This window comes from Talpa europaea (assembly GCF_964194135.1).
Source record: "Talpa europaea genome assembly, chromosome: 14".
NCBI classification, from domain to species: domain Eukaryota; kingdom Metazoa; phylum Chordata; class Mammalia; order Eulipotyphla; family Talpidae; genus Talpa; species Talpa europaea.
Window position 1 is genome coordinate 17976167 of NC_140082.1, and position 70253 is coordinate 18046419.

General features: G+C 48.7%; 4 protein-coding genes across 4 annotated transcripts in view; 2 read left to right on the plus strand and 2 right to left on the minus strand.

The window, feature by feature from the left end:
- Positions 1–12956: 12956 nt before the first annotated feature.
- TFIP11 (tuftelin interacting protein 11) lies at positions 12957–25838 on the plus strand (the record flags this gene model as incomplete). The annotated part of the gene is made up of 12 exons (XM_084253344.1): positions 12957–13165; positions 14788–14941; positions 15258–15414; positions 16939–17066; positions 18446–18598; positions 20604–21131; positions 21248–21354; positions 22037–22205; positions 22700–22943; positions 23407–23549; positions 24030–24195; positions 25483–25838. The coding sequence occupies 12 exons, from the start codon at positions 12957–12959 to the stop codon at positions 25836–25838; spliced, it is 2514 nt and encodes an 837-aa protein (XP_084109470.1).
- A 210-nt stretch (positions 25839–26048) lies between these two features.
- On the minus strand, positions 26049–31830 carry SRRD (SRR1 domain containing; the record flags this gene model as incomplete). Its single annotated transcript, XM_084253485.1, has 7 exons — positions 26049–26357; positions 26756–26801; positions 27251–27405; positions 28819–28917; positions 29019–29278; positions 30804–30844; positions 31670–31830. 7 exons carry the CDS (start codon positions 31828–31830, stop codon positions 26154–26156), a joined length of 966 nt encoding a protein of 321 aa, XP_084109611.1. The 3' UTR covers positions 26049–26153.
- Positions 31831–33906: 2076 nt separating this feature from the next.
- On the plus strand, positions 33907–58473 carry HPS4 (HPS4 biogenesis of lysosomal organelles complex 3 subunit 2; the record flags this gene model as incomplete). The annotated part of the gene is made up of 13 exons (XM_084253220.1): positions 33907–33947; positions 36210–36300; positions 37733–37876; positions 41154–41261; positions 41672–41788; positions 42656–42750; positions 45076–45148; positions 47705–47741; positions 48379–48475; positions 49091–49997; positions 55157–55289; positions 55778–55886; positions 58259–58473. The coding sequence occupies 13 exons, from the start codon at positions 33907–33909 to the stop codon at positions 58428–58430; spliced, it is 2124 nt and encodes a 707-aa protein (XP_084109346.1). The 3' UTR covers positions 58431–58473.
- A 7108-nt stretch (positions 58474–65581) lies between these two features.
- ASPHD2 (aspartate beta-hydroxylase domain containing 2) overlaps positions 65582–70253 on the minus strand; it is a gene marked incomplete at its 5' end in the record, with an annotated part of 6978 nt that continues 2306 nt past the window's right edge. The window contains 2 exons of the mRNA XM_084253345.1: positions 65582–65988; positions 66716–66829. Of these exons, the coding sequence (XP_084109471.1) occupies positions 65879–65988; positions 66716–66829 (224 nt within the window). The 3' untranslated portion in view covers positions 65582–65878. The remainder of the gene's footprint in view (positions 65989–66715; positions 66830–70253) is intronic.

Here is a 70253-nt window from a genome sequence, read left to right on the forward strand (position 1 = left end):
ATGGTCATGGCTTGAGGGATGTGGATTCAAACCAGCACAGGGGAAGGGTGCCTAGGATAGAGTCCAGGAAAGCACAGGAGTAAGCTTGCAGCCATCGTCCCCCAGTGGGGTCTGACAGCCGTCTTCTCCCAGCAACCAGGTGCAGCAGCAGGTAAGGAATATCCCAGCCAGGGAAGCTAGCCATGGGCCTAGCAAAAAGCTACAGGCATCGTAGCTTGGGGCATTCACATCACTGAATTAATTACTCAGTCTCCAGCTCTGTCAGAGGTCAAATTGGACATCCCCCATCCCATGAACCACACCCATAAGTCACATTGTGAGCAAAGGCAAAGACATCTGAGTGGGGAGGCTCTCCCTACTCTTTAGCCAACCCCTAGCCCTAACCCAGGGCTTAGCCTGACCCTAGCCTTGAGCCTAGATTCTTGTCCTTCCTAGGGCTGTGTCCAGCCTACCCAGCCACTGTGTTCCTGTACATTAATTTTGATTTTACAAATATTGCATCTAAGTATCATTTACCTAGAATACTGGGCTTTCTTGGACCTGTGCAACCTCTTTCCTACAAATCCCCAGATGCTGAGGGATTAAGGTTTTGCCCACACCCTTTGCCTTATATCCCATAATCATGAGGCTTTGGGAAGGCAGTGACTTGAAGTGATTTCAGTTGTGGATTTTGGAGCCAGGCTGACTTGGCAGCTATGTGTATCTGGAGCTCTCATTTGTTTATCTGTAAAATGGATGTTAAAGCTTCTTCAGTTCTTGGGAGGGTCTGATGTGGAAGATGTGAGCAGTGGTGGCTGGTGTGTCAGGAGCCCACAGCGAGAGGCAGCTCTTCTCCACTGTCCTGAAACTGCCGTGGGAAGGTGATTCGACTTTAAGGGTTCTCAGCCCTTGCTGTTCACCCATGGTTTATCCTTGCTCAGTGCACCAGGTGTGGTTCTGTTCCTTTGAACCTGCTGACAGATTTGGATCCCTTACCCCAAAATATATTCTGTGTGGTCCCGGGAGTTCACACCTCTTCGGGAAAGCCCATTCATGAAGACCCTGGATAGTCACAGAACAGATTGTGCTTCTGGCCTGAACCTGCCCCTGACCCCCGGGCTATGGGGTTGGGTTTTGTCCTTCAGAATCTACTCCAATTTCATTGTCCCAGATTAGAGCTGGAAAAAAAGTTTAATCAGAATGTCACATGGCTATATTTTAAAATACTAGTCCAAAGAATCTGCAGTCAGAATGCAAGAGGCCAGAACTCACTTGACCCCGGGTGTCCAGCTTTTTCTGTTACACATCAGTCAACAAAGTGTGTCATTTGCATTTCTCTCAACACCTGCCTCTCCTGCAGGTAATGCTGCCATTTACAGTTTGGAGCATATCCTTCGAGACCTTTTCTATGCATTTGCACACATATAAATAGTTAGGCATAAATATAAAGCCCTAAAGATAGATCAAATTTATCACCCTGAACATGTCCTCCTGAAATCTATTTTTCACAAGTTGCATTGAGGGGTTTTGAGGTGAGAACATACAGATCTAACTCTGCCCCTTCTAAGAGCTGCCTGCATCCCACAGCAAACCGAGTCTTGTGAGCAGTCCACCTTCCGAGCCCCTGGGCTCTCCTCAGCTTTCCACACCACCAGCAAAGCCACAGGAGCTGATGTGCGGACTGCGCAAATGCTTTCTGCCCGTACTGAGAAGTGGGGTAAAAGGAGTATATAACTTTTTAATCAATTCCAGCCATGTACCCTGATTTGGCAGCGATTGGACCTCACTGTGGCACAGCTTTTCTAGAGGCACCTGGGAGACCCCCACTACACGTGCCCCGGCTTGTCCGTGTGCAGCTGGGCCACGTGCAGTAGCTCTTCTGATTCCTCAGTTTGCCTTGCGGGAAGCTGATCATCCACTGCGGTGGTGCATTACGAGACGTGGTTGGCGGTGGAGGGGTTAGGATTAGGTGCCATACTGTTACAGGGCAACCCCAATGTGAAATGGGTTGGCCTGACTGTGGGTCCCCACCCATGTGCTTAAAAGAGACTTACAGTGAGACTCAACTGCAGGCACACACAAAAAGGTTAATAAAGGGCCTTTTTACAAGAAGGGGAAATGAAGAAAGGAGTAACAGGGAGAAAGAGAGAGAGGTAAATTGGTGGATGCATCCTACCAGTTCTGCTGAGCTGGAACGCCAATAGCACGCGGAAAGCCTGGAAAAACCAAAGACCCCCACAAGGCCCACATATCTGGCTATACACCAAGCCTGGCTGCTTAACTCCACCCTCAGTTCCCAGCAATCCTCCCTTCAGCGGTGATGACGCTATGGGCTTTGTCGTCCTTGGTGTCGGTCAGGTGGGGGTGGGGGTCCATAAAACCTATTTGTGGAGGTTATTCAGGACATCCTTTCCCCCTAACAGAGGCAGAGCTGGGGCCACACCCTGGCCCACCCACTTACCCACTGTGTGGTCGTGAGCACGTCACTCCCTTTCTCTGTGCCTCAGTTTTCCCCATCTGTAAAGTGCGGGTAAAAGTACTGTATGAACAGTACCGTATGAAAAGTACTGTACAAAAAGTACTGTATGAACAGTATACTGATTTCATACCAGGCTGCAGAGGAATCAATGAGATAAGCAAGCCAATGATCTAGTTCAGTGGAGCTAAGTGATGAAGGCATAAAACCCCATGCTGAAGGCTTAGCATATGGCGGCTGTAATGATAATTATTATTCTAAAGTCAAAGATGGGTTGTGATGGGCACCATACCCTCACAGCAGGATGTGCATGGATCTAACTGGTAGCCCCCCTGTTATAGCATTGGCCCACTGTTGTAGGAGTCTTCTGTATATGTACCTGATGGACTAAATACAGGTCTCCACTCTCATTAACATAGCCACCAACCTGGCTGGGCTGTCAGATCCTTCAAGGGCTTGGCAACTTTCTGTTAATAAAATCTTACTTATGTCTGCCCCGTGGGGAATGCCCTTCTCTCCAGGGTAAGGGATGGGTGGTTGATGGGGCTATGAACACAGAAGCTCTTGGTTGTCACTCTGTGTAGCAGAGCCCTGCAGCCTCCACTTTAACTGTTCTACTTGTCTACTGCTGTGTGACTGACCAGACACAACCCAGTGACTTAAAATAATTTACTATTGGGCCTCCCCGGTGGTGCAGCGGTTGAGCGCTGGGTTGCAAAGCTGCCCACAGCCTCTGCAGCGCCGTTTCCATCCCCGATCCCGATCCCGGGCTGCTCCCCGGCCACCAGAGGAGGGTCCCACAGGGCGCACAGACCTCTCCTGCCGCCCGCTGCTCCCCTCAGCAGTGTCCTTCGGTCCTTCTGCCTGCTCTACTCCCCGCTCTGGCTCAGGTGAATTCTCTCACCCTCCTGCGCTTCTGACTGTACCCAATGCTTGTATAAATAAATAAATAAATAAATCTTAAAAAAAAAAATTTACTATTAAATCGTTCAATTCTAGGTGTCAACCAGATGGAGCTGGGTGGTCCTCATAGTCAAATGTTGGCTGGAACTTCTGGCACCTGAAGACTTTTTCATTCAGATGTGTGGTACCTGGGCTGGCCTGCTTGGAGCATCTAGAAGCTTTTACTGGACAGGTCTATTATGTAGCCTCTCCTCAGGGTTAGCCTTGAGACTAGGGATGGTGCTTCCCACTGATGGAGCTGTTTCAGGTCACACAAACCCCAAATCTGGGCCTGGAACCAGAGAATCTCTTTTACCCCAATCTCACTCTGTTCTAAAGAAACACTTTCAGGATAATGAGAACACCACTCCTTCAGGTGAAGTCAAAACTCTACCCACCAGGGTGTGCTCTTGACCAAATGGCCTTACTCCAAGTCCTTTCACAAGTCTAGATTAATTCTGGTCTGACCTTTGTTTCCATGGTAACAGTTGGCATTTTAAATGGTTGGTGAATAACTTCTTTAAAAATAATTTTAAATACCTATGAAGTTGCAAATTTAGCACAAGAGGCCCTGTGTAGCCTTCATGCAGTTTCTCCCAGTGCAGACATTCAACTATAATATAATATCAGACTCAAGAAACTTATATTAGGACAATGCCTTTAACTAGACTACAGACGATAGCTCTTATTCAGTTTTTAATAATTTTTGCATGAATTCATTTGTGTGTGTGTATCAGGGTGGGGGTTCCTTTAGTGGAAGAACCTTCCACATTACCATATGCACACAAAATGACATGTAAAAGCTCCATCTCTAAAAGAAATAAAAATGGCTCTTGCTGAGAACCACATCCCTCTCCCAAGTTCCAGCTACTTCTTTTTTAAGTACTTTGTCCTACTTAAAATTTTGCATTTATCCACCTGGTGATTTAATTCATGTTGGTTTTACTAGACTGAAAATGATGAGCACAAGAACCATTAATTATAATGCTCAGAATCGATTCCCAGAGCTTGCATAGCAATCATGGGTTGTTGGAACCAGCTTCCAAGATAAACCCTAATGATCCTCACCTCCTGATATTCATACCCTTTGTATGTTTTCCCTTTCACACCTAGAGGGATAGGGCTCATATCAATACATGACATATTGTTAAATCTGAATTTCAGATAGAATGAGACCCAATTTCATGTTTTATAATATTTTGTGGGACATGTATGCTAAAGGCTTGTTCACTGTTTTATCTGAAATTTAGATTTAGCTAGGCATCCTGTATTTTTTGTTTGTTGAATATGGCAACCCTAATTAAGGCTGACCATGCAAACACTAAGAAATGACAGGGTGACACTTCTGACACTTGATCGACAAAGCCCTGCAGCCTGTTGTCTCTTGGTTAGGTCACTGTCATGAGCACACTCAGCAGCCCTATGTACAGTTTCACTGGCAAGGACAGGAAGCCTCCTACCTCTAGCCAGCACCAGCTGTCAGCCATGTGAGTGACACCTCTTGAAACTGATCATCCAGCCCCAGTCAAGCCTGCAGGTGGCTGCAGTCCCAAGTGACCTCTTGACTGCAATGCCAAGAGAGACCCTTGGTCAGAACCACCAACTTAGCCACTCTTAAATTCCTACCTGAGACATTGTCTGAGATTGTGTTCACTGTTGTTTCAAGGCACTAAGTTTGCAGGTACTTGTTACTACGTAATAGATAATAGGTAGGCATTCACTAAATATTTGTTAATAATTAAATGAACAAAGGAATGGTGATGACTGTGATTCCTCACTCTACCTGTGTGTTTTTGAGGATGCGTGCTTTACAGAGAATGCCCTAATCCTATGGAAACTCATGTCCCAGCTTTCTATATAGGGACAGAAAATCTTGACAAATTCTTTAAAGATAAGTAGGGTGGAAACCATCTGTAACAAACATTAAAGGGAAACCAAATTTGCTAATTTCAGCTGATCTTGATTTTCAATTCTGCCAAGTTCAGGACATGATATATATTTTTGTGATGAATTTCAAAATAAGCATAAGCCATGTGCAACTGAATAATGTCACTGTCCTAGAAAAGGTACTTGTGCTAGACTTTAAATATATCAGCTTTGAAATGTCACTTACAGATTGTTTCTATGGTATCAACCTATTTAAAGTTGTAACTGAGCAAGGATTTTTTTCTCCCAAATCTTTTGAAAGCAATATGGAAAAGGTGCTGTATGACACAGGCTCCGTCAGGGCAGGGGAAGGAGGGCAAGAGAAGTGTGGATTCAGGTGGTGATACCTCAGAAAAAGAGATGATGTTTATATCTTTGTGACCCTGAACAGACAGGACTCACTCTATAAGTATCAGCTCAAATAACTTGAAGGAGTGATGTGAGGGCCCCAGGAATGGTAGAGCAGAGAAAGCAGAGCCCTGGAATTATGAACTCCTGAGTTCCAGACCTGGCTTTGTCTATAAACTCGCTGTGTTTTCCTGATCACATCCCTGGTAGCACAGCCTCCTCCATTGCCTCATCTGTGCAAATGAAGGGGTGGATGGATGAGTGTCCCAGGGCCCTGCCAGGCGCCTGCCCAGGATTTGTTGCCTGGCAACCCTTTCTGGGAAGGCTCCATGTCTGAGCACCTCATTGGAAATCTAGACACGGGCCTGGATGTCCCTGAGTCCCAAAGCAAGGGTTTTTCTAGGCAGTGATTACAGACCAGGCTGGGTGTTAGATCCTGAATCTAAACCTCTGACCACTTCTCTCCTTGCCTTTCCTGAGGCTTGGCATTTGAACCCAGGATGTCCTGAAAACTACTGAGCAACGGGGATGAAAGACCTTCCATGTGAAGAACGTGAACAGCACCTTTAATTAAAAATAAGTTTTACAGAAAATATTTTTCTCTTCTTTGAGACTAAATTGTGTACTTGATACTCTATCACCCCCCCCAAAATACTTTTAATATTTCAAAAACAATAGACATTCTCCAATGTAATCACAGCACAACACCCAAAATAAGAAAATTAACTACGATGGAGACCTCCCTCTTTAAATTTGTCAGTTTTCCCGTAACTTCTGTCGTAGCAAAAAGTCCAGTGTGGTTCCTTTAGTCTCCTTGAGTCTGGAACTGTTCCAGGGTCTTTATTTGGCCTTCATGACCGAAACACTTTTGAAGATTACAGTAGAATATCTACTTATTTGGGTTTGTTTGACATAGTCCAGTGATTTGACTCAGGGTATGCATCTTTGGCAGGGGAATAGCATAGCAGTGACTTCAGAGCAATCACATCAAGCGGTACGTGATTTCAGTTTGTCCCATTCTTGAGGATGTACAGTCTGATCACTGGATTACAGCCTCACTCTTAATGATCCCACAACAGTCCACAGTTTCCTTCTCTAGAGGCCACATGGTGGGGTTCATTTGGTGAATTCATTCACCATCAAAGTAACTGCAGCTTCATAAAGTCTTGATGTAAAGTTACAGACACAGCTAGAGAGAAGCCAAGTTGACTTTTATTTTTGGGTTTGGGCTATATTTAGATGCATATATATCTGTGGGAATATAGTCAAAAGTTTATCTCCTGGGCCCTCCCTGGTGGCATAGAGGTTACGTCTCAGCACTGTCATCCCAACAGCCTCAATTCAATCTCTGGTCAGGGAGCTAACCCAAATGACACAGTAGACTTCTCCTGTCTGGCCTGCTGATCCCCTCAGCAATATATTTAGTAGATCCTCCTATTCTGCTCCCTCCTCTGTCTCTGGTGAATCTTCTCACCCTCTATACCTCTGGCCTACACCCCAGTTCTTGTATGCATAAATAAATAAAAATAAATCTTCATTAAAATAATTTTATCTCCTGTTTCCCCTAGCTCAGCTTCCTAGTGGACCACTTAGTCTGTTACTCTCCATCCCTGGCCTTCTCCCCCACTAAGACCTCACTTCCTAGTTTCTTTCCTAAGTATACACTATCTGTCAGGAACAGTGATACCACATGTTATCACATGTGACACCACAAGTCATATCCAGAAGTTTTAGCTCTGGAAAAGATACTATCTATTCTACCCATCTTTCTCAAGTCTGTGGATTCCAACTAACATTACTGAATCAGTGTGTCACCAAGTCCCTGGATCCACAGTTAACAACTCCCAAATGATGGGTCACATTTATATCTTGTTTCTTTGTTTCTGGAAATAATTTGGTTCAATAGAAGGTAAATGAAGATTATTTAAATCACACCATGTGAGTAAATGAGGATGGGTAAATGAAGACTATTTAAGTCACACCATGGTTAGCATTTAATGGCTTCATGTAATACCAACCATGGGAAGTTGACTCCAAGTCTTTTGACTGCAGGGCTCTATGAATGCCCCAACTGCCTCCTGTATCTTTTCAACGTGTGGAAGATAGAACACATGCAAACTTCAAAGCTAACACTTCCTGAGTTCCTACTATGTACCAGGTACAGTTTAATTATTTCCTATTTTTATATCTTTGGATCTTCAACCATTTTGCATAAAATATCATGAGGTGTCGAGAGAGATGTATGATTTGAACAAGGTCCACAGTTAATAAGTGGCATAACTGAGGTTGGAACTCCAGAATCTGAGTGCCTATAGATTTCCAGAACCTGTGAAGGATCCCTTGTGAGGGGCGGTGCCTGTTTGTTCACTGTATTCCTTGGGTCTAGCAAAGTGTGAGCATGCAATAAATTATTAGATTGTTGAATGAATACATTTATTTACCAACCTGTTAAAAAGGAAGATGAAGAGACTTCCAGGAGGGAATACACAGGAATTTCTAGTTTGCCTACTTAACCTCATTTCCTCAAACTCCTATAGAAGGCAACTGCTCTGTGCCCACAGTGGTTTTAAAACTGAAGGAACCCTCAGATGCAAGGCTTGATAGGCTTGGTATCACAGATAGGCTTGATCCTCATTATTACCATGGCATGGCATGTCCCAGCCCCCTCATTGTTTCACACTGTTCCTTATGTTAGGGGGAAAAGGATGTCCTAAAGCTAATTCCATACAGGCTTTGTGGACTCCACCTCCACCCCAGGCTAAAACCAAAGACACTGGGAACTCCAAATCCCATCACCACCAAAGGGAAGGTGGCTGGTGGCTGGGAAGGTGGTGATCCCATTGTTATAGAGCAACCCCGATACAAAACAGGGTGCCTGACTGTGGGTCCTCACCCCCGCGCTTAAAAGGACTTATCAATGCTCCACTGCAGGCACACGTGAAAGGTTAATAAAAGGTTTATTTACAAGGGGGAGGGAAATGAGGAAATGTACAGCTCAGGAGAAAAGTGGGAGACAAAGTTTTAAATGAGTCCTACCGGATCCGCTGATTTGGAATCCCAAATGGCGCTCTGAGAGCTGGCTGCAAGCCAGGAGCCATGAAGCCAGGAGGCGAGCGATAGCGAGCCCCCCCAAGGCCCACGTGTTTGGTTTTTATACCCAACCTGGCTGCTTAACTCCACCCTCAGGTCCCAGCCACCTTCCCTTTGGTGGTGATGGGATTTGTCTTTCCCAATGTCTTGATGGCTTTAGTCTGGAGTGGGAGTGGAGTCCACAAAGCCTGTATGGGATTAGCTCAGGACATCCTTTCCCCCTAACACCATCACCACCAAAGGGAAGGAGGGTGGGGTTAAGCAGCCAGGTTGGTATAAAGCCAGACACTTGGGCTTTGGTGGGTTCCCCCATTTTGGCTCTCCACCAGCTGGTAGCTTCTGGCCAGCTCTGACAGTGCCTTTGGGTTTCCAGATCAGCAGATCTGGTAGGACGCATTAAAGACTTTATTTCCCTATTTCCTCCCTGAGTTGTACATTTTCCTTATTTCCTTTTCCCTTGTAAATAAACCTTTTATTAACCTTTTGTGTGTGCCTGTAGTGGAGTATTAATAAGTCCCTTTAAAGCGCACGGGTGAGGACCCACAGCCAGGAACCCGTTCAATATCAGGGCTGCCCTATAACACAACTATGCTAGGATTTAGTTCTATTATCTCCATTTTACATATATATTTTATTTTATTTTATTTTTTTTTAATTTTTCTTTATCTTTTTTTTAAAGATTTATTTATTTATTTATTTATGCAAGCACCGGGTACAGTCAGAAGCGCGGGAGGGTGAGAGAATTCACCAGAGCCAGAGCGGGGAGCAGAGCAGGCAGAAGGACCGAAGTACACTGCTGAGGGGAGCAGCGGGCGGCAGGAGAGGTCTGCGCGCCATGCGGGACCCTCCTCCGGTGGCCGGGGAGCAGCCGGGGATCGAACCGGCGCCGCAGAGGCGGCGGGCAGATTCGCAACCCAGTGCTCAACATCTGCGCCACCGGGGAGGCCCTACATATATATTTTAATTTTTTAAAAGATTTTATTTATTTATGCACACAAGAGCTAGGGTACAGGCCAGAGATGCGGGGTGGGGGTTGAGACGATTCACCAGAGACAGAGTGGGGAGCAGAACAGGCAGACCGACTGAAACACACTGCTGAGGGGAGCAGCGGGCGAGACAGGAGAGGTCTGCCAATCCCTGGCCGGCCGGAGATCGAACTTGTGCTGCAGAGGCTGCGGATCGCTTCATAGTGCGGTGCTTAACCCCTTGCGCCACCAGGAAGGCCCCATTTTACAGACAGGGTCAGGTAAAGCCGTCTCCTTGGGCCGACATGGCTTGGTGACGTCCACACCCGTCATCACAAGTGGAGTGGTGTTAATAAGTCTGTGCAGCAAGAAGCCGACTTTTCTGGGCATCACCGCCATCCCTTCCCCCGCCATTCCGGGCCCTGAAAACACCCGTCTCTAGTCTAGTATCTACCACCTCAGCTCGACAGTATAGACCCAAAGCCGCTCTAGGCCTCCGTCTTTGCCATGGCAACCAGCGCTCCATTTCCGCAGTTGAAACGTCATTTCCGGAGCGTCGGTTTCCACACATCCGGGTTCCGGCCGCCTGAGCGGCGCGCTTGTCGCTCGGGGTGGGACCCGGGCTTCGGGGCCCTGGACGCTGTAGCGGTGAGTGGGGCCTGGGGCGGGAAGGGGACGAGAGGCGTCTGCCTCCGTAAGAGTGGGCGCGAGGGCCCGAGGAAGTGGGCTTCGGCCTGAGGGGCCGGAATTCCGTCTCGCAGACAACCCAGCGCGACCGGGAACGGGGCGAAGCCGCGCCAGGTCAAGGGGAGTCCGGGCCGGGCGGTGGGAGCCGAGCTCCGCGGAGTAGCCGGCGCAGCGGGGAGAGACGCCTCAGCCTCACTTCAGGCGTCCTGGGTGTCGGGACCGGCCAGCCGCGGAACTTCGGGCAAGTTGTTTGGCTTCTCTGTGTAGGGTAAGGAAAAATGTCAGGCTTTTCTGCCCTCCCGCCATCAGGATAGATGATGGATCCTTGCGGTCCTGAATGCATGCCTGATGGCGGGCACCTGGAGTAGGGTGTGGGCATAGGTAGATGGGATTCACCTGGGCTGAGACTGGGCTTTTAAGGGTGGTGTCACGGGGACGCCAGCAAGAAGCCGCAGAGAAGTCAAGAGAGAAGCAGAGAAGCAGAAGCAGAGAAGCCCAGAGAGAGTGCGGATCTGCTGGGGGCTGGGAGGACTGCCAGCCTCCCGGCCCCCCAGCACCTCTTCCTGCCATATGCCTGGTGAACCCCAATAAAAGACCTGCAAAACCCCTGAGGGCTCTGACTACTCCTTTACCCGATCTGCATGGGATCAGAAAACCTGCTCAGTGACCATTCCTACATCTGAGTCTCAGTTTTCTTACCGGAAGGTTAGAAACAGTGTTAGTACCTGCCTGGTGGAAATGTCTTGATTTAGATGATCAGCCGGAAAAGCCCAGCAAGTATTTAGCACCTCCTGACGGTTCTGATGCCAATTCTGGTTATTACCATTGCCCTGTGCCTAAGCAGGCAGCGGCAATGTTGCCTCCCATGGAGCTGGGACTCCACCTTCTCTGAGAGCAGCCTCCTTTCTACTCCTGGGTGAGACTGGGACCAGCTGCATCCAGTAGTGCACCTGTGAGTAGACTAGGGAGGGCTTTCAGGCAAAACCGGCCTGCAGCAGTGGAAATTGTAACTGGAACAATTAGTAGATAAGAATCCATCCCTACACTGGCAAGAGGCAGCTCGCCTGCCTGCGACTATGTAGGTGTCTTTCTTTCTCCTTTTCCTAATAAACCTGCCCCTTTATTTTTTTATTATTTTTATTTTTTATTTAGAGCTTTTACATTATTGTTCATCTTGTTACAGTGTATGCTTGTATGCTTTCTCCTTTTAGGTGTATTCCCGGTAAAATTCCCTCCCACCACTTCTTTGGTGAACCATCACCATAGTCCCTTGTGCTCTTCTCTCCCTTTTAGCCCCTTTTCCTCCCCTTCCCTCGCAGAATATATCTGATTTATGGTTACCTGCTAATTTTGTTGTTATTATTATTTTTCCTCATCCCTTATTTAGTTCCCCTGTATTCCTCCTATGGATGTAACCATCTGATATTTTTCTTTTTCCCCTGTCTTATTTCACTAAGCATGATCCCTTCTAGCTCCATCCACGTTGCTGCGAATGGCATGAGTTTCTCTTAGATTGCTGAGTAGTATTCCATTGTGTATATATCACATCTTCTTTAACCAGGCATCTGTTTTTGGGCATTTGGGTTGTTTCCATAGCTTACCTGTTGTAAATAGTGCTTAATAAACCCGTCCTTTTAAAATGTAAATTTGAAAAATCCATCCTTGGCACATAATGAGTGTATCACTAACTGGTGCACCAGACCAGGCACTTGAGGTGCATTTAATACTCATCTATGCTGAGTACCCAGCAGAGTTGGAATTTGAACTTAGGCTGCGATTTTCAGCACCTGATTTTACAGTCACGTTGTGCTCATTCTGTAATCTCATGACGGTGATGATGAGCCTCGTCGTGGGACTGCAGTTACAGGTGTTGTTTCTGGAGCATTGTCTTGCTGAATCTGCCTTAAAAGAATTCTCAGAGGTTGGGCTGGAGCAAGACTTAATCCATTTTTAAGAAAGACAACTGAATCACCACCCAGCTACCAAGAGTTAGATTCTCTGTAGATGTCTGTTACAGTTGTGCTTATAATTACTACTGCTTTCTAGCTATTGGGGGAGGTTTGTGCTTGGGAGGAAAAGTAGGCTATGGGGTTGTCTTATTTCGGAAAGCATATTCTAAAACATGACTTCTGGGATTTCAAAGGGGTCAGGTAAAATTCAACAGCAGACAAAAATCTGGAGTCCAGGGTGATGTCTTCCCAGTTTTTGAGGTAGTAATGCTTAGAACAATGTAGGTGTTATGTGGTTTGTGTACATGTGGGTGTGAGGTTTATTAAGCACTATTTACAATTTTAGACATGAGGTCAAGGAAATCCATGCTTGTAGACTGTTGGGACTTTTCTGCACCTGCTTTAGCACTGGTTGCTTTCTAAAATATATTTTTAATGTCTGCTTCATTGAACTGTAACAACAATTTAATGGACATTGAGTTTGGAGGAGGTTCTAAAGGTTGCAAGGAGTAGGGCAGTTACTAGGGAAGGCCTCTCCTCCTGCCCCTGGGTCTTAACACACTGTGCCCTCTTTTGTCCCTTTAGTGACTAGCCATGTCACTGTCCCACCTGTACCGGGACGGGGAAGGCCACATGGATGATGATGAGGATGAGCGAGAGAACTTTGAGATCACAGACTGGGACCTCCAGAATGAGTTCAACCCCAATCGGCAGCGCCACTGGCAGACTAAAGAAGAGGCCACTTACGGAGTGTGGGCAGAACGGGACTCTGATGAAGAACGGCCCAGCTTTGGAGGCAAACGGTATTGTTTGGCATGGGCTCTTTCTGTAGAGAAGGAGGAGGGGAGGTGGGCATACCCTCTAAAGATAGTTCTCTGCTAAATATAAATCTCTTACTGAGTCCCTTAGCTCTGGCATCAGCTAGGGAGGTCCAGTTTTCTCTTTTGGCTGGACCACAGCTCATTCACTGATTTGATTGGCAGTTGGTGCTTATTGAGCAATTATGTGCATTAGAACTTAGGCTGCAGACCCAGGCTTTCGTCTTTCAAGAGCCAAGACTAATGGACTGGGACAGGCTAATGGATCCTGTGATTTAGGATCAAGGGAAAGTGCTTACTCGGGTGTCTGACCTATTCTGGGAGATCAGGGAAGATTTCTATGGAGCGGTGACCCTTGAACTGATTATATGAAGGCAGAAGCTGGGGTGGCAAGGGAGGCATGAGTAAGCAGAGACCCTTGATGGGAGGGAGTGGTGGGAGAACGGAGAGAGGGAGCATAGCTTAAGAAAAGACCTGTAGTGGAGAGGGCGGGACGTGAGGTGGAATTATATTTGAAGAAGACCCTTTGCAGGTGTGTGAAATGGGCAGAGAGCCATAGTGAAAGTGGGGCTGTAAAGAGGCTGAGGCAGTGGTCTCTGCAGGAGTGGGGGCCCAGGCTAGGATGGTGGCAGTAACATGAGGATTCAAGCTGAAAGTCTCCTCCTCCGTGTGAAGTCCTGTGTATGTGTGTCACAGCTCACTCAGAGAGTGTGTCACACGTTTGGGTTTGTCTCCCTCTCCCCACTTGTGGCCTGTAGGCTCCAGTCAGTCGAGATTGCCTTTTTCACAAAGAAAGGAAAAGACAAAGAGCATAAAGATCAGTCTGACCCCTTCTTGTTAGGCAAGGAAGTGTGAAAGTGGGTGCTAAATGGATCAGCGGTCTGGGTTTGTGTGAGCGTAAGTTAATGTGTGAGCATAAGTTACTCACAGCCAGTGTCTGTTGGCTGCTTATGTGTTCTGAGTTCTTCAGTGTGTAATGTCTTTACTTAATGGGAAAGCTGTCATTATCATCACCACATTTTTAATAATTAAAATGAAGAAACTGGGCAAAAGTCACACAGCAAGGCCATGTGACTTTGAATCAACTGCATTGATGTTGGTAGCTCCCTACCTGTAGAGTTGACTTGAACACATCAGGTAAAACTGCTAAATGTGATCACAAGAAGCTAAATCTGAGGCCCTTTAATTAAGTAAACATGTTGCTCTTTTAAATTGCATGATGTCTGCGCTGAGGAATTTTCTGGCCAGCAAAGTTTTTTTTTTTTCTTTTTTTTTTAAGATTTATTTATGCATACAAGAATTGGGGTACAGGCCAGAGGTTGGGGGGCGGGTGAGAGGATTCACCAGAGACAGAGTAGGGAACAGAACAGGCAGGTCGACTGAAATACAATGCTGAGGGGAGCAGTGGGTGAGTCAGGATAGGTCTGCCGCGCCATGTGGGTAGCTCCCTGGCTGGGGATCAAACTCATGTTGTAGTGGCTGTGGACAGCTTCATAGGTTGTGTCTTAACCCCTTGCGCCACCAGGGAGGCCCACTAGCAAAGTTTCTTTAAGGGATGGTGGCAGGAGGGTTTTTTTGTGGACCCCATGTGATGTGTTTGCCGACAGAGCCCGTGACTACTCTGCACCAGTCAACTTCATCAGCGCAGGACTCAAGAAAGGGGCAGCAGAGGAAGCAGAGTTGGAAGATTCCGATGATGAAGAGAAACCTGTTAAGCAGGAAGACTTTCCTAAGGATTTTGGACCAAAGAAGTTAAAAACGGTAGCATTTTTGTTCCAGGCTTGTGACCTTTGTAATATCCTGGGGAAGTCATTGCTGCCCAAGTGTCTCCCAGGAAGGGGTGAGGTGGAGTCTCAACTGGAGGTTGATTGCCTGAGTATCTCCTTATTGGGCAGGTTTCAGTGAGGTGTAAAGTGCAGTTTCTTCTTTCCTGACATGTCACAGGTAGATTTTTGCCATATATACACTTTTTGTGGTGCGCTGAGTTGCCACACCATTTTCCTATCGACCAAGCTTACTTTCTTAGATTTTCTTTTTTCTTTTCTGACAACTAAGCTTTGATATTTCTTCTTTTCAGGGTGGCAATTTTAAACCCAGCCAGAAAGGTTTTGCAGGAGGAACCAAATCTTTCATGGACTTTGGCAGCTGGGAAAGACACACAAAAGGAATTGGACAGAAGCTTCTTCAGAAAATGGGCTATGTCCCTGGAAGGGGTCTTGGGAAGAATGCCCAAGGTACGGTCCCTCGCCCCGGCCCCCTCACCCTAACGTCCTGCATGACAAAGGGAAGAAGTGCAGTTTGGGGAGTGGATTCTGTTGTTTCTGCTTTTTCTCCTTTAAAAGTCCTTTAACTCTGCAGTATGGTCTGCCAGCGCTGGACCGCTTGTGCTCCTCAGCTACCAGACTTTATCAGAACTCAAATAAAAGACATTTCAGTAGGAGGAAAAGGACTGTGGCAAAGTGAGGCTGCAGACTGATAGGCCTGGACTGACCAGTATTAACTAAAAAAATTGAATGAGTTGTCCATATTTAAAAATCAGACAATTTCACCTAGAGTTTGCCTGGCAGAGTTGCCTTAGCTTAGTCGTAGCAGCCCCAGAACAGTGCACGTGACTTTTGTTGGAAGGAGTCTCCACTATTCTCTGTTGTCTCCTTTGCTCAACCCACTTGTCCTTGTATATATCATTTTTCTTGGGCCCTGCATGCATGAGTTTGCAGTCGTGCTCAGTAAAGTTTCAGTTTTGCAGAAATAGTTGTTTGTCCTTAAGGACTCTCAATAAAATACTGTGTATACCTCTTCAGTAGCTAGAGAGACAGAGCTGTGATTTAAGCAGGTCTGTGTTGGTTCCCTCCACCCTTGATCCATAGCCCCAACTCCTCTAGACCTCCCAGCCCCCACCCCCTCAAATATAGCTCCTCTCACACATTCTCTTCTCCCAACATCAAAGCCCTGAAACCAAGCAGGTGGATTCTGCAGGAACCTATCTTCCTTGTGACCTAATGCCTGTGAACAGTTGCCAGCTGGATAATCACTATTCTCTATATTCATATTCTACTCTAATAAATAGCGATTATGTGTTGAAAACATTAACTGTATCAAGAATCTGTGAATGAATGAAGATCAGAGTGGTGACTTGGAATGAGAATGAAAGGACTGTTCTAATTTGAGATTTCAACAGTAGTAACTGGAAGAGAGGGTGGTGGAAAGTTTGGAATTGGGGGATTGTCACTGAAATGTAATTCTGTTAGTAAGCTCTTTTATAAGATAAACATTCATTTCCAAGGTGTAAACACATTATAGAACATTAAGCACAGGAGAGATGAATTACTCAAGTAGATGGCATGTCACATTAAATTGTGGCTTCACCTGACTTCATCAAAATTGCTGTCATCTGAATTGCTGCGCTTTCCACAGAGGCTTCCTTCCACATGTGTGAAACATCCAGTTTAGTATGACCAAGTTCAAGTTGTGACTGAGTTGTTATCTTCCTGTCCACTAAAAAATGAGTTCAAGTGCAAGTGGAACTCTATTTGGTACATATGTGGTCTAGATAACTGTTCTGTGGCAGCATAAATGCTCAGGAGTCTCAGATGACATGGGACCTGAGTAGTGGTCTGAGCAGAGAGGAGCTCTCTTCCTGGGTAGCGTGTTGGGATGTGTAAGGACAAAGGAGGTGTGATTTCACTGAGTGGCTTAGTCAAATACAAGAATTGCTGTGATATGAACTCTCCCTTTTATCTTTTCCTGAAATGTGCCAGGTATCATTAACCCAATTGAAGCCAAGCAGAGAAAGGGGAAAGGCGCTGTGGGGGCTTACGGCTCAGAGCGCACCACCCAGTCCCTGCAAGACTTCCCTGTGGTTGACTCGGAAGAAGAAGCTGAAGAGGTAACCATAAGTCAGGGTCCTGAGTGGGTGGCATCACTGTCACTGTAGATTGTTGTGTGGCAGTGTTCAGTTGTCTGTTACTTTTCAGTGTCTTGTTGTACACCTGCGGGCCAGGCATGGTGGAGGCTGGGTGTATCCGCACACACCAGCCTAGAGCCTGTGTGTCAGAGACAGATGGTAAAGAAGCAGTTGCAGTGCTTTTAATAATAGGGTTCTCAGGGAAGACCTTGTTAGGGAAGGAACCATTTCACTTGACACCTGGTGGGGGAAAAGGCCCCAGCCTTAAGGGAGTTGCGAGTCCAGAGGACACTGAGTGGCAGCCCCGAGCCCGATGATGAAGATACATAAAGGAGACCGTGTGACCAGGTGGTAGCATGCCAAGCAGCCGGGACAAAGGTCAGGGCGAGGTGGGTGGGCTACACCACCAGACATTGAAGGCCAGCCTAGGTGCTAGGGTTTCACTGCACTGAACAGCAGGAGCCATCTGCTGCCAGCTGTGTGTTGCTTTGTTTCAGTGACACAGGGCTGGCTATCTTGATTGAATTGTTACTTTTTTCCCTTTGCATTGATGAAGGGAAGCAGGACTCTACAAAGACACAGGTTACTATTCTTGCCACTGACCCTCTCTATTGAGGAAGAAGACTTTTGATCATGTGGGGTTGACCTCTCTTAAGACAGGGCCTCTCAGGCTTAGAAGCAACAGGTGCCAGCAGGCACTTACTTCTGTAAGGTGAGCCAGAAGTGGGCCCAGTGAGTAGTGGGGCCTGAGGTGTCCTCCTTTCAAGAGGAAATGCCCCTTTCAACTCTGAGGGTGGTTGTTGAGTAGAATGAACTTTGATTTTCCTAAAGTAGAAGTCAGAGACTTTTTAAAAAATGGAATCACCCATTTCACACCAGGGTGAGTGAAATAAAGTGACAACCACAAAACCTACTTCTGTAGGCTGGAGTCTGCCACTCTCAGGCTGATAGTGTCCTCCTCTGCCTTAGATCTCTGCTTGTTTACTTTCATTTTACATTAGAACCAAGCTTTTGTGTACTTAAAAAATCCTTCATTCTCTGTTTCTAAGTTCTACGTGATGTAAATTTAAACTAGCGTAATGCCTGTCCAAAGTAGGTGCTCTGTGGATGTTGCCTTTAGGTTGATTGTGTTTCTCCTTCCAGTCTGGTGCACCTGCCTTCTGTACCTCCTCATTTGTAAGGGGTGAATGGTTAGGAAGGAGTATCATTAGGTGGGTGGGTCAGGCAGGCACAGTCCTTGGCTTAGACCCTTGTCTAAATATAAGATGGTGGCTAGTGAATATCCATTGAGGGGTCTCTGTGGCCCACCTGCTATAAAAAGTGGGCCTTTTTGTGCAACTGAGTGTATCCCTCCGGTTCAGGAGTTTCAGAAGGAGCTGAGCCAGTGGAGGAAAGACCCCAGCGGAAGCAAGAAGAAGCCCAAATACTCCTACAAGACAGTAGAAGAGTTGAAGGCCAAGGGCAGGATTAGCAAGAAGCTCACCGCTCCCCAGAAGGAGCTTTCTCAGGTCAAGGTATGGGGGCCCTTGGGCACTGGGCTCAGGATGCGATCTTGGAAAACACACTAAAAAGTAATCCCACACCCCAGAGTCAGTCATCAAACCTTTTCTTAGGTCTTTTTCAGTGGTTCTGTCTAGGCGTGCTTTTTTAAAATCCTGCTTTTCTCACTAGAGAGCAACACTGCACTCATATTCAGAGACAGTTACCGAGCCCTCCTCTGCTAGGAGCTCTTCATGGCACCATGGTGGTAAATCAGTGCCCCATCTTTGTGGCACCTTGTGAACTTACTAACATTTCTGTTACTAACAAGGTAATGTGAGCATTGTTTCTAGTGAGTGCCTGATTCTGGGAGTGGCTGGGCTGCATCACGTGGCCCTGTCTAGGTCTCTATAGTTAGACCTTTAACTTGTGTCTGGTTTGGTTTGGTTTGGGTTTTTGCAGGCTAGTTTGTATTTAAAATCTAGGCTTTGTTCCAGACATTTTTGAAGGATAGATTCCCAGAAGCACAATCACCAGGATAAAGCAGCTTCCCAGTACTGGAAAGGGAGCACTGGTGTCTGCCCACGACCTGCTTGCCAGCACTGTTTTCTTTGTAAATAGGTGTCTGTTGTGTGCATACAGGCCCTCGGCTTTCCTCTTCTCCCCCAGGTTCAGGGTGACAGTGGGTTGTGGTAGTTTGGTGTAGGCTGGGATTGTCTGTGTATCAGAGGGCTGAGTCTTGAGTAAGGTTCTCAAATGTCAGGATGTTGTGTATCAGATTATCTGGGGGTCCAGGTGAGAAGCTCGGGTGTCCAGTTCCCAGCCAGGGATCGAGTCAGTAGATCTAGACTGGACCTGAGATTTGTTTCTCCCATGTGATTCCAACCATGGTCTTTGGATCACACTTTTTTTTTTTTAAAAAAAGATTTTTTTTTTTTTAAGATTTATTCATACAAGCACTGGTTACAGTCAGAAGCACGGGAGGGTGAGAGAATTCACCAGAGTGGGGAGCAGAGCAGGCAGACTGACGAAGTACACTGCTGAGGGGAGCAGTGGGCAGCAGGAGAGGTCTGCGTGTCATGTGGGACCCTCGCCCAGCGGTTGGGGATTGAACCGGCACTGCAGAGGCTGTGGGCAGCTTTGGAACCCAGCGCTCAACTGCTGCGCCACCGGGAGGCCCTATGTTTCATTATGTTTTTACGTTAAGCATAATTTTTTGTTGTTTTTAAGTTTAAAAACTTCATTATTAGAGCAGAATGTGGTACATTTTATATAATTAGGTAGTGAGGCAACAGTATAAAAGATTATTCTCTTCTAATAGATGACCAGTTTTACTTTTGTTTTTAAAAATTAATTTACATATCCATACAAGAGCTGGGGTGCAGGCCAGAGATGTGTGTGTGGCGGGGTGGTGGTGAGAGGATTTACCAGAGACAGAGCAGGGAACAGAACAGGCAGACTGACTGAAATACACTGCTGAGGGGAGCAGCGGGCCAGACAGCAGAGGTCTGCTGTGTCATCATGGGTCACCTCCCTGGCAGGGAATGGAACTCAGGCCATAGTGGTGGTAGCGCTGAGACTTAACCCCTAGGCCACCAGAGAGGCCCAGATGACCAGTTTTAACATCCTGCCATACATCCTTCCTGATCTTTGCCTAAATATGCATGCTTACTAAAATATATTTTGATTGTATGTCCTGGTTTTTTTGGCCTGCGTTATTCAGTACAGCTTTACTTTCCTATGTAAATAGATTTTCTTCTCAACCTTGTAGTCTGTTTTCAAGTTTCATTCAGTTCTAAAATGTTTTCTCTTTCTGGTTCATCTGAGGGATCCAATCTAGAACTGCTTCTTGTCACTGAGCGTGTGTTAGAGTCCCCTGTAACCTAGTGCACATGAGCACACTTTGAGAAACTGCCCTTCTGCTCTGATGAGTAGTGTGGCCCATTTCCTCTAGCAGTGTGCCCTCCCCACCATAGGGGCATGCTTAGCAGGTGGCAGTAGTGAGCGTTAACCTGTGTCTCCTCTGCCATGTCCTCCAAGGTCATAGACATGACTGGCCGGGAGCAGAAGGTCTATTACAGCTACAGTCAGATCAGCCACAAGCACAATGTCCCCGACGATGGGCTGCCGCTGCAGTCACAGCCGCTGCCCCAGCCTGGCAAGGACGCCAAGGCCCCAGGCTTTGCGCTGCCCGAGCTGGAGCACAACCTGCAGCTGCTCATCGACCTGACAGAGCAGGAGATCATTCAGAACGACCGGCAGCTGCAATATGAGCGGGACATGGTGGTCAACCTCTCCCACGAGCTGGAGAAGATGTCGGAGGTCCTGGAGCACGAGGAGCGGGTCATCTCCAACCTCAGCAAGGTCCTGGAGATGGTGGAGGAATGTGAGCGGCGCATGCAGCCCCACTGCAGCAACCCGCTCACCCTGGACGAGTGCGCCCACATCTTTGAGACGCTGCAGGACAAGTACTATGAGGAGTACCGCATGTCGGACCGCGTGGACCTGGCCGTGGCCATTGTCTACCCGCTCATGAAGGAGTACTTCAAGGAGTGGGATCCTCTCAAAGTGAGTTGGGCAGGAATTCTCTCCACTTCTTGTTTGAGGGTACCTGGACTCAGGAGTGTCCAGGCAGCAGGAGGGTTGGTGAGCCCTGCCTTCAGCTGCTGTGCATTTCTCCTCAGGACTGCACTTACGGCACCGAAATCATCTCCAAGTGGAAGAGCCTCCTGGAGAATGACCAGCTTTTGTCCCACGGAGGGCAGGACCTCTCGGCGGACGCCTTCCACAGGTACTCGGTGCCGGCAGGTGTGGCGCTCTGCCACCGTCTCCTGGAGGAGCGGGACGACTGCTTCCACTGGGGAGGGTGGGGCACAGGCCCATCAGCCCTCTGCTAGCAGCTGGCATTGCTCTAGGAATGCCAGTTCATCCACCGATGCTTCTGCATGTCTCGAGTGTCACACACGTGCTAGATGTGATGCTGACCCCGGGGGTCAGGCAGGCAGGGTTGCCTTGTGAGAAAGGCAGATGGTCCGTAAGATGGTCAAGTAAACCCAGGACACGGATGGGGCAGAGCAGTAGAGAACTACATGGGCAACCCACTGGAAGTGGGGATGTTGTGGCAGGTCTCAGCAGAAGGGGTGACATTTGTGACTCAAAAGGTGAGAAGCGTCAGCTGTGCATACAGCTCTGGGCGGGAAAGCACAAGGTGCCTGGAGAGGGGCCTTGGGACCCTGCAGCAGCCATGCTGAGCTGGTGGGTACTAGCAAGGAGACTGAGGTACAGCATTGAGTCGGCAGCCAGGAGAGCAAGGAAGGGGCCCAGGTCTGACCACATGGGGACTGGCCTGGCTTTCTGGGATTGGGTTTCTGTTCTTTTGCCCCTCTTTCCTATGCTAGGGAGGTGAGTGGTGGAACACTTGTGTGAGCTGTGAAACCCAGCAGTGCAGCCTGCCCTCTGCCTTTTCCTCCTAGGCTGATATGGGAAGTCTGGATGCCTTTTGTCCGAAGCATCGTCACTCAGTGGCAGCCAAGGAACTGTGACCCGATGGTGGACTTTTTGGATAGCTGGGTGCACATTATTCCCGTGTGGATCTTAGATAATATCCTGGACCAGCTCATCTTCCCCAAGCTGCAGAAGGAGGTAGAGGGAGAGTTCTGGAAACAGCTGTTATCAGTTACCATGGGAACTTGTTTAGCGCTTCTAGCTTAGTGCTGTTAAAATGCCTGGAATTGACAGAATTTGGTGTCCATGGTCCTATAATGTTAACTCCAGCCCTTTTCCCAGTATTTTCTCCCCAACTATCGCTTCTCAGCCTTTTGGCTAAGATCAAGTGTATTTTCTCCCCAACTCCTCCCTTCCCTGCCCAACAGGGAATTCATTTTCTGGACAAAATTAGAATTGTGCCATTTCTGAGATTAGTTTCATGCTTTTGGAGAAAGGTAGTTCATAATGTCTCAAGGCACCGTGGCTGCTCTTTGGACCTACTGTGTTCCTGCATTACATGGAGTGTCCCCCACGTGTTGACAATGGACCTTGGCTAGGAGAGCATGGGGTGGCTTTGCTGTTAACACCACAGGGTGTCATGTGACTGCCCCCAGACTGCCTGAACTGTTTCTTTCCTCCCATTCCTGCAGGTGGAAAACTGGAACCCCCTGACGGACACTGTCCCCATACATTCCTGGATCCACCCGTGGCTTCCCCTCATGCAGGCGCGCCTGGAGCCACTGTACTCCCCCATCCGCAGCAAGCTGTCCAGCGCCCTGCAGAAGTGGCACCCTAGTGACTCCTCTGCCAAGCTCATTCTCCAGCCCTGGAAAGATGTCTTCACCCCTGGCTCCTGGGAAGCATTCATGGTCAAGAACATAGTCCCCAAGCTGGGTAATAAGGACATGGGGAAAACACAGCCAGGTCCAGTAGCCTTATGCCCTGGTTTCTTTGGCCAGAGGTAGTAATGACTGCTGCTCAGAACATGGCCTCTGCACTCTGGAAAAGCTTAGCACATAGTAAAGGAGATGCCACATGAACAGTGAGGTTGACTGTAAAGGCAGGTCCTTTTCTGCTCCTACTGAAGGTGGCTACTGAAAGCTGGCAGTGGCGGTCAGACTCTTGTTCCTGGTCGGTCTGGCTTGGGCTTCTGGTAACAGAATAGCCATTGGTGGTCTGAAATGTTTATATTTCCTTTTAAATATATCAGTGTTATTTCTGGGTTAGAAGGAAAAAATATTCTGAAGAATTGCATGTCATTTGCTGAAAATTGACCTTTAAAAGATCAGACTGACATGGTCTGGTGACGACTTTGCTGTGTGCATCCGTGGCCTTAGAGACTGGGCTTCTTTTCCAGGGATGTGTCTCGGAGAGTTGGTCATCAACCCCCACCAGCAGCACATGGATGCGTTTTATTGGGTCATCGACTGGGAAGGGATGATCTCTGTCTCTAGCCTGGTAGGGCTTCTTGAAAAGCACTTCTTCCCCAAATGGCTTCAGGTACATTTTGTCTCACATTGTTTTGTTGGGGGTGTTACAGGGATGGGGAGGATTTGCTTAATTTTCAGCCGAGGTCTGACTTCAGGTGCTTGGTCTTGGATTAAGGGGGGGTGTGAGAACTACATGACCAGAGTCAATTACGTGGATGGTGAAGCTACGGCACCCACCAATTCAACTGTGTCGTGTGCCAGATGCTGTTTTAGACACTTTATTTGATTATCCCAACTCTTCCTTTTGGGGTAGGAACTGTGGTAGCCCCATTAAATAAATGGGAGGCTAAAGCTCTGGAAGTTTACATGCAAGGGGACTTAGCTGCCAAGCGGACTCCAAATTTGACTCTAAAGTGCCAAACTCTTCAGCCTCTGGAAATCCTTGCAAGTGTTACCAGCCTGTAGGGCCAGCATCAAAGCAGGTGGTCCCTTGGGAAGTGTCTGTTAGTTGCCATTGTGGATACAAGCTTTATTTGTTCCTTTTTGGCAGGTGCTGTGCTCCTGGCTCAGTAACAGCCCAAACTATGAGGAGATCACTAAGTGGTACCTGGGCTGGAAATCCATGTTCTCAGACCAAGTCCTGGCACACCCCTCCGTCAAGGATAAATTTAATGAAGCCCTTGATATCATGAACCGGGCAGTGTCCTCCAATGTCGGTGAGTGTGGGCTCCCTCTCTGAAGGGCTGGGCTCTGAGCTCCACATTTGTGAAAGCCTGCATGAGTCAGTGTTTCCAGGTACCTGGAGAGTTGCCTAACGTGTAGCTTACCCTCAACACTGTCCCACCAAGGTCGGTGAAGCAGTCAGCTAGCACCCACTGCCTGCTCTGTTGTGGGGCCCTTCTCCCTGCTTGGAGACTGACTGAAGCCGGATTCACACTATTGCGTCTACCTCTCGAGCCCACCTGCATAGCTCCTGTGCCATGTGGCCTTCTAGGGTTCATTGCTGAGTCTGCTCAAGCCAGCCCCACAGCCCGGGTGTGCTACTCCAGTGTAACAGCTCATAGCATGGAGTCCACATGGACAGTGACAGACAGTATTTAATCCATTTTCTTTACTTAGAAAATAGATATTACAGCTTTATAAGTTTTATTAAAAAATCGAGGGATGCAGTGAGTTACTGTGTCTGGCACTCATAGATGGTGTCTTCGTTGTGTCAGAGCACAGTACTCATTGAAAAGCAGAGGCAACTGGAATAAGTAGTCCTGTTTCACAGGTAAGCTCAGCAAGATTAAGGTTTTGTTCAAGGTTACACAACTGAAGGGTGTTAACTGGAATTATAATTTCTACTTTGTCTACTAAGCCTAGTAGGTGAAAGCGGAACACAGGTTATATACTGTGCTGTCCTTATCCAGGTCCTTCTAGGGCCACCACCTCTGTTTTCATAATTTCTAGAAACTCTTCCTCAGCCACTGGAGCCCTAGCCTCAGACCTGTTCTTCATCTGCACCCTGGGCATTTGAGGTCTTTCCGACATCCATGTGTCACCTACATTTAATTAAAATATAATTTCCAATACATTAAAATTCTCCCAGGATCTGGGCCTGTAAGGGTAAGTTAAAAATAGAACCAGCATGGGCTGTTTTGTTTCAAAGGTTCTAAAAACTGCCTCTGGCTAATTGAAGTGAAAACTTTAGAGTGCAAGCGAGAAGGGAATGGAGTAGTGGCTAGCAAGCCCCAATTCTACCCTAGAAGCCTTCAGACGAGCTTTTGTGCAGATCAGACAGTTGACTAATCTGAGTGTGTGTGACCTTCTGTTTTGGTGCTGTCCTTGGAGGCATAGCTGCCTTTCTGTGAGGGCATCACAGAAATGGAAGGTGCTTGCTTCTGGCTCAGTAACAGCCTAAATTATGAAAACATGGATTTCTAACCCAGGTACCACTTTCTAGAAATAGTGCCTGTGGCATATCCAGAGCTGGGCCCTTCTCACTCTCCATTCTCTCTTAGGTGCCTACATGCAGCCTGGAGCACGGGAGAACATCGCCTACCTCACCCACACAGAGCGGAGGAAGGACTTCCAGTACGAGGCCATGCAGGAGCGACGTGAAGCTGAGAACATGGCCCAGCGGGGCATCGGCGTGGCTGCCAGCTCTGTGCCCATGAACTTTAAAGACCTCATTGAGACCAAGGCTGAAGAGCACAACATTGTCTTCATGCCTGTCATCGGGAAGCGACACGAAGGGAAGCAGCTTTACACCTTTGGTCGTATCGTCATCTACATTGACCGAGGAGTGGTCTTCGTCCAAGGCGAGAAGACCTGGGTGCCCACCTCCCTGCAGAGCTTGATTGACATGGCCAAGTAGACTAAAGCAGGCCCGAGCAGGCTGGACACTGGCACACAAGGGACATATTTATGAATAAACTACTTCAAACCATGTTTGAAAGAATAACTTCTCTATTCAGGGACTATGAAGGATAGAAAGCATAAAGCTACTCTAGAAGTACATAAATCTTTTTATCAAGTCCTTCCACAGCCTTGAGAACAAAATTTCCCGTGCTCTGAATCTTACCACCACAAAGAAAGCAGCTCCCCAGCAGCTCCTCCTTGGCAGCCTTCCCTTCAGTCTTCAGTGGCAGCTGCTGCTGCCTTGGCCAACACGGAATATGCTACAGCAAGTTCAAGTCCGTAGCTGCTGGGTCTTGTTCCTGATGATTTCAAGGTCCTCACAGTCTTGATAATCTGGTTCTTCCTGAAATGCCCAAATTTCCGTGGGCAGTTGTTTCAGTTTATGGACAGGGAACCAGTGGACAGAGGTGTCGTTGAAGACGTCTGTGTACTGTAAGGCCTGTGGAAACTCCATCTCTTCCAGTCCTTTTAAAATCTGAACAGAAAAATTTTAGTGTAAACCAAAAATGTAATCACAGTAAATAAATCCAACTCTTCTGGGTTCAATTTCCATTCACCAGTCACCCCCCTCATGTTATTTTTAAAAAATAAGGAAGGTACCATTTTAAGTGCTTTTGTACAATGATTTGAAAGGCTCAAGGGCTGTAATACTGAGAATAAAGGAAACTAGGAAAAAATTAAGAGGTGCATTAAAATGCCATAGCTTTCTGGAACACAGACCCATTGAAGGAGCTCACTGTACAGTAATTCCACCTGTCTTCATTAACCCCATTAGCTTCCTCAAATGAAAAGGCAGAGTTCTTTCCCATAAAGGAGAAAATAGAATGACTTCAAACCCTTTTCCATCCCAGCCCCTACATCCAGATAAGATACCTTTGCAATGTAGGGGTAATTTTCCTTCAGAATCCTTGTCAACAACCTATGGGGAAAAACCAGAGATTAGGGGATATGAGGGTGATTTTATTTAACTTCAGACAAAGGCAAGATGATTTAAATGTGACAGGGATTATTTAAAAAAGATTTGGAATACAGAGTAAGTTAAACAGTCATCATGAAATGTGAATGCCCAGCAACTGCTGATTTCCAGGGAGAAAGGGCAGCAGATACCTAGGCCTGATGCAGGAGAGAATGCAGGTACATGGTTTTCCTCAGTTAAAAAAAACAATAGTTGGGTCCATGATTGGGGATGGAGGGGAAAGGATTCAATGACAAGTCTCCTTACGTGCTACTCAGGATTGACATCTGTCTTGAACCCTTTGTCCAGTTTCCTATGGAAAAGCGTTTCCAAGTACAAAATAGCCATGGACACATTTTCTGCTTGGGGATCACTGAGGATGTGTGTTGCCATCAGGCTGTTGACAGGCTTACCTTTCCTCAAGGCCCCTGAAACTGTTCCCAATGATGACCGTCTTGGAAAGGGCATCTACTGACCAGTTACGCCATAGGAGATTGTTGTACAGCGCTGTCCCACAATGGAGCATGAAGAAGATGGTGGGCTCACCGCAGACACTCCGTTTCCCTTCCTGGGGTACAACATGCATAGATGTAAACACACTCCTTCCGAGAACTAGGAGAGGACAGGTTATTGAGCTGAGTTCTTACCAAGGAAGAATTAAAATGGAATTACATGAGGTGATGGATGTGGTGACCTCATGGTAAACAATACATCACATCAATTAGTATAACTTCAGTGTCACTCGTATCTCAATATAATAAGAAATAAAGCCTAGGGGAAGGCAGACAGCAATATCAATGGGAAAAAAGCCCTCCCTCCCACTGTGGAATAATCAGTAGTGTGAATGATACCTGTAAAATTAATTGGGACTAAAGGCTGACAAATCATGACGTCCAGGAAGAACTATTTACTTAGGAAACGTGTGTCCCACAGACACAATGCCTTGGGTTAGCAAAGGGGTGGTAGGTGGGGTGAGAGAGCAGGGCAATGGTCACTGCCCTGGGGTACTGTGCTCGGCAATCCTCCATGCTGCTTGTGTCACTTCTGCAGATCCCTGTCATGATCCAGTCCTCTCAGGTCCTCTCCAAATGTTCCCTGGGGGGCACAACTGCCCCCTCTTGAAAACATTGCTCTATAGTCAAGCCCCTTGGCAGCGAACACAAGGTGCTTTGCAGTCTAGCCCCTGCCTGCCTCTGGGCCTCTCCTCCCACCACAGTTCACGCAATTTCCCTTACGTTAATACAGGGCAGTGGTTTCTGAACAGCTGCTTCTGCACAGGCTGGCTGCACCCTTGGTTCTGTTCCTCTAGCACACTCCTGGGTAGACCTTAAATCCCATCTCAGACCCATGCAGCCTCCCCTGTCTCAGTTCCAGCATGTTTCCACTTCACTGTTCCATTCCTTGGTGGCATTTACAGGCTGTGCTGGCTCCCATTTATCTTGGTCTCCAGAGCTCCTTCCCCAGCACAGAGCACACAGAGGTGACCTGCACTGCATCAGTGTTTCAGGACCTTGCTGACATCTGCAATGATTCTCTCATCTGGCCTAATTATGACGCTTTAGGACAAATAATAAAATGCCAGACCAAAGAGGAACAAATGATATTCTATGACTTGGGACAGGTCAAATCCCAACCAGAAAACCTGGTTAAGGCACCAAGACCATGTGCACCTTTCTTTTTAGTAACAATAAATACCAAGTAAGCATAATTTCTAGTAACAGATTTCTTGCCAGAAATTTTCAAACCTAACATGTTCTGGTTCATATCATTTGTAATTTATTTTTTTCAGATAAGCACAATACAGGCCAGAATATGGTCACTGACGCCATACTGCACAGGCTTGCAAGTGGGGGCGGGGGGAGGTGGGGTGAGGGGGATGGTGGTAGGCTGCTCTTTCACAGCAGAGTGTGTCCACAGAGGGAGGCCGGGTCAGGCTGGTCCAGTCTCGCAGCCCTCCCCAGCCCCTTCCTCAACCACGCACCTCATTCTCACTGAGAACAATCACACCAAGGCTGCGGAGAACTGCAATTTCGAGCTGGCTGAACAGTGGGTCATAGATCCAGCAGTGACTTCTGGGAATCTGCAGAATGGAAGCATAAGTTACTTTAACCCAAGCACCTGTGCACACACTGTGTGTACAAGGCCAAGGGAGGGGGCATAAAGATGAATCAAAAAATTTACCCGGCACTTTTCCATGAAGAGAAGCAAAAACGTTAGCTGGTTCCTGGCTATGACACAGGTGGCAAAGTTCCCAAGGCCGTAACACACACACTTCACAGGGCAGTTTCCGGAGACCAGTGTCTTCCCTGGGACAGAACCAGTGGTCACTGCTGACTCATTGCCAGGCAGGTCAAGATGCAGGTTTCCAAGTGCTTCTGAAAGAGTCCCCTCAGTGGCCTTCAATTGTTCCAGACGTTCTGTGAGGCATCCAGTGATGGTTTCTGAAGAGCAAGTCCCCGAAAAGTCAGAGGGCACCGCATGAGAAGTCTAAGCAGGGCAGTGAGGGCCACAGCCTCTCAGGGACGGGCCACCAGCCTTTCTCCTCCCAAGCACGCCTGAGACATGAGCTGCCCTCCCAGCCCCAAAACTGATAGGCTGTCCCACTCCCTGGATACCCATAGGTTACAACCCAAGGGAACATTTCTAGCAAAAATGAGGTTTCTTTCATGCATACATTTCCATTAAAACTCTCATGTGAATGCATTCTAACTTAGTAGGAAGCCCCTGGCAAGTGCAGCTTATGCTCCAAAGTACCTACTTAAAAAAACTGATGGTGTAAGGGGTTAAGTCTTAGCACTATGAAGCTATCCCCAGCCAGGGAGCTGACCCACATGGCGCAGCAGACCTCTCCTGTCTCGCCTGCTGCTCCCCTCAGCAGTGTATATCAGTAGATCCGCCTGTTCTGCTCCCCACACTGTCTCTGGTGAATCCTCTCACCCCCGGGCCCCATATCTCTGGCCTATACCCCAGCTCTTGTATGCATAAATAAATGAATATCACACTAGAAATGACTGGGAGTAGGAACATGTAATGTGTAAAAAGTTCAAAGACTAAAAGGTAGGCTGGAGTTTCAAGAGTCCCATAGTGAAAATACTCTGATTCTCCTCATATAAAGGTGGATTCCATTGTTTCTCCTTTTAGTATAACTGATATGAAATTTAGTTGAACAAATCTGTACATAAAACAAATAAAAAGCCAGACATTCCCACAATAAATACAAATTTATCAAATTAGCAAAGATATTTTTAAATTAGATCCTGGCTAGGAAAGGTTTTTCATGATAAGTGGGATCTCTCAGCCTCTGCAGATACAAGAATTGGTACAAAGCTTTTTGGAAAACATTTGAAAATGGATATCAAGTTAATCAGCCTTTCACATAATAATTCCACTCCTGGAACTGTATCCTAAAAAGATCATTCTCCATTTGGCAAAACTATGCATAAAGGTTCGTGCTGCAAAGCTATGTATGATAACTAAAAGACAAAGGAAACAAACTAAATGTCCCTCAATAAAAATTAGCTATAATATTTCACTCCATGTATTAATATTTATATTGTCACATGCATTATTTAAGAAGAGGTTATTAACACATGGGGAAAAACAAGGAAAAAGAGCACACTAAATAGAAATCTCAACAGTAACGATAATAACAGCTGACATTTATTGCCTACTGGGTAGCAAGCAAGCACTATTGTAAGCACTTAACTGAAAAGCCTCATTTAATACTCAAAATTACACTACAGGACAGGTGCATTATCATCTCCATTCCCCAGACAAAAAAACTGAGGACCAGAGTTAAGTGCCAAAGGATACACAGCGGTAAGGGGAAGTCAGAATGAGAACCCAGCATGTACTCTGCTTCTGAAGCAAAGTGTTTTCAAGTGAGGGTTAGATTCCTTTCTTTGCCCACATTCAGACCCTCCTCCCATTCCTACCACCCCCAATCCTTGGCCAGATGGTACCCACCTAGTGCTGAGCTCCAGAAATCAGAGACAAGCAGGTCCTCCCTGTTGAGAAAAATATGGTATGGTCACCTTCTGCCTTTTTCAGGGCTGCCCCAACAGTGACACCCCTCCTGACCATGAGCTGGACGCTGAGAGAAAGATGGAATGTCCTTAGACAGGAGAAGGACACAAGTGCTATTTGAGGTACAGAGCTAGGAGTGAGGGGTGGTAGGGAGAGGAAGTATACAGAATAATGAAGAGCTCTGAAGCATGGTTTTTGGAACCCAAAGTAGTGGGCTTGACACCTGTTTCTATGCATTATCTCTTACAATCAATGCCCTACCAGGATCCTAATGGCTGAGATGTTCAAACTGACAGTGTAGAAAGCTTAAGCCAGTATCAGGCACATGGCAAGTGCTCAATTAACTAATGATAATAATCACGAAATGACAGTCCCGTTGCTTCCTTGGTGCAAGCAGTAACAACCAACATGACATACTGGCATACCCAGCACTGGTACTGAGCTTGCCACGTGTTGGGCACTGTCCCTAATGCTTGTCCTTCGAAGTGTCGATTCCATGCACTGATTAATTCACTAAGCCTTCCAAACAAGCCTATGTAGCACTATTTTCACGCCCATCTCCTATAAGAAAACCGAGACACTGCATTACTTACCTTGCCTAAGGTCACCCAGCCGAAACTCTAATAACAGGAAAGACAACCTTTAAAGCGGTTACGCTGGTGCAGACCCGTAACGAGCTCGTTACCCACCTTAACTCCTCACAATAACCCCTCCTAGGCACTCCCATTTTATAGATGGGGAGACAGAGGCTGGGACAGGCGTCCACAGGCATGAAGATTCGGGCCCGGCGCCGACTGCGCACTCACTTGGCCTCCTGGATGCGACGGAGGATGACCCGGTCGTCCGCCTCGCCGTCCGCCTCCGGGCCCGGGGCCACCGTCGCCTCCTTCCGCCGCGGTCGCCGCCCCGCAGAGCATCTTTTCCGCCGAGCCGCAGTTCGCCAGGGTTCCAGCGCCGCCGCCGCCATTGGCCCCCGACGTCACCCGCGCGCCCGCTTACGTCATCGGCGCGCGCCAGCTCTCCGGGCACTGTAGGGGGCGGTAGGCGCGGGCCGCGCGTGACCCGGGGGCTTCTCTGAGGCGCGCGCAGGTACCGGGCGGTAGTCGCTGGCGCGTTGCTGCTACCCACTCCGGGCCCGGAGCCCCGAACCCCAAGTCCCGGGGTGCCTGGCTACTCTGGTGGGTGGGCGGTGTCCAGTGGCGCGGGGTCACCGAGGGGCGGGAACCCGGCGGAGAGCCCCGGTAGATCCCTGGGCTTTTGCCCACCGGCTTCCAGCCCCCTGGAGCTGAGGCCAGAACCTCCCCGGTGCGGTCGGGAAGTTACCGATCGCGTCCTGGCCCTTTATGGTCGTTAGCACCCCTCTTCCTGCCCTGCCGACCCGCAGTTTCCGCTTTCTACACCCCACCTTCTGGCCCCCCTCCGTCTTTGTCAGCCACTTGTTGACTCCTCTGGGTCGCCACTGTTAACTTCCAGGCTGCCAGAACCTTCTCTGACTCTGGGCACATCCTGAAACCAACCTTACCCCAGAGCTGTTACCCACTTCTTCTGGACCTTTCTGAGATAAGATTGACCTCTGCAGGATAGGGCCCAATGCTCTGGGAACAAGGGATGGAGTGTTTCAGGCTCCTGTTCTTGGTTCCAGGAGTTTAGATGCTCTTCCACGTGTTTCATATAGAATACCTTGAGAATGACTCTGTGGAGGGCCACCCCAAGATACCTAGAACTGAGAAAAGGTAGATGTTTACAGGTCATCAGAGGTGCAGTGTTAGAGAGGATGTGTGTCCTCTGGTAAAAACTGTTGTGTCCCCAGGAGGATAACAGATGGTGAGCAAGCATTTGAAACCATGTCACTGGGGACATTAAACTTGGAGGAAGTGATGATAGGAATACAGTTTTGAAGTGACCCAAGGGTTACCTTGTGGAAGGATTAGACCTTGTTTTGTTTTCCTGCAGAGTGTTATCTAGATGGGGGGGGGGGAGTTGGGAGGAGACCACCTTTAGCTTGATGGAAGGATTAATTTAACACTGAACTGCCTATTTTTGGAGGGAGCAAGCCAGAGAGGTCAAGGTAGGTTTTTTTTTTTTTTTTTTTTTAAGTTTTTAAAGGAGAGGACAGAAGACAAGGATTAGAGTAAATCATGGGAGGTTCCTACTGACTCTGAAATGCTCTGAAATGCTGTGTTGTCTATTCTGTTGTGGGAGTTTGAAAGCCGCTTGTTAAATTCTCTTTTTGTTCTTTGGAAACATGCCCAGCTCTGGATTTCTACATGCTCAGATTTCTTTTGGGCTGTCAAATTGTTCCTTAATTGGGGTTCACTATGACTGCAGCAACCACCTTATTTGTATAGCTGTCTTTGACACCCGCGCTTTTTCACACCATTTAGGTTTGTCTTCTGTGAGACAAAACTGTTCAAGGAACTAAGGAATTTCTTCTGAAGTCCTGTTACCCTCTCTTTGTTATTTGGAAACACAATTTTCAACTTTCTGGAAAGCTCTTGAAATAGACCGTTTGCTACCCTGGTGGGTCACATGCTAGCTCGTGGATTTCTGAAATAATCTATTCCTTGTGTTTATTTTAGGGTCAAGGCACTGGTATTAGAACAGGAAGCTTCAGAACTTCTAAAAGAACCTTCAGAATGGCTTTAAACAAGATAAGCTAGAAATTGCTTCAGATCCTGGCCTGCCGCATGTGTTTCCTCTGTTGGGCTTTCCTAGCAAGAAGCTCTTGGAAAAGGTCATTCTGCAGTGAGCCTAAGAGCTGATGCTTATGGAACTAAATCAGTGGATTTGACCTCCTGGTAGACTATCTTGCTTTATTGTACTCTCTACCAGAGTTCTAAGAGGTGTGGATGGGCTCATGGACGGGAAGTTGCACTTTCATGCTGAATAAAGATGAAGCAAGTTGACCCGTGAGACTGAAAACTCAAACCTACCACGCCCGGATTCTCTAGATCGGGGAGGAACTGTCATTACTGCTGGGGAGAAAGAAGCCATAGTGGAAAAGAAACCCCAAATAAAGAGAATGAAGGCGACTGGAGAGTAAATGGCCACCTTCACCTCATCAGAGACGAAGTCAGCCTCCTGGTGAGTTACCAGGCTTCTGCCATGTAGCTCTTGCCAGGCTGCTGGATGGCTGTTTTGGGTTCACTGAAAATCCCTAGCCAGATTGTCTTGATTTTCTTTTTTTAACGATTTATTGTATTTATTTATGCATATAAGAACCGGGGTATAGGCCAGAGGTGGGGGAGGGGTGAGAGAATTCACCAGAGACAGAGCAGGGAGCAGAACAGGTGAATCCACTGAAATACACTGCTGAGGGGAGCAGCGGGTGAGCCAGGAGAGGTCTGCTGCACCATGTGGGTTAGCTCCCTGGCTGGGGGATGGAACTCATGTAGCTGTGGCTGGATGGCTTGATAGCACTGAGACTTTAACCCTTGAGTCACCAGGGAGGCCCCTGTCTTTTTTTATTAAGGAAAAAAAATTTCCTTTCTCCTTAGAGCAGTTAAATCCAGCCTGTGAGCCATTTCAGTCCCAAGATGAAGAGTCATAACCTTGCAAACCTCTTGCAGTATTCGAATGAGTCCAGTATTGCTAGTAGATTGTGAAAAGATAGCTGTGGCCCCTCACACACTGCTCGGATAATCATGTGGGTGCTGTAACCTCCACTTTTCTAAGACTGGAAATGGTTGCGGTGCAGAATTATACTTCGAGGTTTGGCCAGTCTGGCTCTTGAAAGGTGTTACACATCATCTGCCTTAAACTCCCTTCTCAACCCCAACTGGGTTAATCCTCTCTCAAAATTTAGTTCAGCAAACATGAATTGAAGTGGTGGAAGTGAAAAAGAGCAGTTCAAAATGACTCCCAGGTTTTCTTTTGTGTGCCTGGAAAAGCTGGGGTGCTTTCCGTCCAGAGAATGCGGGGAAAGAGTAGGATCGGACCTGGCAGTGGGTTTCTGAGCTGGGTTTGAAACATTTTTGAGGCTTTTTGCTCTGAACGTGCCCTGCTGCCAGTTTCATATCTGGCCCTTGAACTTCAGTAAGTGAAGGTGCTAGAAGCAGCATTTGCCAGCAGGAAGCTAAAATGGGAACCGGTGATGGTGGAGGAGGGTGTAGATCCCGGGAGAGAAGAGTGCAAGAGACAGAATGGTCCCAGCTGTCCCTTCCAGTCTAGTCTGGTTAAGTGTCCTTTCAGAGATATGGAGGCAAAGGCCGGGGCCAGCTTTGGGGGCACTTCCTTTGTAATTACCATGTGTAATGGCAGGAAGACACAGTGCAGGTTTTCTGATCCAGCAAATGGGGTAAAGGAGGAGTGAGTCCTGGAGCCCTCAGTGGCTTTTGCAGGCTTTTATTGGGATTTACCAGGTACACAGCAGGCAGGGGTACTGAGGGGCTGGGAGGCCTGCCAGCCCCCAGCAAGTCTTCACTCTGTCTAGGCTCTCTGGTGGTTCTGCTTCTGCCTGCATTCCCGTGATGCCACCCTTATAAGCTCAGTCTCTCAGCCCAGGTGTACCCACTTACGCATGGCCACACCCCACTCCAGGTGCCCACCATCAGGCATGCATTCGGGACCACAGGGTTCCGTCATCTATCCCAATGGCGGGAGGGCAGAAAAGCCTGATACTTATACCTTACCCTACACCATTGTACTGCGGAGCAGACTGTAGTCTTTAGGGAAGAATAGAAAGTTATGGAAATGGAGGAGAATCCTCCAGACTGAGGGAATCAGATGTCCAACCAGGGATTAGGCTTGAGTTTTACTTAAGGTCTTGGGAAGGTTTAGACAGAGAGGGGTTGGTGTTTCTTTGTGAATTCCCATTGGCCTCTTTCCCCTTAGAGATTCACTGTCCGGCACTGAACTGTCATGTTTACTGTCTGCCTTTCATCCTGTGGCCTCAGGACTGGCAAGGCAGCTTGCCCTGTGGGCCCTCAGTAAAGGTTTATGAATTGAAAGCAGGAAGTGGGGGACTGCGGGAAGCCGGGGAGACACCAAGACCATCTCCCTTATTTTGTTATCTGAGCCTTAAAGGACAGTTCACAGCACCATGTGGTTATAGAGTTAAAGGTTCCCCATCTCAAATAAGAGGCGTCATTGCGGGTGCTTCTCTTTCCTGCAGCTCCTTTTCTGGCTTTCCGCGGATAGTCTGCTGGCTGGATAAAGGCGTTATTTTTAGTTTGATTCAACTCTATTTATGAAATGGTTTTATCGACTTTGTAGCTACAGGGGCCACCAGAAGGCTTTTCAGACAGCATGGTGAGTCCTTCCTGGCTTGGGCAATAGGAAGCTGTGCTTTAAAAGGCCTTGATCACCGGATAAAAGGAAAATGGCTCCCTTCTGTTCTCTTGCCAGGTGGAATTACTTTTTCCTTTATGATGGTTCAAAGGTAAAGGGAGAAGGAGATCCAACCAGAGCTGGCATCTGTTATTTTTATCCTTCCCAGGTAAGCCACACAGTGCTTTATTGTTGGTGGGGATTCCCGCTGCCTCAAAGTGGCAACTTTTCAAAGTATAGGGTTTATGTTGGGCCTGTTTTCTGTCATAATCCAGGCTTTGCACATTTCTTAACTCCATTGTGTTTTTTCTTGTTGTTCTGGTCTTGAAATTTCTAAGCAGCTCAGTACTTCCACCTTCTCCGGCTCTCTGTCCCCTTCATGATTTCCCACTTGCCTCCCCTTGCTCTCAAGTTTTGATCAACTCATTAAAAAAAAAAAATTCTCATCCAAACATATGCAAAAGAGAGGAGCGTATCATCATCTCATATTCCTGTCGCGAGCATCACAATTTTAGGCACTTCCCCAGTTTTGTAACATCTGTCCTAACCCCAACCCAACCCCTCTGCTTTTTTCCTGAAGTGTTTTGAAGAAAATCCTAGATACTATGTCATCTCGCCACTATCAAGTAACAGCTAACAGAAAAGGACATTTTTTTTAACATCACACCTAACAAAAGTTACAATCATTAGTAACAATAATTTCTTAACATCTTCTGATCATGTCTACATTGAAATTTTGCCTTTATTATCTTACATGTTCCTTAGTCTGTCCGTCCCCCTCTTCTCCCGCCCCCTTGCTAATAAGGGAACAAACGAGGTCCACATATTCCATCTGGTTATTTTCTGTTTTAAATCCATTTTGTTCCTCTCCTCACCCGCCACCCATCCTGTGCCCCTTAGTGCCTGGACATGCCCAGTCGTGCGTGCGGTAGAATGTTGGAATGCCCGGGCGAATGTTAAGAGTGTGGCTCACACCTGTTTGTTCCTGCATGGTCATTCAGTGTCTCCTACACACTGTAGTTTCTTTAAAGTAGTAGTAACATCTAGAGCCCTGATTCGGTTCAAGTTTAGTTCTTATAGGGAAGAATTCTTCGTTTCCTCTCACGTCACCTAAGCCTGCCTGCCCCAGTTTAGTGGCTGGTGAGGCTGTTAGGAACTTCTGTGTATTTGCTCATGTGACTGTGCTCTGATTCGGGTAGTTGGGATTAGCCTAGGCTCCTCTTGCCACTCTGTAGGGGATTTGAATAAGGATGAAAGGCTCATACTTCTTCCCATGCATGTGCCTGCAATAATCCTATGAAAAAAATTGTAGTTCTGTGCAATCATCTTAGGTGTTCACTGTGGACATTCTTTGATGCTTGTCACCCTGGGCAAGGGTCAGTAAATTTTTTCTAAAAAAGTCAGAGTGAATCCTTTAGTTTGCAAGTCACAGAAGGTATCTATCACATATTCCTTGTGTTGTTTTCATAATCTTTAAAAATATGTAAAAACCATTCTAAGCTCATGGATCATGTAAAAACCGGCAGCACATTTGCCAACTCCCACTCAAAGGAATAACAAAGGAGTCAGCTCTTTATCTGAAATTTGCTCTTTTCCTATAGACCCTGCTTGACCAACAGGAGCTGCTCTGTGGACAGATCGCTGGAGTTGTCCACTGTATTTCAGACATTTCCGCCTCTCCCCCAACTCTCATTCGTCTGCGGAAACTTAAGTTCGCCATAAAGGTTGACGGAGATTACCTTTGGGTAAGTTTAACAGGCAGGATCAGTGCTGTCAGGGTCGTCTCCTCTGTGAGTCTGTTGTCTTGGGGATGAGTGTCGTAACGGTAAAGTTTAGAAGGGAATGGTTTCCATGCTTTTGGCCTCAGATCTCCTACCCCTTCCATGCACTGTGTCCAGTACGGTCCATGATTCCTGTGTCACTCTGCAGGCGCCTGTCATAGCCAAGTCCTCCTCGTGACACTTCCACCATGGCTCGTGTCTCCTCTCCTTCAAAAGACTCAGGCCAACATACAGAAATTCTGTTTGTGATACAACTTGAGTTTTTAACTTCTGTCTTTTCTTTTTTCTACACTTATCAGGTGATCCAGAAACTCTTAGGATATCGACAAATATGTATTAGGTTTTAGAGATTTCTAGAAAAAAGATAATAAACATTTCTTTATAGCTATTGGGATGGCAGAAAAGTCATGAGGTATTTTTTCTATGGTTTTCAAACAAAAATGCGCCATGACTTTCTGATAACCCAGTAGTATATCATATCCTCTAAAATGTTTTTGTACCATGTCTACATGGTACGTACTTTATTTATTTTTTGTGTAGAAGAACTGGGATGCAGGCCAGAAGTATGAGGAATGAGAATTCACCAGAGACAGGGTAGGGAGCAGAACAGGCAGACTGGCAGAAATACACTGCTGAGGGGAGCAGCGGGAGAGACAGGAGAGGTCTGCTGCACCATTTGTGGGTTAGCTTCTTGGTCAGGGATCATACTCAGGTCATAAAAGTGATAGTGCTGAGACTTAACCTCTAGAACACCAGGGAGGCCCAGTACTTATTTTAAACTGATTACTAAGGTGAAGGGATGCTTAAGCGTGAGGTATTATATATTCAGCTTTGCAGGTATTATTTCAAACATTATTATGAAAATTTTCTAACATACTGAACAGTTAAAAGAATTTCACAGTAAATATTCACATAACCTCATACACTCTGCAAGAACATTATGCTGTAATTGCTTTATCACATATTTGTTGATTCATCCACTTATCCTTATCGGTCCAGTTTTATTTTAATGCTTTTCAAAGTTGCACACATTATAGTAACCCCCAACCTAATACTTTGTCATGTGTAACATTAACTAGGATTCAGTATTGGGGTTTTTTTTTTTTTCTTTTGAGGTAAAATTGACATCTGATGAAATGCACAGCTCTCAAGTGTACCGTTTAATGCATTTGGACAAATGGTGTGCCTGTGCAGCATAAATCCCCCTCACGATATAGAATGTTTGCATCACTTCAGAAAGTTGCTTGATGTCCTTCCCTACCTAATTCTACCATATCCTCTCCCCCATCGCAGGCAGCCATTATTCTGAAATTTTTTTCACCATAGATTAGTTCTGCCTATTCTAGAGCATCCTATGAATGAAATAATACTTTTCTCCTTTTTATGGATACATGAACTGTGTCCAGTTTCAGGCAGTTAAGAATAAAACCTCTAGGAACATTCCTGTCCTGTAAGTTTTTGTTTCTCACGGGTAAATATCTAGGTGTGGAATTGCTGGGTCAATAGGGTAGGTATACGTGATTTTATGAGAACTTCTGGAGCTTTTCCTAAGGTGATTTTATCATTTACAGCCCTGCCAGCTGTGTATGAGAATTCCATTTATTCCATGTGTCATCAGTGCTGATGTCTTTCATTTTAACCATTCTGCTGGTTGTGGTGATATGTCAGCCTGGTTTTAATTTGTGTTTCTCTAATGACTAATGATAAGGTTTTTTCATGTGCCTAAGGGTCGTTTGTATATCTTCTTCCTTTGAGAAATACCTGTTTAAAACGTGTGCCTATTTTTTATACAGGGATTTTATTTTTTATTGAGTTGTAGAAGTTTGTTATAGATATGCTGGATATCAGTTTTATTGTCAGAGACATACTTTTACAAAATTTTCTCCCAGTTTGTGGTGTGCCTGTTAAGTTTTTAATGATGTTTTTAAATGAGCAGACATTTTTAATGTTAAGTCTAATGTATCAGCTTTATCTCTTATCTCTGTTGCTTTCTCTATTGCTTTTCTTGACTAAAACCATTGCCTACCTCATTGAAGAAGATATTCTCCAATATTTTTGGTAAGTTTTATAGTTTTAGTTTTTAAGTTGAGATCTATAGATGGATTCATTAATGTTTGTGTATGGTGTGAAGTGGAGGTCAAGGGTCATTTTTTTGCCAGTACATAGGTTGTTCCAGCACCATTGTTGGAAAAAACTGCTTTCCCAATTGCATTCCTTTGGCTCCTTTGTGAAAAATTAGATGACCATTAAATGGACCTATTTCTGGGTTCTCTTTTCTTTTCCATTCATCTACTGGAATAGCCTATACAAATAATACACCGCCTTGAAACCAGGTGGTATAAGCCCTCCAGCCTTAATCTTTTCCAAACTTTGAATCTTTTTGGTCCTTCCAGTTTCCCTTTTAGAATCAGTTTCACAATTTCTAAAGAAAAGCGGGTGGGTTTCTGATTAGCATTGCAGTCACTCTATCATTCTACTGAGGAAGAAGGTAGCTCTTGCTGTGTGCCAGACTATTGTAAGCTCTTGGATTACATCAGTGGCCAAAAAGAAGATCCTGGTGTCAGTGCAGCTTACATTGGGAGAGAAGTTTTGTTTTGTTTTCTGTCAGGGTTTGTGGGTTAATGATTCCCTCAGGGAAGATTCCTAGAGGCAGAATTACTGAACCAAAGAATGTGAACTTTTCTCAGACTCTTTAAAGACATGGCCAGACTACTTTCTAACTGCGCAAGAACTAAGATAGTCTTACTTTGTAAAATTATGAAGTACGTTCTGCAACTTGGTGCTCTTAAACTATGATCACCCAATCTCTGTTCTCCAAGTCCTTCATCCAGTTGGGGTGGTGAGATGGTCATACATGAGACAGTTTGAGTCCTGTCTTGTGTTTGTAATAAAACCCAAATTAAACACCCAATGTCCCTAATTAAATACCTAACAGTCCTAACAGTGCCAGGGGCCAGAGTAGAGGTCAGCATTGGCTTGAGTGATTGTAACAGGTATCAGGGAGGCTAGACTGGTTCAGGAGGGGATGGGAAAGCCCTGGACAAATAGACATGAAGGAGGAGGCATTTCAGGTTAGCAACCTGAGTAGGTATAAGAAGCACCTGATCTCTGTGGAGGATGTGGGGCCAGGGCAGCACATCAGTTCTGTGGGACAGTGAAGTCTGGCTGTGGAGCTCCAGCTGCCTGGATTTGAGACTCAGACTCAGAGGAAGGAAGATGTCTTCTTGGTGTCCCTCTGCAGGTGCTGGGCTGTGCGGTGGAGCTCCCTGATGTCAGCTGCAAGCAGTTTCTGGATCAGCTGATTGGATTCTTTCATTTTTACAATGGACCTGTTTCTCTGGCTTACAAGGTATGAGGGTTGTGTCAAGGAGTGATATTGCCAGAACTCAGCACTGACTCAGGGGTGTGTTATACTTCACATAAACTCATCATGATGAACAACAATAATTAGGGTTCCCTGGGGCCCCTCTCAGATGCTTTGCTCCCCAGTGGCATGGGTCACACTCATTCCGAATGCTTCTCCTCACCTAATATTCCCAGGTCAGTGGAAAGAGGACCTGGCTGCCCCCACCCCAGCAGGCACCTGTGTCTATGGTGGGGTAGGTGGTTGTCTTCCTGTGTTTGTAGGAAGTTCAAAACAAGCCCTCCGTTCCAGCTGGTTTCCTGCATGAGGAACAATTTTTGGGGCATTTGGGATTCTTGCCAAAGAGAGTACTTCTCGGAACCACACATACTGACCGCAGGCTGTGTCTGTTTTAGAACCGCTCCCAGGAAGAGCTGAGCGCTGAGTGGAACACCTTCATTGAACAAATTCTGAGACACACCAGTGATCTGCATAGAATATTCAATTCCCTATGGAACTTGGACCGAACTAAGGTAACATTCTCATCTTCCTCTTGTTTCATGTGTAGGGGTAGAGCTTCCGGATACTTTGGTTCCCTTTCACTGTGTCTGAAGAAGTGAGTTTTGCATGATTCCACACAGCTGCTCCAGAGGTACAGGGGTGAGGGGATTTAGCAGAGACAGAGTGGGGAGCAGAACAGGTGGATTTACTGAAATACACTGCTGATGGGGAGCAGCGAGACAGGACAGGTCTGCTGCACCATGTCAATCAGTTCCTTGGCCAGGGATAGAACTCAGGCCATAGCACTGATAGGGCTGAGACGTAACCTGTAGGCTACCAGGGAGGCCCATTTTTAGAGACTTCTAAATAACTGGCTTCTCACCAGGAATGTAAATGAGGCATATTTCTCCAAGTAAGAGACCATGGCATTTTGTCTTATGCTGTGGAATAGCATTGTAGGGCCTGGTCAGACCTCCAAACAGTTGTATATTGTGGAACTTGCACTTCAGAGAGATCAGGAGGATAAGATGGGTGCATCATGCCTGGTACCAAATCCAGCATTTCACCCTAGCTGTCCTCTCCTGCTGCCTCTGGGTCTTGGCATTGATGGCCACAGCCTCCTCGACATTCTGCTCTGTCCCTGCAGAGAGCCCTAGCTGTACCCACTGTTCAGCTTCTAGAAAGGCCGCTTTGTTCCAAGAGCTTGGCCCTAGTGGTATCAGCAGTTCTGGGCACAGAGGAGGAACAGATCTGAAATGTGGTGCACATTTTACCATATGGCATTCTCCCTTCTCCAGGCTTTGGGGTGTGACCTGTCTGTCTGTTCTGCAAAGCCCCCTTCCCTTACCCCCCTTGCTGACAGAGCATGTTCACTTGTGCCTGCTTCTACCCCTGCACAGGTGGAGCCCCTGTTGTTGCTGAAGGCCGCCCTCATCCTGCAGACCTGCCAGCGCTCACCTCACATTCTAGCCGGCTGCATCCTCTATAAGGGACTGTGAGTAATGCCAGACCCTCTCCTAAACACCCCCTCCCCAACCCCCTCCCCCCTGGGCGGAGCTGATCACCCTTCTCCAGATCATGGGCTGCTTTGGCAAATATCATCAGATATTTAAATTTGATTTATAGTGTATATCTACCTTTTAGCAGGTCTGGGAAATTGGAAACTTTTGTGTCCAGAAAAGTTAGGAATGTAAGAGGCAGTCTTAAGAGATCCCTAGATTTCTCTGCATAGTGCTTGCCTTCATAGCTCTTGGCCTCCAGAATGCCAATGCCAAGCCCCAGGGGTGCTGGAGGCCAGCACTATAGGTAGGGTGCCCGGCTCTGCTGTGTGCACTGCGGCTCAGCTTCACAAAGCAGCCTGGCATACTCCCCATCATCCATGCTCCTACCAGCCTCCTGGCTGAGTTTGTCTCTGGGTTGTTCTCTGAATGCTCACTATACCTCTTCCCGTGGATGGAGGGCCTCTTAGTGAGCCTGAGAGTCTGCGAGCCCGAAAGCCACTCCATGCCTCTTTCAAGGCCGCACTCCACATGGAGGGTTTACTCTTTTAACCTAGCAGGCAGGGCCATTGCTCTGTGCCCAGAACTTTCTCATGACTAGCTGAATGTGTGCTGAAGAAGCTCTCCAGGCTTTTATTAGGGCCCCTGGGGGCTGACAAGCTGAGGTCCTAATTCTGGCTGTTTGTTGGCCCCGCTGTGTGACCGTAGGCAAGTTGCTTAATCTGTTTTCTCTTCTGGAAAGCAGTGACACTGGGGAATGAAAGGAGATGAGACATGGAGCAGGAGCAAGCGCATTCCCTGTGCTCACACTCCTCATCCCTTTCCCGCTTTCAGCATGATGGGACAACTCGTGTTGCCTCCAGTGATGAGGCTTCCCCCTTTTCTGGTTTTGTGTTTCTCCTGCGCCAGTGCATCCTCATTGCAAATAATTGAGCCCAAAGAAAAGCAATTCAGAAGTTCTCCTCCACTCTCCCTCTCTCTCTGCCCATTTACTGTCAGTAGCTTGGTGGACGTCCTTGCATTATTCTTTGTGGTGTTGTAGTGCAAACCATCCGAGGCTGGGCAGGCTTGTGGTGGATTTGGGCAGGTGCAAAGAGAATTTTGGAGTCCTCGACAGATTTGATAGGCCTTTAATGCTGAAGCAGGGAACCGGTATACGGGCTGACCAGCGGGCAGGGAGCCTGGGAGGCAGGCAATAACCCAGCCCTTCCAGCCCCAGTGATCTTTATGCTCTCCCTCTGGTTCTTTCTTCCCTCTCGCTCTTTAAGCTCTTTCTTAGAATAACACGATATCATGTGTGAATAATGAAATCCGGGAGGAAAACAAAAGTTGTAGGTGGCAGCCGCAGAGGCTGGCCGTGGGAGGCCAAGAGCCTGAGCCATTCCGTGTTCCTTACAGGGGTTTTCACACATCTGTAAACGCAGATTGACGATTCTTGCTGTCTGCATAGAGGGGATCATACGCTTTCTTAGCTTCACATGTACAGCAGAGCTTTCTTTATCAGCCCTGTTGGTCACAGATTATCATATTCTTGTAATAGCTGCACAGTTTTTGGTGTTTTGGCTGTGCCATGATTACTCTTTTGATGGATATTTAAACTGTTTACCCATTTTTTAATGATGGTACCATTTTTCCTGTAATAGTCTTATATATACTTCTTGGTTGTAGGGGACAGGAAGGGCAAAGTGCAGGTTTTCTATGATCCGAGCAGACGGAGTACAGGAGGAGAGAATCCTGGAACCCTTGGTGGCTTTTACAAGCTTTTATTGGGATTTACTGGGTACATGGCAGGCAGGGGTGCTGGGGGGCTGGGAGGCTGGTAGGCCTCCCAGCCCCCCAGCAAGTCTTCACTTTTTTCTGGGCCCTCCAGTGTTCTCTGGTGGCCTTGTCCTGCTCCCTTGCTTTCTCCTCCTCGTGGTTCTGCTCTCTTTTCTTCTCAGGGTACTTCTGGCATCCCCATGACGCCACCTTTATAAGCCTAGTCTCTCAGCCCAGGTGTACCCACTTAGGCATGCCCACACCCCCCTCCAGGTGCCCGCCATCAGGCATGTATTCAGGACCGCAGGGATCCATCATCTCTTAATGGCGGGAGGGCAGAAAAGCCTGATACTTTTTCACTTACCCTACATTGGTGTAAGGCAGGTCAGAAGGTTTGGACATTTTAAATTTTGGTAAGAACTGCCAAAGTGCCCTTCGTAAGGGGTTTGCCAGTTGGAACTCCCACCAGCCATGTCACTGAGACTCTCCAGGTGGGTGTTAGGAATCATTTCAATTCAGAGTGTATGTCCCTCATGTTGACCTTCCTGTTTTTGACCTCCTAGGATTGTTAGCACACAGCTACCACCTTCCCTCACTGCCAAAGTCCTGCTTCACCGAGCTGCACCTCGAGACCAGGTATAGTGAAGCCCGCCTGTCTGGCATGCTTCCTTTAAAGCAACAGCTAAGTGTGCTGGGAAGGCCAGGCCTCCGTGCTGGGGCCCCGGTGGTTTCTGGTAATCTTTCCAGGACCCCAGTGAGATTTTCCTCCAGAGCAATCACTGACAAGGTTGAAAGAAAATGCGTTCTTCTGTGTGGTGGCTTGACTAGTGCTTTTTCCCACTCCCAAGGAGAGATGACAATTTGACTTCTCTCCAGATGGGCTCTGTGTCCACAAGATGTCGGTCTTAGAGCCTGTGAAGGATAACATAGAAAAACTCTTAAAATACTTCCATCTTGCGTTCGTTTCTGTAATTGGAAAAGGCCAGACGTGCTTATTGAGAACGACATTGTCTGCAGGTGTGCTGCGTGGAGATCAGCACCTGGCACGCCTTCTCCTGGACCTGTTTTCTTTTTTTCCCTTGGGTTTGTTCTTAGTGTGTGAAGATGTGGTTTATGTGTATCATGGGGAGCATGTTGCTCTTCTTAAGTGAGTAGAGGTTTAAAGCACGTGTGGGCCTCTGTTCAGGCTCCTTCCCTGCGTGGGTGTTAATGAGCACATTAAAGCTGGCCTTTCTCCAGCCCGATCACTCACCTTCTGGGAAGCCAGCCTGAGGAAATTAACTCCTGAAAGGGATTCTACTCAAAACTTTATCACAACAGGATTTATAAAGTGAAAATGAGAGAGAACTTAAATGTCTCCGGTAGGAGTTGGCAAGTTGCAGGCCGGGGCCAGCTGTTTTCCAAGTGGCACTAGACCCTTTGGACCTGGAGCATCAAGATGGGTTGTTGCACCTGAGACTCTGCAGCTCAGCTCAAAATATTTACTGTCTCATCCTTTTTAGAAAAAGTTTGCCAGTTGCTGATCTAAAGTAGGCAAATGATTAATTCAGTGACACTGTGCTTCATAAGATTTTAGTCAGCCATGTAAAATGGCCAAAAGATGTTTTAATGACAAGAATTGCATATTACTGTGTTAAGTAGAAAAATAGAAAATAATGTGGCTCGAAGTTTCAAAAAAAATGCATAGACTAAAAGAACATGCTCAATGTTAACAGTATTAGCTTGTGGTGAAGGAATTGCATGGAATTACAAGTGACTTTTTTTCTTAAGAATTTTTGTTTCGGGCCTCCCCGGTGGCGCAGCGGATGAGCGCTGGGTTGCGAAGCTGCCCGCAGCCTCTGCAGCACCAGTTCGATCCCTGGCTGCTCCCCGGCCACCGGAGGAGGGTCCCACATGGAGCACAGACCTCTCCTGCCGCCCGCTGCTCCCCTCAGCAGTGTACTTCGGTCCTTCTGCCTGCTCTGCTCCCCCCTCTGGCTCTGGTGAATTCTCTCACCCTCCCGCGCTTCTAACTGTACCCAGGGCTTGTATAAATAAATAAAAATAAATCTTTAAAAAAAAAATCTTTAAAAAAAAAAAAAGAATTTTTGTCTCTAGGGTAAGTATGAAAAGAAAGAAAGCCACATCATTTCTTAGTGAAGGTCATTTTGACTAGAAGGGTAGTTTTATTTGTTTTTGTTTTGTTTGGGTGGGTGCTTCTGGCACTTTTAGGTTAAGGTGGCTGGGAAGCTCTTTTGAGAAAATTCTCAAAATTTCTCCCCTTGATTGGAATCAAAATAAACAAGCGAGACCAGGTATAGCACTTTGTTTGGGTCGGAGCCTTTTTGTAGAGGGTCACAAGACCTTCACCTTTCTGGTATAATGGCATCTGTGTGAGCTCTGTGCCAGGGCTGTGACAGATGTGGCTATATTCTAGAAGGTGAGTTCTCTGAAGGTGTAAAAGAGAACGTGAATCTCGCTTTTATATCTTGTTTTTATTCTTGTGGTGGCAGGACGGGCACAGCACAGGATCTCTATGATCTGAGCAGACAGGTGAAGGACAGTCCTGGAGCCCTTGGTGCCTTTTTCAGGCTTTTATTACCCTTTTTACCAGATATATAGCGGGTGGGGATGGGGTGGGGCAGGAGGCTGGCAGACTTCCCAGCCCCGGCGAGTCTTCATTCTTTTCTGGCCTCTCGGGCATTCTCTCGTGGTCCTATTCTTTGTCTTCTGCTCGTTCTGTTCCTACTGCTGGCGTGCCCATGACACCACCCTGATAAGCCCAGTCTCAGCCGAGGTGTGCCCACCTATGCATGCCCACACCCCACTCCAGGCAGGTATCCGCCATCAGGCATGCATGGATCCATCATTAATGCTAATGGTGGGAGGGCAGAAAAGCCTGATACTTTTTCACTTACCATACAATTCCCTAAGGAGAAGCTGAGCACTCAGCTCGCAAAGCCTGGTGTGATTTGGGTGGCATGCTGCCCCGCAGTCTGTGTAAGCCTAGGTGCGCCCTGACCCCAGCCCTGGTGCTGTGCAAGCAGCTTGGGGGAGCTTCTGCTCCATCTGTTTTGCTGTTGGCATGTGGTTAGGACAAGCATTCTGGGCCTAGCCAAGTTTTATGAACAGATGGTATGGAGTGTTCCTGATGGTTAGGTCAGGCAGTGAATGTGGTGCCCGGCGCTAATGGCTATGTGTGTTTATTTTCAGAGGATACCTACAGGAGGGGATGCCCTGCAGGAACATGGTAAGTATAAGCTACTTAGTTGCCTTTGAGAATTTCATCTGAGAATGCCATCTTTTAGGTGTTCCATTTCATCTACTCATAAGATGAGGGAAATAGAACAGAACCTCAAGGAAATAGTTACCCATCAAAGTCCTAATAGGAAGGCTCAGGTTTTAGGTCCGACTTTCAAATCCCCAATTTCAGATCCTCCTAAACTCGCTGTTATGAGACTGCTCAGACAGGTTCCGGAGGATCATGAGGAAGAGGTTAAGATACATGGGGTGTTCCCGAGAGGGTTATTTTGTTTCATTTTGGAGCATAAGTTAGCCAGGTTTCTTTTGTCACTTGGAAGTGCTTTATTTCCCAACTGCATCTTTTATGAGTGCCCATTGAGTTTTCTTCCACAGAACGTCACCCTTCTCCACAACTGGGAGTTAAGTCCACATTGGCTTTTTCCTTGCTGGTCACAGAAATTGGAGCTGCAGTTTGATGGCTTTTGCTCTGGACTGAGGAGCTTATCACAGCTGCTCTTGGGGCTGGCATGTGGGTTCAATGCATCCTGTTCCCTGGGAGTAGCTACTGTTCCCTCCATCGCCCCCCCACCCCAAGTCTTCTCAGGCCCATGGGAGAGCCCTGCCATGTTGCTTTGCAATTCTAGGTGTGGTTCTTCCCCCGAATGTCCAGATCATGCCTGTCTTCCTGACTGAGGAGGAAGCTGTCAGTCTCCATGAGTTCCCAAGGGAGCACATGAGTAGGTAAGAAGGGGCTCGCAGGGTTCATCTTAAACCATGCTTGAGAGACCCCCTCAAGTGGTTTATCCAAACCAGCCCCTGGTACCTCCTATCCCCTATTAATTCCATCTCCCGCATGCTCAGCCTTGGAGAGGGCATCTGGAACTTCAGCATGGAGAGAGGCAGCTGTCATAGTGAGATGAGTGTGGACCTGTTGCTTTTCAGACGTATGACCTGGGGCAAGTCCACTCCCTGCATGCGCCTCAATTTTTGGATCTGTAAAGTGGGCCCAGTAAGTCCTACTTTATGGGCTTATTGTGACAATTGGAAGTACATGTGTAACACCCAGTAGAGGGACTGACTCAGTAGACCTTCAAATGTGGATGAGCCTTATTCAGTGGGCCCTGCCATTTTCAGGTGCTGATCCTGGTATCACTGTGTGAAACCCTGAAGGCCAGACATTGCTTGATTTTTTACTCCTGTGTTTTGACCATGCTGGCCTCTTAGGTTCTGTGGCCTCAGGCACTTACTTTTTCTCCAAACCTGTGCTTTTTAGGGAAGTGGTGCTTTAGTCCCCCGTCAGAGCACTTGCCCCCACTCAGTGCTGGGCCCCTTCCTCACATCTGTCTTGTTTGCCAGTTCTCCTGCACCTTCCTCCAGACTCCAGGAGCACTCAGCCCCACCCCCTCCAGAGGGTTGGAGCCCATGTGTCCTAAAAGAAAACCCCCCCAAGCATTTGGAGTCCATGGCCTGGTCATTGGCGACCCTCCCGGAGCCCAGTCACCCAGATGTTGCTTGGCCAAATGGCAAGGGGGAGAACGGACACTTGTCTGACTGTGACTTGGAGAGCATCCAGCCTGCTGAAGTTCGCAACACCACCAGGGACAACGGTCCCCATCTCAGCTGTTCCCAGGTGAAGGAACCTGATTTGTCCAGGGAGAAAGGGGAGGTGGACTTGTGTGAAATCCACATTCCAGAAGCTCAGGAAATGGGAACATCAGGTCATTTTGCTGCATGTGCTTCAGATGACTCAGGTCCTTGCTGTAAGGAATCTTCTGGAGACTCAGATAATCTGGAACCCCAGCTGCCTGAGGCCTTGCCTGTGGGCCTTTCCTCTCCCTCTCCTCCTGAGAGGTTCTCCCAGAATGAAACCCTAGGAGAATTCAAAGGCCTTCCCCATGATAGCAGCCAGCCCCATGTTCCCAGAGAAGAGCACCTCCCTGGAAAGACAAGCAGGGCACTGTCATCGCCTGGCTTTGACTCCAGGCAGGGAGCTGCTAAGCTTCCTGAGGGAGGACAAGGTGTGGAGTGGTGTGCTGATGGGGTTCCTGAGAGCCTTGCAGCTCCAGACCCGGAATGCAGCCCGGGCTCGGCAACCTCACAGGGCAGCAGCCCCTCTGCGGACAGGATGGACAGTGGGCTAGCTCCGGCCTCCAGCATGGGGCTTCTGCGGAAGAATCTCTACACTCACCGTGTTAAAGGGCTGATGCTGTCTCTGCTGGCTGAGGAGCCGCTGCTGGGAGATGCCGCAGCCATCGAGGAAGTGGTGAGTGTCTGCCCATCTCTCCTGGCCCCTCTGAACCTGCCCCTGCTCCTAGCACCATGGACAGTGCAGTGCTAAGGTTGGGGGTGGGGTGGGGTGCAGTGTTAATGGGTGCAGCCTTCAGGCCTGACCTTCTGGGAATGGCCCCTATTTATCCAGTGGGATAATGGTGTACCTGCCTCACTGGGTTATTGTGGAAAGCGAGTGAGTGAGAGAGTCCAGAGCAGAGCACAGGACCGGGTACTTCCTCAGGTTTCTCAGGCAGGCCTGGCCCTGAACAGACCTAAGCTGGAGTCCTGGCACTCCCTAGCCCTTATAAAAATTTATTTTTAAAGAATTATTTTTTTAAGATTTATTTTATTTTTTTATGCATACAAGAGCTAGGGTGTAGGGCAGAGGTGCGGGGGGTGAGAGGATTCATCAGAGACAGAGTGGGGAGCAGAACAGGTGGATTGACTGAAATACACTGCTGAGGGGAGCAGCGGGTGAGGCAGGAGAGGTCTGCTACATCATGTGTGTCAGCTCGCTGGCTGGGGATCAAACCTGTGCTGCGGTGGCTGTAGATTTCCTCATAGAGCTGAGAGTTAGCTCCTTGAGCTACTAGGGAGGCCCCCATGGGCTCCCTAGCCTTTGATTCTGCACACAGGCCCTGCCCCTCTCATCCCCTGGGTCCTCATCGGCAGTGTGGACATGTGGTGTGACCACACAGGTGATGGCCGTACGCACAGCCTCCTTATACCACTGCTGCTCGTGGCCTCTCTTCCGTGCGTGGGCTGGAGTGTTTACTGCACTGTGTCACAGCCCAGGTTGGGGGTTCTCAGAATCCCTGAGCTCTCTGTCTGAGAGTCCCCTTCGTAGAAGGCCTGGGACATCTGATGTGCTAATTGGCTCCAGAAGGCTCCTCTTAAACCACCCAGCCCCTCTCCACTTCAGGCATAGGCAGACCTTCTCCCGGCCGATTCCACACTGGAGAGCCAGTTGCTATAGTAACAGCCCTGCTTAAGTTGGCAGGGAATCTGTAGCAGTAAGAACAGCAGGTTGAAATTGCTGCGGGGTGAGTGGTGTCCTGGGGCTTGCCTTGTTTTTGTTCTTAAATCTATATTATTCTAAGCCGATCTTATTAACATGCAGAGCTGGTGGCCCTCCTAAGCGAGCCAGTCACCTTGAAGCAGGAGGAGGGAAGGCGTCCCTTGCCCACAGTCCCTTGGCAAGACTGCTCCTCCCCAGCCCTGTCTTGCTTGTCTCTCCTTCCTGCAGACCCCACAATACCCACTGAGGCTTGTTTGTGTCCCACTGCTGAGAGCATTTTATCCTTCTCCCGCTCACAGCACAGCGAGTCCTAGTTGTGGTTGTAGAGATGCTATTTTGAAGGCCTAGTATTTGGATGCAGTAAAGTTGATACCATATCTCATTTCTACCTTCACTCCTAAAAAGAAAAGAAACAAGAACAGGCTGCTCTTGGAAAGGAAGTAATTGAAGATGTGTTCTGCATTAACTCTATGCTAAATACTTGCCATCTGTTGTTTCTGCCAGGCCTTAGGACAGTTCTGGGGGTGGGCATGGCCACTCCCATCATAACAGGAAGACACAGCCTCTTTAAGATAAAAACCCTGTGCAAGTTCTTGTCCCCCCCCACACCAGCCTCTATTCCCCCACTGATCTGACCTTGGGATGATAAAGGTGGGAAGGGAAGGCGGAAATGCCCTGCCCTCTGGCTTTTCATGTGCGGTTGTGTCACTTGGTCTGTCCTGGCATATCTGTTGTTCGGACAGTAGCCTTCTGGCTCACGTGGACAGGGGTTGGGTATTGGGTAGGGCTCAGGAAAGAGACTGCAGCTTAGTGACTAGTCTTTTCTAAAAAAAAGAGGGGAGGACCCACTTTGAACAGCTTGCTGATTTGGGAGCGGGTTTGTTGATCAGACCCAAAGGCTGGCTGCTTCATAATTGGGAAAGATTGTTTAGTGCCTTTTTGTCCTGGACTTGCATACAAAGTACTTGACCTCATTTCCCTTCAGACCTTGGCTGCTGCCTGGAAAAGCAGGCCCCCAGCCAAATGGTGACTTACAGTGAAGGTGTGGGCACATCTGCCTCTGCAAGGGCTGCTTGGTAACATCGCACACCACCAAGGCACCCTTTTGTCATTTTGCCAGCATTGTTCAGTGGAACACCTGGTGCCTCTTTGTTTGCTGAGGGTGGGCACATGGTGTGCAGGAAGGGGCAGTGCAGGGAGCATCCAGGAGAGGGCAGGATTAGTTCAGAGCAAACAGTAGTTTCACACCAGGGGGCAGCATAGAGCTGCTGATAGTTTCTTCTCAAAATCCAGAATCATCACCTTGACCTTCAAATGCAGTGAAGACATCAATTATTCTTTTTTACGGGAGGACACTGAGCTGAATGCATACAATAGATGAGACTCAGGTCAGTGCGAGAATGTTGGCATAAAATACTTTATGAAAAAGCACCCCTCCCCTGTGAAGCTGGTGTGTCATTTCTTCTGCAGGCTATGGTGCTGTTGGTCCCTTGCTTCACTTTGCACTAGAAGCCAGAGGATCCAGGAATTAGCCCCAGCTTCACGTCTGTTGCGAGCATCACGTGTGTGTGTGTGTGTGTGTGTGTGTTTGTGGGCCTCCAAACTAGTAAAGACATGCATAACAGATACTTCTTCCGTGCACAGCTATTCACTGCTGCTATTGTACTAAGCCACCATAGATAGTGTGCGCATGATGGTTTGCTGTGTACCTATGATTTGTGGACGTAGAAATTGGAACATCATAGAATTTCCATGTGTTGTAGTGTTCATCATTTATTTTTTTCTTAACCACATAGAAATATGAAAAACACTCTTAGTTCTCAGACGACAGACCAGATTTTAGATACAGGTCGTAGTATATATGAAAGCATTTGGGCACCTGTTAAAAATCATCCACATGTCATCTGATATGTCTTGTGATTGACAGTGTTTGTGCTTAAGAGATTTTCACCTTGAATACAAGTTGGGCCGATTTTGGAAGTAAGGCTCAGTGTGTACAGGGAAAACTCAGGCTTTGGCATGGCTCATTCTGTGTTCTCATCTTCCCTTTTTCTGGGCACTGGCTCGTAATGGGAGGAATGACTGTCATTAGGTTTCTGAGGCCTAGAAACTTCCAGGGAGGCTGTCATTTTATTTCATGATGAATGCTTGTGCAGGTGTGTCATGTGTGTGTGCACGCACACAAACACCTATTCAAATAGGAGGTTGTGTTGAACTCTGTGTTGGTGAGCTCACACCAGCCATCTGAACAGGAGAGATTATGCTTGTCTTTGCTCTCACTGTGCACCCTCACTTTAAATCCTGTAGCTCATAGGTTGCATGTGCTCAGCATTGCATGCGCTTGTTTGTCTGTGCATTACGTATCTAGTAAGTGCTTACTGAGCACCTGCTAGGAGTCACGCACTCTCCTAGGCATTGGGGACACAGTGATGATGCGTAAAACAAACCCTTGTGTGTGAAACCTGTTGCTTTTGAATACCACTTCTAAGACATTCAGATCTCATCCCCATCTCCTACCCAAACTAACAACTAAGCGCCATGACGTTCACCCCAGAAGCATTCTGTTTGTGTCTCTGGACGCTTTATGTTTACTCACTTTCTTACAAGTTGTTGAGAAATAGCCCCCACACAAGGCTCTGTGCTCACTGAAGAGATACTACCTTAATAAAGATAATGCTCATTTTCTTGACTCCATAAAAGTGCCTTCCCTCAGGCTAGCACTTGAGAGTTAACAAAGGAATTTTATCTCTTTTATTTCATTTAACCCACTCAGCTATCATGTAGTATTTCCAGTTTGTAGATTAAAAAAACACAAAAAAAAAATGGGGCACACACCAGTCAGTAACTCTCCCCTGGTTATCTGGCCAGGGGGAGGTGGGCCGGGATGTCCCACCCCCAGGAGCCATGCTGCCTGGGACAGTGACCTCCCTTTGGTGAAGCAGCACCCGAGGAGCCCAGGTGGCCAGCTTCAGAGAGCCCACCAGGGTGAGACTGATGTACTGAGTCAGGCTCCTGTGCAGCCGCTGGGGCTGGCGTTGCAGGAGAACAGGTTAAGGATGAAGAAGTAGTTCATGCTGGAGCACTCAGCTGAAAAACCACTGTCGTGACTTATGGTTAGGCCCCACTTTCACTTTATAAAACAATCATATGCAAAAAATTTTTAATGTGAAAATGATTTGCAAGTTGCAACATGATGAGTAAAGTGAGCAAGAACTTCCATCAGCCTACCCCACCCAAGACCTTTGAAACTCAGAGCAAAAGGAAAAGGTCAGTGATTAAGAGGAAGTCAGCTGAGTGGTGGCTCCTGATTCTGTGTAGACTGAAGGGTGTGTCATCTTTGTATCCCCAGTGCCTGACATTGTTCTCACATGTGCGTGACCAGAAGGTTTATTACAGTATGGGTGCTTGGGTCTCCCCTCCTGGACGGCCTTCCTCTGCTGGGTTCCTCATCTGGGCCCCAGCACAGAAAGCCATTTGACCAATACTTCTCAGCCCTTCCAAGAACAATGCCCAGCTGCACCAGTCTAACACACTAGAGAGGGGGGCCTCGCTGCCAAGGACTTCTCAGCACCCCGGGGCTGGGTCAGGTGGGAAGATGCTGAAGGGATGGTGATATGTTGAGCCTTTTTTTCTTTTTAAATTGATTTTTCTGCTCATCTCTATTTCCTAATATTTAAGAAAGCCTTGGAACATAAGGATGGAAGTTAGGACATCTTTAAGAACAGGTAAAAGCTGGTCAGTCCTTTTTGCTAAAGCAGGTAGCCACTCAGAAAGGCAGAGTCTGAGCCTCCCCTGGTGACGCAGTGGTTGAGCGCTGGGCTGCCAAGCTGCCCGCAGCCTCTGCAGCGCTGGTTCGATCCCTGGCCACAGGTGAGGGTCCCATATGGCGTGCAGACCTCTCCTGTCGCGCCCGCTGCTCCCCTCAGCAGTGTATTTCGTCAGTCTGCCTGTTCTGTTCCCGGCTCTGGCCCTGGTGAATTCTCTCACCCTCCCACACTTCTGACTGTACCCAGTGCTTGTATAAATAAATAAATAAATAAATCTTTAAAAAAAGAAAGAAAGAAAGAAAGGCAGAGTCTGTGGCCCGCTGAGGTTACCCTGCAGCCCGCCGCCCTCTCCCGGCCTCTCCACAGTACCACAGCAGCCTGGCGTCCCTGAACGGGCTGGAGGTCCACCTGAAGGAGACGCTGCCCACAGCGGAGGCTACCTCCTCCAGCAGAGCCTACAACTTCACACATTACGACCGCATCCAGAACCTGCTGACGGGTAAGGGGTGGATGCTCTGCGCAGAGGTGCAGCCTACAGGTGGGTGGAGGTGGGTGGCCGGGCCGGCTGCTGGTGCTCTGCCCAGAGCTGGCTGACTACAGCTCGGATGCCGCTTTCTCACTTGGAGCCCGGCTCCCACTGAGTTTAGAATCACTTGGCAAACACTTCCTTGCTCATTTGTCTTTTTTTTTGGTTGTTTCTCCAACATTTTGAGAGAAGCACACACATGTTCAATGATCTGTGATAAGGGCTGCTTCAAAATTTTGATATTGATGTACCAAGCCCCGCTGTTGCTCATTATTGGGGATGATGTGTGCCTGTGGCGTGGTGGCAGCCGGAGGGGCCCAGCAGCCTGGGGGCCTTTTGTCTTTCCCCTTCAGCCAACACACTTGTGGCTATGAGCCAGCTCCGTCCTCGTTTACAGTACAGGGGTGGGGAGGTGGGCATGAGGAATCAACTGTTCACAACTTCTGTGTCTCTTCTGGAAGCAAACCTGCCACAGGTGACCACATCCCAGGATCGCCGCTTCCTCCAGGCCGTCAGCTGTATGCATGCTGACTTTGCCCGGCTACCTGCGCTGTACGAGGTGACTGTCAGGTGAGCTTTCCTCTCCCATGCCTGCACCAGGAGCCTCCTCCAGGGGCCTGGGTACAGCCTTAGTCATGACAAGATGAAGAACATTCCAGCACCCTCTTGAACACTCTTTTAGCTTTTCCTGTTGCGGTCTACGCTTAAGCTTTCCTGTGTCTAGTATTTTCTGGGTCCCTTCCTGGGGCTCAATCCTGCTCTATTCACTTGGGTGCAACAGGAAAGAAATCTAAGGTCTTCACTGCTGTGGAGCCTCCACCTGTTCTGTGGAAGGAGGGTCTCTGTGTCCTTGCCAAGCAGTGCACGTGACGTGTTGCTGTCACCTGCCAACTCAACGGTCGTCTGTGCTCATTATAAAACCAGCAGACTTCTTTGATAGAGTTAAATGTTTTCCTCTCCTCACCCATCACATCCTCCAGAGACCCATACTTAATAGTCTGGTGTCTGTTACTCCTGGTTTTTTGGTTGGTTTTAGATTTTGGGGGGCACATAAATTATAGATCATTAGTATTTTTAATTTTGTGTTCTCTAGATCATAGGATCATACTCATTGACTCTTTTATCAGCTCCTTTTTCACTATTGCATATCTTGAATACCTCCAAGCCAGTAAATATAGGTCTGCTAATTCTTACTGTAATTTACACTATTCAGCCAACTGAATTCTTTTTCTCTCCACATGCTCTCTTACGGACCCAGAGGCAGGAAATAAGGCAAGTTCAAGGGGCAGAGGGAGTGCCTGGTTGTGTATATTGTTCCATTTAGTCCTTGGCACAATTTGGTCAAATGTATTTTTAATCCTCGTTTTAGAGATGAGGAAATTGAAGCACAATTAGGATAGGCAATTTGTCCCAAGGTCACTTTCTTATTAAGTAGCAGAACCAGGATTTGAATCCAGGTTTCTCTGACTCTAAAGTGCTTGTTCTCGTCACATTCATTTTCATGGGCTTGTGTGGTCAGGGAGTGGGGGTGCTTCTGATCCCCGTTACCTGCCATACCAAGTGCCACGACATTTCTGCTGCCCAGCGCCCATGTCCAGCCAGTGTTTGAGTCCATCCATAATAAGTGTATCTTTTCTGGCTTTAAGGCAGAGCTGCCCCAAGCTGGCTGCCTAGATGTGCAGTCACTGGTGTGGGAACTTGTTGTATTGCTGGGGTTGGAGGGGGTGGCAGGTAGGAACAGTGAAATCTCAACACCTTATAGTACCACTCTTGGAGCTGAGGGTGGCAGCTGACAGTAGCACGTCTAGTGTTAGGATACATAGTTCAGGGCATTTGTTGAGAGATTATTTTAATAATAGTAATAGAAACAAGTATCATTGCTTAACCACTCACCATGGGCTAAGCAATTGATGTGTATTACCACTTACTCAGTCTCTTCAAAAATCTCAGGGAGGAGATGTGCTGTTGTCGTACCTATTTTATAGATGAGAAAGCTGGGACTCAGAAAGGTTGAGTAACTTAGTCAAGGGCACACAGCACAGTGCGAATTAACACCCAAGTCTGTGTGACTCCAGATCTCTGCTGTAACCACCAGGCGGAGGTGCCGCTCTGAGGCTGGGATGGCCTGTCCGTACTCTTCCTCTTGTACAGTGTGTGAGACAGAACACATAGGCCGGTGGGCCCTTCCTACCCCTGGAGGTCTCAGGAGAAGCTGCAGGAGACGAGACTCCCCCCCCCCCGTCTTTATACGGAAGGGAGCTCTAGGTGAGGGGATTCTTAGTGGTCCCTGACATCATGCTTTTTATAGGAGACTTGGGGAAGTTGAGGCCCCAAGGGGAAGTAGCTGAGAACAAAAAGACAGGCTGAGAACCTGACCCTGGAGTCGGGTCTGGCCAGGTGGGTCCTCCTCCAGCAGGCCTCTCATCTCTCCCTCTGTTCGTGTTACCTTTTCATGTTCCTCTCTTCTTTCCCCTTTGCCCTCATGCCTCACCTAATCTCCCCTGCAGACTAGGCATACCCCTCCTGTGGGCCTGTCAGTGCTTGTCCTGGAGGCCCAGCACCAAGTATCCTTACCACAGGGTCCTCTTCTGTCCACGGGTCAGTCCCCACCTCATAAGGGTGTGTGAGGAATAAGCCAGGCCATGTGAGAAGCATTTTGCACAGCTGCTAGTGTGTTAGCAAAGCGCCCACCATTTCATTTATTTAGTGACTCCAAATTCAGACTCTGGCTGTGGCCACAGCGGATTGTCCTGCCACTGACAGTCCCATCATCCAGCGAGCTCAGAGGAAGGGAAGATGGTTATTGGCATCAATGCCGATATCTCAAGTGCAGAAGTCGAAGCCCGCGCCACGATGCCTGCCCCCTCCTGAGAGCACCTCCCGAGGTCCCTGGTCTGCGGTTGCCAGGCTGTGTCAGTCTCTTGTCTTTCTTCCTCCGGCAGAAACGCCTCTACAGCTGTGTACGCCTGTTGCAACCCTGTCCAAGAAACCTATTTCCAGCAGCTGGTGCCGGCAGTGCGGAGCTTGGGCTTCCCAAGCGCACAGGATAGTGCCTTCAGCCTGCCGGGCAAAGCCAGGCAGAAGCTGCTAAAGCACGGCGTGAACCTGCTTTGAACCGAGCCACAGTGGGAAGACCGCTGCCCCGGCGAGCAGGCAGAACGCAGAGCCAAGGACGCTCTGCCTTTTACATGGAAAAGGCCCTCTCTTTTATCTTTGGTGGGTTATTCCTATTTTTTAAGGAATGTGTGGTATCTGTTACTCCTGTGCAGATTGGGGTGTGAGGGGTGGGTGGTTTCTTCAGATCACAGACCTAGAGGTCAAGATGAAGAACTTTCCTGAACTAGCAGTATTGGGCTGGGTTGGGCACCTGGACTGCTCATGTCAAAGAGGCACAGGGCCACTGGGTTTCTGTCACACTGGGCCTTCCACCCATACTTCCTGCTGTTCTTCCATTCTAGCCTTAACTATTAGCACACAAACTCAGGTTGGCTTTTTTCCAAGAAACTGGTTGTCCCTAGTCCCCAGAGGGCTTGTCCAACCCTGTCTCCCCGGGGGTGGGGGTGGTGGTGTGAGGTGTGCTGCCCAGGTGGGTTTGTGAGCAAGCAGACCAGATCCCCCACCTCTCGGGGCCGTCAGAGGGGTTGTCCTGGGAGGTCTGCACACTTCATGCAGGGAGGCAGGCAAGGGTGCCGAAGCTTCCTTGTGGGAATCTTCTGGAACTTTATTGAGAATGAGGCTCCCGTTCTTTGGAATACCCCAATGGGGGCAAATTGTGACAACATGGAGGGAGAGTCTGGGGTCTTGAAAGCACTAGCGTGCCACGACCAGGGGAGTGGGTGACAACAGACCTGACTGTGCACATCCAGTTCCTCTTGGGTTCCTGTCCCAAAATGGGAGTTTCTAAAATGCATTGGGGCCAAGGCTGTGTCCTGTGGTGGCTGTTGAAAGGGAACAATATTCACTCATTCTTTTGGCTGGTTAGTACTTAAAATCAGTCGATTGCATTGTAGTCGAGACGCTTTATGACAATATGATGCAGCTCCCAGGAAGAAAATGTTTCCAGAATCTTAACTGATGTTTTACTGGAAGCTGAGATTCTGTTTGAAAACTGTGATGTTAATAATTTCATGTCAGCGAACAGATACCTGAGGTTTATGACATGGTGTCTTTGTCTTGAAAACAAGTTTGCAAGGACTAAAAATAAAATAGCTGAAACTGCTGTTGAGTTCTGAGTAATCAAATAGTGACATCTCTTGCACAGAGTTGAGGTGAGGGTTAAATACTGCCTGTACGAGTTTTGTGTGGACGTAGTGCTGATGCTTAACCCCTCGCACCACCAGGGAGGCCCTGATCCACTCGTTTCTGCAGCAGAGCTTGGCTCCGTGTCCTGAGCAGAGCCGTGATGTGACTGTGGCCCAGCAGCTGCTAGGAAGGGGACCTGAGCCCCTTCCTTCCTCGGCCATGTTTCCCAGGTTCACGAGGCCCCAGAACATGGTTGAGTGTCAGCCCTAGGCCCACACCCTCAAAATTATTCTCTAAGCACAAGGCGCGGGGCCAGCGCTGGCCAGGCAGCCCTCTCCCGCCGAAGTGAGCCCCACGCCCTCCCTGCAGTGTACCCAGGGAAAGTGGCCTTTGCAGGACAGCCTGCCCTGCCTTAGTTTACAGCAGACACTAGTGCGCCTCTGTCATCCTGGACGACAGCCTCACGTGAGCAGGGGAGATGGGAGGACAGGAAGTGAAAGGGTGAGCACGAAGGATTCCTGCTGGGGAGGGGTGTCTGTTCCCTTGGGACATGGAAGCCCATTCTACTGCCTCCCCGTGGAGAGAAACACCTGGGTTCCTCTGCTCCTGTACCCTTCACAGCGGAGGTTGTGTCTTGGTTGAAGTCATCTCTCCTGTCTCTTGGGTGGTCCTCTCTGCTGCAGCAGGGATGCTCTTCACAGCCCCGAGTTCTTGGTGTTCCCACCCATATCCTTCAGTGAGGGTGGGCACCCTTGCCCCAGGCCATGGGACCTGTGGAGTGGGCTGAACGGTGCCCCCAAAGGGGTCCTGGAATCCATGTTATCTCATAAAGGTCGTGCAGGTGTAACTGAGTTAAGGTCTTGAGCTTATCCCAAATTATCCAGCCCTAAACACCATCACAGGTGTGCCTAGAAGAGCGAGCAAGAGAGGGGGCTGTGTAGGTGATGCAGGGATTGCAGAGATGCGGCCGCGAGCCCAGGAGCACGTGGGGCCACCAATGCCAGGAGAGCAGGAGTGGGCTCTGCCCCGGGCCCCCTTTAGGGAGTGTGACTGTTGATTTGTTGGTTTAGGTCCAAGGAAACTGATTTCGGGCTTCTGGCTTCTCAAACTAAAAGAGTAAGGGTTTGCTCTCTTACGTCATCTGGGTTGCAGCAGTTCGTTACAGCCGCTCGTGATAGTAACACCAGCTGGCACCCTGATGAATCCTGGTGAGTCCAAGCCCCGGCCTTTCAGTGTCTCAACAGGGCACAGAGTGGGGGCGGGGAGTGAGGAGGATGGGGCACACCACGGAAGGCTGGGGATTTGTCCCGGATCCAAGGGGAACCTTTAAGTAGGTTGTATGGTGCGCATGTGCCTACACACGCCTACCCACACGAGGGTAGACCTTGACCTCCATCTCTGAGGCCCTGCGGCCAGGGAGGGTGCTGGCAACAGCCCTGCGTGCACACTGAGGAGCACAGGAACGAGTGTGTGGCCTTTGGTGTCAGAGACGTGGGTTTCCTGCCCAGCTGTATGGCTTGTGTTGTGGAAACGGGGCCAAGTGACCATGTCTCCGAAAGTCAGTGTTATCTTTTTTAAATGGAGAGGAAAAGGTTATGTGGGGGTCACACCGCAGACCTCAGAGGTGGAGACTGCCCCTTGAGGTTGTGTGTAGGGAGTCCTGCTGAGCCCTGTGCAGTGAGGCCTGAACGCCCGTCTAGGGTTCAAAAGGCCGCGGATGCTGAGCTGCGAGCTTGGACACCTGGTCTTTTATCGCAGCTTGTCCTCCAGCCGACCACAGGACCTTGTTCACGTCAGCTGCCCGCCAGGAGGCTACGTTTTCTCGGGTGACGCGCGCGTAACGCCCCTGCAGACCCCAGTGTGGCCTCATGGTCCCTGGGGTAATTGTGTATGTGAAGGAATGTCAGAGTGTACTCTTGCCTTGAGTCCAGGGTGGCCAGTGCAGGGGCAGGGGAAGGGGGGGGTCTGGGAAATCAGGACCAACATGTGTGCCTGGGAAGGAGGCAGAAAGGGAATCAATCTGTGCATGTTGCCTCCTGCCACCCTATGCCACAATCTGCCCAAGTATCGTCACTGCCATCTGTCAGCCACTCTAAAATACATGGCCTTATTCTGTCCTGTTCTCCGTGTTTACATCTGGTTAGCGCTTCAGCTGGGAGGTAAATGTTATGGAAAAACTCCTGGCAGCAGAGCATGATGGTTCTGAAAAACAGCATTTTGTACTTGGCCTGTTTGTCGTAGTTCCATTAAAATAAAATGTGTGGGGCCCTTCCATCATCCACCCAGAACTTGGCATATGACCTTATCCAACCCTTACTTTAAGCCCATGACGGTAGGCATTAGGGACATTTTCTAGATGAAGTTCAGAGTGGACTAGGGCTTTGGGTGGTGAGAAAGCACAACCCAAATTTAAGATTAAAAGAAGCTTTATTGGCTCATGTCACTGAAAAGTCCAGTGGGAGGGCTGATTCCAGGCAAAATTGATCAGGACTCCTGCTTTTTGCTGCTTTCTCCTTGGGTTTCAGCCTCAGGTTTTCTTCACACTAGTAATGAGTAGATCCCTGCTCCCACCCACTCATGAGCCGCCTCCTCCAGCCCTGACTGAATCTTAGTGCCCTGGGGTTTGGAAGGCTGTGGTGAGGGGTGTCTACCTCTGATCCAGTCTCCGAGTTGCCAAGCGTTTGGAAGATTGATTGGTTGGATCTGGATGAAGTCTAGCCTGCAGCTGGGGATGGGTCAGGTCTGGAAATTCATGGCCTGAGGATGGGGACCTTATTATCTTGCAAGAGGCTCAGCAAGGTACTGAAGGTATTAAAAACAGCAGCCAAACCAAACAGCCAAAACCCAGTGGCCACCCCCTAGAGACTACATGTGGGTGGCCTGCCTAGCATCGCACAGGGGCCCTGCCTCGCCTTTAACCTCGAGCTGCTAAGCTTCAAAGGCCTTGCCATTCTTGTCCCTCAGGGTGGCAACCCTCAGCCCTAGCCAGCTGCACAGGGCAGGAAATCAGTTAAAACAAATATGGGGCTGGGACCCCATCCCTTGGCAAATGAGGTTGCTTCAGGGCTGGAGCATGGGTATCTGAATTTCCCAAAAGCTCTCTGGATGACTGTATGGTGCAGCCAATACAGTGGCTTAGGACTCCTCTGCTCTCCCCCACTGTCCACTGTAGACACCCACTGTGACAGGTGTGGTCACTATCATGGGTTCGGGTGGAGTTTGCACTGGTGCGAGTGATGGGAGACATCTCTGTAGTCCTCTAACAGCGAGCAGGGTCAGCGGGGACTGTTCAAAGTAAGTTTCTTAGTAACTCTGAGGAGATGAGACAGACTGTCCTCAAGGCCGGTCCTGTCCCTCACGTGGCATGGAACCTCACCGGCAATGACCTTGGCTGCCCAACATGTTTTCCTCTCAGTTCCATCCAAATGGCAGAAAGACACTGGTCATTCCACAGCCATTAGTGTCCTGAGTCCTGGGCATCTGGTGATTTCCTTGCAAGATAATCCGATACACTAACAAGTTGTACCTGTGGAAGAATATCTTCCCCAATTGCTCAGACTGCCATTTATCACTTTAAAAGAGCGATGATGCAATTTTCATTATTTTAATGATTTGAGTCAAGTGACCAAATCTGGTATAGACTTTGGGGAGTATGTGTGTGAAGTTTTGCTCATTCTGTAGTATTTATGAATGGAATGCCTTGCAATACGAATATTCATACAATGTGTAAACACAGGTTAAAGAATTTGAATGAAAAAACAATACCACTGAAGGACTCAGAGACCAGACCACGCAGAAGAGTCTGGGAGGCCTGGGCTGTGACCCAAGCGAGTCCCAGGGCTGGGGCTGCCGGCCTAGGGTGGAGGTGGGGATTCTCACTTGTAGGCGGGCAGGAGTGCTGGCTCCCCTTTCTCACCTCAACCATCCCTCGCTGTAGCATGTAAATTACTTTAGCAACTGCGGAGTTGGCAATGCACACTGCAGTGTGTGAGACGTCTGCTGGGCGAGTGGGGCTGTCCCCTCCCACTTGCTGGGACAGCCAGGCCTAGACTGTGGGCCGGAAGTGAAAACACCCGGCAGGCAGCCATTGCTCCCGGCCACCAGTCACCCGTCCCGCTTCTAAAACAAAGGGAAAAGATTCCAAATGTAGCTAAGGGAACTGCCTCTCCCCTTGTAGTTTGTCACAGGCCATCAAAAGAAAAGGGTCACCTGACTCTTGGTCACCTCTACTGCTGTCCGGTGTTTATCCACCCCTCCAAGCCTATCCATCCTTCTTACTTGCTTCTCTAGAACTGCTGAGAACCACTGCGAGGGCAGAAAGGGGCCCAGCACCGACGCTTTATATGCCAGGCCATCTCTACAGAGGCTGAGGGGCCCAGAGGCTCCATCACTTGCTGATGGCCACCAGGAGCAGGTCCTGGTGCTGAGTCCCTAATCCTCAGTTTTTCTGAAGCCACGGTCCTTAGTCTTCACCCAGGTTGACATCTGCAGTTTCTCAACATTCCATAGATCTGCTTTTCCTTCTCCCACCCCACCCACATACTTTCAAGAAGTATGTTTGGCTTCATTCACTTCTAGGGCCCCACCGTCTCTGGGGCAGGATCCAAAGGCCGAGAGCCTCACACGCGTACGATCACCTCTCAGGGCTGCCGCCCGCGTCACACCTTCTCTCCCACAGACACCTGACCACTTGGCTCTGGGTTTCAGCAAGATCCTTTATTTATCTCCTGCCCCCCCAACCACGTCTCGTGAGGACAGGCAGCCAGGGACCTGTGTGGACTGTTGGCTTTGTAAACGTAGAGCAGTCAGTATGTATAGAAATCATGCACCGCAGTGATTCTTAACAAGGTACTTAATGAGTAAAAAGAGTTCAGGTGCGTTTGAAATTTCTGCCCTTTCCTGCGGTCTAATCACTGAAAAATATGCGTGTAGAAATTCTACTCAAATGTAGACACATTCTCAGTGACACTTGCTCGTAACTCTGAGCGCATTCAAGCGACATTGGCTTAACAGGTGTCCCTCACGGAAGCTGCCCGTTCCCACCAGGGATCAACACGGGACCTGCCCACGTGACAGGCTGCGTGTGCCACATGCGTGGCTTCAGAATCTGGTGCTGCCTGTCATACCTTATTCAAAAACAGTGTGTCTCTACTAAGGCTACAGACTACTCTTTCACAACTCAGCTAACAGGAGGATGTTTCTAGAATTAATACCTCAAGCTGGCCATGGCCCGCCCAGAAGCCTGCTCTGGGTGGCGGCTGCTCTGGGTCCGCAGGTCTTCGCGGTGTCTCACTCACACCGACTCAGGCGGCCACCACTGGGCACGGGCCATGCGACGACAAGGACACAGGGCTGACGCTTCCACTCTCCGAGTCCAGAGTTTGAACACTGATGTACAGACAAATAAATGGAAAATCATCGGCAACAGAACTCCAAAGCATTAACAGTCACTTGGTGAGATGTGCGATTCCAGTTTTGCCAGAGGGGCCTTCCCAGAGCATCGCTGGATCCCTGGAGTCAGGGTTTCTCCCGCCACAGTTTCTCCACCAGCCTGGGGGTCTAAAATCCTTCATCGCCGTGGACTCCGAACAGCTAACACCGGACATTTTCCACGCTGGCTTGGCAGTAGGCTTCTGTAGGCAGTGAGGTCAGCGAACCACACATTCTGCAGCTGATCCAAGGGAGCCCCGGCTCTGCAGAAGAGTGGTGTTTACAGAAAAACCTCCAGTCCCACCAGCCCTGTGCTGCCATCAGGGGTGTGTCGGGTGGGGTGGCCAGTGTCCCCGTGTGCACTGCCCCAACCACAGGCACCCCGACAGTGTAGTGGGCTGGATGCGGGGACTGCAGACGCTCCCCAGCTCTCTGGTCTGAGTTTGTTTTGTTGTTTTTTACTCTTAAGATGACCACAAGAAGTTTTATGTTGTTACATTCAGACAATAACCATTTGGTTCTTCTATTTCGGAGCACTAAAAAAAAAAAAAACACCGGAGTAGCAACACGACAAACGGGGCACCGCGCCTAAGCTTCCGGTCACGGGGCAAAGTGACGCGCCACTAGGCAGAAAGGGGTGACGGGAGCAAATGACTGACTGGAAAGAAAAAAAAAAAAAAATCTAAGGAAATACAAGCTGAAAGTTTCGCATTCACAATAACCAAAGGAAAGAGGGACCTGACGCGATACAAAAAATCCCCACTGAGAGCTTGAGAGCTTTCTGCCGCGGCCGCTTGCTGAGCATGGGCTGTACCACAGCTCGGGCTGGGCTGCTCCGGTCTGCCCAAGCTGACCCTCACACTCTCACCAACTGCAGCACAGAAGTGTCCTCATCGTCCTGGGGCAAAGATGAAATCCAGGGCCTGCCTTTCAGCTGCTGCCACGTTTGGATGCCACAAATCCACCATGAAAACCACCCGTGGCCCATCCTCCACTGAACCTGTGGGGGATGAGAGCAGACAGGTTCAGACTCCCCCCGGGGCAGATCCAGGACCCACGCACGTGCTTAGCTTTCAGGCTGGGCCCTACCCCATCTCTTGGCCCGGGTCAGAAGCGCTCCATGTCTCGGATCAACAATGTTATCCCGGCTTTGCAAAGTTCTGAGCGGGGAGGGGGCAAGGAAGTGGGCAGGGAGAGGGATGGGTGCAAAAGTGGTGGGGCAGGGGGTGCACATAGGATTTTAGGACAGTGAAACTACCCAGTGTGATCCTGGAAGGGTGGATGCCTGACACCGGCTAAGTCCTTGCTCAGTGGCCTCTGTAGGGTCTTAGGCCAGCGCAACTCAGTGCAATAGTGTACAGAAAGCAGAGCTTGGATAAAGCTGGCCGGGAATTTCTGTGATTTAAATCAAAGACATGAAGAGAAGACTTGAACAAAATGACACTCTTCAAGGAACTGCTGTGTGCTTTTATCAAAATTCACAGAAGATAAACCAAGAGTGAACCCTAATGTAAGCCATGGGCTTTAGTTAGCAGCGATAACGCGTTAGGACTGGCTTATCAACAGTAGCAAATGACACTATTGCAAGATGAACATAAAAGGGGAAGCGGTATGTGTGGGGGTGGTGTGACTTTCTGCTCAATTTTTCTAGAAACCTAAAATGCTTTTTAAAATAAGATCTACCAGTTACAAAGGGAAGAGAAGGCCTTGGGGAGGCAGACACTCACCCTCATGGAATGCAGTGTGCAGAAAAGAATCATCAAAGAGTAGGCAGCGTCCTTCTGCCCAACACTGGGGCTCCCCCCCCACCACCAGCTCACAGCCACTTGGAGTTTTCAGACCTTCGGGGGGGAAAAGCAGAGAACAGAATGAAGGATGGGAGTTGGCCGGGAGCCAGGGCAGCCTGCAGCGGGGGTTCGCAGTAGACCTTGACCCCTTGGAGCCCCATTTGGGGCTGGGAAGTTCCATGGGGCAAATACAAGCTGTGCACCGCTCCTCACCGTGCTCCTTGGAAAACGGACTTACTCTGTTCTGGGCCCTGGGCTCCTCTGGTTAAAGTCACTACACTTCTGAGACTCCTGCAACCCAGCCACAGGACCCCGGGAAATCAAGGGGAGCCAGAGTGAGAGCCCCTTCCTGCCCAATGACTGCGCTCGCTACAGTGTCGTCTCCAGGGCTGGTTTAGTTGAGATTAAAGGCGCAAAGACACACATAGTGCTCCCTCCTGCCCCTTGGGTTCCAACCTTTAAATCCATTTTGAGGCCCGCAGATGGTGTTCTTAGTTGGCCTCATTTGGGGCAATTGGAGGACACCCCTAAAGAAAAACCTGGGCTTCAGGAGAAATAGACTGACCTGGTAGGGAGTCTTATGCCCAAATGCCAGCATCGGGGGCCGCTCTCTGGTGCCTAACCTGGAAAGCAGCCCTGCTGGGCTTACCCTCAGGTGCCATCTCCAACCAGGGCTCAAGGGATGTGTGCCCCTGTCACTCCCAGATGCCTGCAAATGCCAGCACCACACAGCCACCTAATGGACTCAGAAGAGGCTGGTCAGCCTGACAGCTCACCAGAAGGACTGACGCAGGAGGAAGCAGCGGCCTGGAAGAGGGGCTGGGACCATGGTGTCCTTGTCCACAGTCAGTGACTCACAGTGACAGCCTCAACCCTGGGGTTTAATTTCCTTCACAAACGTAAAACAGCTTTCTCTCAAAGAGCCAGAGGATGCATGTACCCTCTGAGCCAAAATGGAGTCAGGAAGCTCGTCTGGGGTGAGAAGTCAAAGAGGTCACTAGGGAGAGCGGGAGGGCCAGAGGTCCTGGGGTCAAATGACGGGCTTCGCCCCCCGATGGGCTGTGTGACTTTGGGCACGCACTCCGCCTCTCTGAGCCACAGCCCCCTCGTCTGTAACGTGCACATTAGCAGACTTGCCCTCCCGGCTCCGCGGCTCTTCACTGACAGCTGCAGAGTGACCGCGCTTGGCTGTGCGTTGACTCTACGCTTGACGGACCTCGCAGAGCCCCTTTCCAGATGGGCACCTGAGGCTTAGAGAAGTAGACCTGCTAGAAGTCCCTGTCTAGTCCTTGCCTCTTAACTCCAAATCCAGTCTGGTTCCAGAACAGGCTCTTCTAACACCGGCCAGAATGACCTACATGCCGGGGGTTGTGTTAGGAGCGTGCTAGCAAAGGGACTGCCGATTTCCCTGTAGTTAATGGGTTTCAACTACTGACAGTTCTTTCATTGACTCATCCACCTGGCCCTGGAACTTTGGGGGGAGGGGGAGGTGGTTAGGGTTGTAAAGGGGTTCAGCCTGCACCTCTCTGGCCGAGATGGAATGAGCCCCACGGGCCATGTTCTCTTCGCGTGCGAGCCTCCGGGTGGAGGACGCGCTGGGAAAGGCAGTTTTCCGCAGAGCACACACAGTGAGCCGCTAGATGCTCCACGGCCATATGCTGTGGGGTAACAGAAAGGGGCTGGCTTGACGGCCCCCACTATCCACCTCCCCTTCATTCCGTGCCAGCCTTCCAAGGGCCGACCGCCCCTGCCGAGGGCCCACAAACCAGCTTCATCGGGAGAAATACGCCCCCCAACAGTGCTTGGGTGGCCTTTGGGGATACAAACAGCCTGCACATGGCAGAGGCCAGTCCCACACACTGGGCCCCCTTGATGGCTCGGGCATCACTGCTCTGAACCCACCAGCCACTGAGGGAGTTGGGGAAAGAGGAGAAAGGCTCTTCCACAGCAGTCCCCACTTCCGGGAGGCTGGCGGCCGGCTGGGCAGAAGGCAAACACCAGCTGACCCACTGGGCCCATGGGCCCCTGCAGCGAGACTGCCTGGAGATCTGACAACATGCATGAAGGGAACAGGGAGTCTAATGGCGCTTCCTGCAGGAGAAGGCAGGGAACACTCATGCATTCCCCGCCCCCTTTCCCGGGTCAGCCACTTGGACAGGTGTCTGCCTCCCTGCAACATCTGCCTGCTTAGCTTCCAGACTGCTTTCTGGGGGCTACTGGCAGTGCAGTCAGGACTGCACTGTATGGCCCAGGCCATACACAATGTGGGGCAGCGCTGGGCCAGGAGCGCCTGCAGTTCCGCCAGAGTCCAGACTGAGTGAGGACTGGAGGGGCAGCTCAGAGCAGGGCTCAGCGAGTGTGTCTCAAAGACTGAGTCAATAAACAGACTAGTGGGGATTTCATTCACCCAGAGGGATAATTCCACTGATCACAATTCAGAGGGAAGGCAGCAGCAGAAGGTAAATGGCTGGCATTTCAAGAACACTGTTCTGGAACTGTAGGTGCCTGCTCTGCCTTCAGCCAGGCACGTACCAGGCTTACTCTGCTTCTGACCTCATTCTCTCGACTCCCTCTGTCAACACAGCGAGGTCATGCGAATCTAACACACCTTTGTTTCCTTCCGGGGTGGATGTGGGCTGGCAGTGGAAAGGAGGAAACACTGAGCAAACCCAACCACGGTGCTCGCCCGGGCCATGGGGGCCCAGCCACACTCCAGTGGGGCATCCGCCAAGGTTTCCTGGTGTCCAGGGCAAGTTCCAGTGTCAAGGGACAGGCTGGGTGGAGAGGGAAGGACAGGTGATAAAAAGGGCCTGTGTGGGTGTGTCTCTTTCTCTCTTACACACACACACACACACACACACACAGAGCAGAGATGCACAACAGCATTAATACACAGGAAGCAAATCTTTGGTTTTCTTGCCATCATCCCTTCCTACCAACACACCTCCCTGAAATTCTACCACATCAATCCTCAAAGGCCTTTCCTACACGTCATTCTGAAATTTAAAAACATACAAGGAAAACCTTTCAAAAGACAAGCATGGCTCCCCACTGACCACATTTTCAATTCCCCAGCCCGGCATGGGGGGGCCCTCTGCCATTTGCTCCCTCCCACCCTGCCTGAGCTCAGCCCCACCAACCCCCAGCAAGTGCACACACGGCTTTTCCCAGCCCCAAAACCAAAGGCTCCTCTGCTGCCCCTGGCAGTCCCAGAGATCCGTGGGGTCAGACTCCTGCCCCCAGAGCAGCCCCTGCACCCCTGAACTCTGCGTGTCCTGGTGCCCTGCACAGAAGGGCTCACCCCTCAGATCGGCCAGCGCCCTCACCCGTTAGTGGGCTGCCTTCTACCTACTGAGGGCTTCACACACTGTGCTCTGACCCTCCAAACAGCCCTCCAGGTGGGCGCCATCACCTCCATTCTAGAGAGAAGAAAACCAAGGGCCAAGAGTTGCAGAGCCCTGCCTGAGGTGCCTCCGCC